At 35.2% G+C, this 72089-nt stretch overlaps 3 protein-coding genes and 1 long non-coding RNA gene across 6 annotated transcripts; 1 reads left to right on the top strand and 3 right to left on the bottom strand.

Annotated features, from left to right (window-relative positions):
- Positions 1–36029: 36029 nt before the first annotated feature.
- LOC120074751 (spindle assembly abnormal protein (DUF620)) lies at positions 36030–37808 on the bottom strand. The gene is made up of 3 exons (XM_039027983.2): positions 37371–37808; positions 36953–37297; positions 36030–36685 (listed from the first exon to the last, which is right to left on the bottom strand). The coding sequence occupies exons 1-3, from the start codon at positions 37788–37790 to the stop codon at positions 36188–36190; spliced, it is 1263 nt and encodes a 420-aa protein (XP_038883911.1). The 5' UTR covers positions 37791–37808; the 3' UTR covers positions 36030–36187.
- A 2837-nt stretch (positions 37809–40645) lies between these two features.
- NMD3 (nonsense-mediated mRNA decay NMD3 family protein) lies at positions 40646–43443 on the bottom strand. Of its 3 annotated transcripts, XM_039027981.2 has the most exons (3): positions 43087–43342; positions 42628–42663; positions 40646–42520 (listed from the first exon to the last, which is right to left on the bottom strand). In XM_039027981.2, the coding sequence occupies exon 3, from the start codon at positions 42507–42509 to the stop codon at positions 40992–40994; it is 1518 nt and encodes a 505-aa protein (XP_038883909.2). In that variant the 5' UTR covers positions 42510–42520; positions 42628–42663; positions 43087–43342; the 3' UTR covers positions 40646–40991. The 3 variants fall into 3 exon arrangements, with proteins under 3 accessions (XP_038883909.2, XP_038883908.2, XP_038883907.2); XM_039027980.2 differs by lacking the exon at positions 42628–42663 and having other exon boundaries at positions 43087–43443; XM_039027979.2 differs by lacking the exon at positions 42628–42663 and having other exon boundaries at positions 40646–42510; positions 43087–43427.
- A 9499-nt stretch (positions 43444–52942) lies between these two features.
- Positions 52943–54746, bottom strand: PMT6 (Major facilitator superfamily protein). The gene is made up of 2 exons (XM_039027982.2): positions 54596–54746; positions 52943–54509 (listed from the first exon to the last, which is right to left on the bottom strand). Exons 1-2 carry the CDS (start codon positions 54744–54746, stop codon positions 53119–53121), a joined length of 1542 nt encoding a protein of 513 aa, XP_038883910.2. The 3' UTR covers positions 52943–53118.
- LOC150037177 (uncharacterized) lies at positions 54293–54871 on the top strand. Its single transcript, XR_016528215.1, has 2 exons — positions 54293–54430; positions 54530–54871. It is a non-coding gene; the product is annotated as an uncharacterized LOC150037177 (long non-coding RNA).
- Positions 54872–72089: the final 17218 nt, after the last annotated feature.

Genomic DNA, 72089 nt, shown 5'->3' with positions numbered 1-72089 from the left:
GGGGTAATAGATAAATTACTCCCTTAAAGGCTGATTCCGAGGTTTGAACAATGTGATGTCATACCCTCTCTTAGTCCGAGAGGTGCTTGGTCATAGTTGGACTATGACTTATTGTTCATTAGAGGAATCAGTAGTATTTAAGGAGTTAGATGTAACTATAGGGACAAAATGGTAATTTTGGTCCAATTATACTTACGAGCAATTTGTAAAGGGTCATCACGTTGTTGACTGGTTATATCCAATGGACACAGAAATGTAGGATTATATCAGCATGTAGCAGAAGCAACAAGGATCAATAAGCATTCTAATTCATTAATTTTGGCTATAAATAAAACACGCTCATACAATAATAAGAGGATTTCAAGACATACCTTTGTAGAACCTTTTGAAACTCGAATTCAGCTGTAAATCTTCTCCAAATATTCTTGTGAACCATCTCAAGACCTTGCCTACTATTCTCTTCAAGTCTTAGATTAAGTTGTGGGACTCAAAATAAACTTGAGTGAAGGGAATTTAGAGAAGAAGCTCACTGATGCAACTTGAAGAATACCTTATTCAACCTCACAAGTTTTCAACAAAACTTTAGCAAGTTCATACAATTTTCATGCTCGATTCTCAGCCCAATCTTTCCTATTTATGACAAGACCATCATGCAAAGAAGGTGGCTGCATGAAGAGCACCTCATGCTTGGAAGATTGATTCAAGAATAAGGTGGGAATTGTGTGAGCTACTTGGTTGAGAAAGTGGAGATTTCCCACTTTTCCATTTTGTGTTTTCCAATCTTTTCCAATTTCAAATTGATTTCCAAAATCAAATTTGATTTCAAAATTGTAAAAAAAAATTATTAATTTTACAAAATTAATTTATTAATTAATTTTTCAATACATTAATAATAATTAATTATAAATAATTTAATTAATTCTAATTAATTTCACATCAAATACTAAATTAATTTTACAAAAATTCCACCAATTCCCTTAATTCTAATTTGAACGTTTCAAATTAACTTATCACGCTACTCTAAGGCTAATCCATTTACGAGTTAGTAGGGGGACCTCATGGACCTATAAATCATGGGCTCCAACGATTCAAGATTAATTGGCTAAACTCTTTACACTGAATTATCCCTCATTCGTTAACTAATTGGTAACTCCACTAAGACCCATAGTTGCACTCCCCTCACTATAGATATATTATGTCCACTCGATATAACCATAATTAGTAAGTTAACCCTTCACATGTTGTTTGTAATAACAGTTGGGTCAAATATCTGTTTTACCCCCGAGATTACCTCTTATTCCTTAAATTTCATTGATTCTCTAATGAACAAGTGGTTTATGATCCGATCAACAAACTGGGTCCCTCTCTGGCTAATGAGATGGTAGGGCCCTTTGTTCAAGACCCAGAGTCAACACTTAAGGGAACAACCTCTCTGCTATTCACTGAGTGAATTCTATCTTGGACCCTATGTCCCCAACTATCTACCCGTTCTTACCCCTAAAATGGAGGTTTATTGAGCTGACGCTATTGAGCCAACCCTCACCTATGAAAATCTAAGGAAATCTCGAATAAACAGGAGTTCATAGTTAGCTCAGGATTAAGGTCAAGTTACCTAGGTCATCGCTTTGAAATAACCAATTTTAAACAGTAAGCAGCGTTATAAAGTAAGAGTGACTAATTTTGTGGTCCGATCTTGTACAAACTCATTGTACAGGACACCCTCATTCTTCATGTCATAACACATACGAATTAAGAACACATCGTCTGTAGCACTTTACAACTTCTTGTAACAACTATAGAGTGGGTCGCATCCAATAGTGTTACCAGAATAAGGCACCCAACCTTATTCATATACTATAGATCATTTTGATTATTTACTCGAACTTGATTCACTTTTTATGTCTCCACATAAAGTTCAAGTACTCATGTAATAGTCATGGATCTTTTAGTTTATTGGATTTATTTCTAAAACGAAATAAGCAATTCATATATTTAATAACAACTTATTAAATTTTCAGAATAAATTTTATTGTTTACAAACTATGAGTTTTAGGACATAAAACCCAAAAAACTCCCACTTGGACTAAAACTACTAGTGGTAACTTATATATCCGAATATATAAAACTGAGTTTCTAAGTTTCATAGAGAAATACAATAAACTAGGGCATCACATACCCATGGTTTACCATTCGGTATCCCATACCCAGTTTTTCTCCCACTTGCCCTAGGTTATTTACCTGGTAGTCCTAGTCTAACTAGGAGATTCTCAAACACTTTAGCCGAGAGAATCACTGTAAACATGTTAATGTACAATAGACTTCTTATTAAACTATATGAGGAATGCATCTTATTCACACAACACTCGTTTTTCATTAATGGGTAGGAAGTCATACATTTCTCTCACTACATCAAGGCACTCTTAACTCGTTTAGTAAGATGCATCTAATCTGTCTAAGTAACTTTTGTTTACAATTTCAGTTCAATAACTCTTTATTGATTTATGCAAGCTTTTATGGGAAAAAAGAATACATGGTGATCTCGAACAATATTCCAATAATTGGAATGATGTTGAGAAAACAATTAAGGCAACTAGAAAGCTTTTCAGTTGGATTTCATGTTCTATCAAATAGACCTAGAAATCTCAAACTTTTTGTACTTGGATCCAATCGAAGTATTTCGGTTTTATTTTATCTAATAAGTTTTTATACTTTGAACTGTTCAAGTGTTGTAAACTTATCACTTAGGTTAAATAATTACTTGCCTTTATTAATTTCTAGCCATTTTAAATATCTGAATATTTGCACTTTTAACTAGGATTGTTTCTAACATAAGATGCTAACCAGTAGAATAAACATAACTTTCGATAATGAACATATTTACAAAAATCTATACAATTTGTTTATTACAAACAAGATAAACTAACTTATATTACAATAATAAAAGCTAATAAGATCATCTTCAGGCAGCAACATCTCCCACTAGTCATGTTGAGGACAATAAGCAATCTTCAGGAACTAGTTTGTCTATTTTGCTTTCTCTGCTTTCTTCTCAGCAAGGTACTGAGGGCAGTTTCTTTTCCAGTGCCTTTCCTCGTTGCAGTTGAAATAATTTCCTTTGTCTGCAGCGTTAGCTTTGCCTTTTCTACCAGCGGTTTTCTTCTTCCCTTTCCCTTCGTTCTTCGTAACAAGAATACTCTTACTCTCTGAAGATGAAGTAACATCAGGCTTTTTGGAGGACGTTCCTGACACACCCCTTCCCGATTTACCCTCTAAAACTGAAAGAGGACATGACGGCAGTAGTTACCGACCTAGATGCCAACACTTATTGCCTAACTTAAGTGAACCTGCTTGAAACCTCAATATGCAAACGACTTGGCAAAAACACATCCATGAAATTAAACAGTGCAAGTCTTAATTACTATTTCGAAAACAAATATGTGTTCTAAAAGAAAACAAGTTTCACTAGTCCTCAACTCCTTTCCAAATGTGTGTACATCAAAACAAGCTTAACCTAAGCTTTTTCCTAAGGTCACGAAACTTTAGGTGGCAAGCTGCAGTGGATTCAACCGCGAGGGAACTGACCGCTACCTGGGAAAAAAGAAAACATTTGAAAACTGTGAGCTGGTTGCCCAGTGAGTGAAACATAGAAATACATTTCTTCTCAAACCTTTCATATGCTTTAATGTAAATAAATAACATGCTGGAAAATAATCTCAAGCAACTTGCATAGTATCATACATTAATCATAGAATTATAATCAATCATGCTATCAATCTTTAGTTGAGAACGAGCATTCATAGCTCAAGCTCCCAACATCCATTCATGGTCGTGAGACCCATACTTCGGTCCCATAATAAATGTTGTAGCAAGGAGACCCATACTTTGACCTCTCATAAAGAACTACCTACGTGCACATGGAGTATACTAAGTACCGTCAATACTTTAGGTACTTCCTCGGATACCTTCTATACCTTCAGTACCCGGTATATTAGAAATGTAACCTTCATAGAAAATTCGAGCATCATAAGCTTTAGGCTTATCACTTACTTAGCTTTCGCCTTAAGAGCATCATTACCATTTAACATGCATATTTCACAATTAATAACATGTAGTTGCATTACTTTTTCATACATTCTTAACATACGTTAGGATTAGTAAAACTCATTTAAAACATAAGTATAAACTTTAGTTGCTTGGAAAACCCATGAACGTTAGCATGAAATTCATTTGGAATGCATATCCCTTTTATGAACATATTTGAAAACATTTAGTCACTCACGGATCCTTGGGTTTGGTTCTTCCTAAGCTTTGTAGGCCTTTTCAATGGACGTAGCTCCTACACATAAAAGAATAAGAGTTTAGTTGTTACTTTGGCCTTCCCTTTGAAACTACTCTTTTAACTAAGCTCATACTTAGCAAGGGGTTGCCTAATCGTCCACATTTTCCAGATTCAACTTCTAACGTAAATAACTTGAAAACTAGAACTCATTTTAAGAAAGTTCCTTTTTCAAACACGTTTGGAATTTTGTTACCAATTTTACCTCAAAGTTTCAGCATGAAATTCCTTGTGGTTTAACCTGGGTCTTCAAATCTTTCCCAACAGCCCTAACTACAACTCCCTGCTTGAGTAAAGATTCTTGGTTTAAATTCCCACAATGTGTAACTCAAACCCTAGGCCTTTTCTTGCCAAGGTTCCTTCTACAAAATTACTTGGAATGGTTTTTACAAGAATACTTTAAAGGTTCGGCTTGAAAATCTAAGTGGTTCAGTCTAGATCTAGTTTCTTCATTGAGTGCCTGGAAACGCCCGAAAATGAACCTTTGACTCTTCCTTCCTTCTTCGGCCCTCTTTCTGGTGAGAACTCCTTTTTAAAGGCTCGATTTTAGAAACTAGACTCGTAGAGCTTTCCAATGGTACCAAGTTGGCTCGAGCAAATTGTCCAAAACGAGCCCTTGAAGTTCTCTTCCTTTTCATACTACTGTCCAGCCCTTTACATGAAATATCCTTAAGCCACCTCACCCATTAGTGAAGATTAAGAACCAAGATTGAGCCAACTATCTGGGTAACTAAAAGAGAAGTTTAAAACAGCTTTTCGAGCAACTCGATCCTCGCTAGGAAAACTCGATGGAAAAAATCAAAACTCTCAGTTAAATACTCGATGGAAGGACTCGCTACTCGATGGGGAAACTCGACACTGGGGGCTTGCTCGATGCACACTCCTTACTCGATCATTCATACTCGACACACGACCCTTCCTCACTTACCCTCGACGCTCAACTCCTTCCTCGATCATTTATACTTAACACTTGGAAGCTTTTACTCGATACTCGACCCTTCCTCGATTACCTATACTCGACGCTCGGCAGCATTTACTCGATGCTTACCTTGCACTCACTCGATGCTCAAGCACCCTTCAGCACGATCAACACTTAGCCAGAATTTCTCTTTGTAAAACCAAATTAATAAGTACTAAGAGCTAAGTTTCCATACTTACCCATTTTCCTTCTTCAAACTTGTCCTTTACCTCGGAATGCACAGATCCAATTTAACTTAGGTATTTAACCCAAAATTTTGCTTAACTTAAATAATAATCATGAATAAAAAGAAGAAAGTAAGGTGTGGGTTTTACAGTTCCTCCCTTCTCAACAGTAGTAACGTGTACTTCCAGTTCAAGACCTTTAGCTCTCATCATAGTTTGGTAAACATGTAGCTCATTTAGAAGAGTAGTCAAGTTGTATTCTATTTTATTCATGAGCGCGTCCGTGCAGAACTGTAGAAAACTCTTCGGAAGAGATTCTAGAATAAAACCAACTTGACTCCTTTCGTCAATGACAACCTCATTTACTCCCGCCACATTGAAATGGACCATCATGTCTAGGACATGTTCTCTAACAGAGGCCCATTCTTTTATTCGGCAGTTATAAACATATTTAATAGCATCATGTCTTAGGGAGAAGGACGATTGTCCGAACATCCCGCGTTGAGATTCCATAATCTCTTTGGCAGTACCTATAATCTCATGTTTCTTCGCCAAGACATCAAATCTGCTGGCAAGGATATAGACAGAGGTTTTATCATTCACCCTGATCCATCTATCGTATGCATCCCAAACAGTTCGATTTGCATTTGAGCCAGGAATGGGAGGACAATCCTCTGTTAAAACAAGTTGCATAATTATCCCCAATCAGTTTATCAGACATCAACAACTATACTAGCGAACTTGTCATTTTGAAAAATATAAACAAATTTTATAAGGGAATTGCTTTTTAAACCCAATCAAGTTTTAGCAAAATAATATGCCCAAGATTATTTTTGCAATGATACTACAGCAAAACATTCTTGACTAAATACTATCTCTGGAATAACTCATATTCTTATAGTCATTTAGCTATCGTTTTTGGTAAAAAAATTACTAACTCTTTAGTAATTCTGTAAGTGTAACCTTCTGTTTTTATACCTCAGAAGTCAACCCCAACGATGCTCCCGAATTTGAAAAGTCAAAGTTGAAACCGACTTTAGAAATCCTATACATTTCTAGAGTTTGAGTTGTTCCGATCCTATGTTAAAACCCTCCGAGGGGATAGACTCGTTAAACGACTAGCGAGGCTAACTTAAAGACGACAAACAGGCGCAACATAGGAATCTCATGGTTCAAATCAACAGAAGAGACCGTAGAATATGTTGACACATATCCTTCACCACTTACTATGAACTACTTCCCCCATTCGCTTTGGTCTTGATCTCATGATGAACACTTTTCGAATGGAGGTCACTCCTAGGGTGAGACAAAGTGCTACACAGATCTCAAGGTGGGAATTACCTCTTATTCCTTAAGTGCTCCACCCTCTTATTGGCTCGAGAGAGACTCGTTTTGTTGATCAGATCATGAATCAATTGTTCATTAAAGGATCAGTGGGATTTAAGGAACAAGAGGTAATCTCGGGGGTAAAACAGACATTTGTCCCAGCAGTTATTACGAACAACCTGTGAAAGATTAACTTACTAATCATGGTTATATCGAGTGGACATAATGAAGAAAATCGGATATAAGGATTTCTATGATTAGCGAAAGGATCGTTCCAAATTTCAATCGTATATAAATATTAACAATTACAATCAAGAAACGGAAATATATGATCATGCACAAAATGAAATTACAACATGCTTTGAAGACTCATCTTCAACACCCTTGATCACGAATGCTCGAACAACCAGCTGAACTGCAACACGAATGCTCGAACACTTCGACCGCAACACTGCACGATCATAGTGATCTCAAAAACAATGATGATCACGAGCACAATGAACCTAATAAACGGCCTCCACAGAACCTCGACTATTTCGAGTTGAGTACGACACCACCACAATCGCTACCTTGGTATTCTCGATGTGAGAATCCAGAAGTGTGGGCTCTATGTGAACTTGGTTAGAGGAAGAGACCGGAGAAGAACAATCATGTAAACGATTGAGCAAGTGGGAGATGTCAAAGTCTATCATATAGACGATGCCCAATCATTTAACAAACACTATGCGATCATTTAGTAAAAGTTGCACGATGGTTTAGCTAATTGGCCAGTTGAGTGACTATCGTATAGAAACACTCTACGATCGTCTAGTTTCTCTGATATTGTCGTTTAGCAAATCTAATTTACTTGACAACTGCCGTGAGTAATTTTTCGAGAATGAAAATTCTCAATTCAATAACTACTAAATTTAAGAAAACATTTTTCCTTTTATCTCACAATTACCATGAAACTACCAATAACCTCCCACTCAATTGGTTATTAAAGAAAAAGAGATAATTATCTAATGACTAATATTATTATAAATATATATGATAACTAACTTACCATAGTATACTTATAACCTATAGTTTTAATGTTTTATCTCATGAAACATATAAATCATAGCTCTTTTTCTATTCCATGGCACTTAATGTAAATCTCATTTACATTAATCCTCCATTTGATATATCTCATACATCACACCGATCATATCAGATATAATCGAATTACCTCTTGTCAATTTGAACATTTCAAATCCATACCAAGAACTGATCGTCAACTTGAATCCATTGCACTACCAAGGAGACCATATAGATTTGTAGCTTGAAGCTCCAAGGGTACGTCAATAACTGACTAAACTCTTTAGTTATGGGATCTACCATCCGTTAACTGCCAAGCAACACACTAACGATTGACAACTGAACTCTCCTTACCACAGATATATTATGTGTCCATCTTGACCAATCAACAGTGCGATAACCCTTCACAGATCACTCGTAAGTACAGCTCGGCCAATAACCGTTATGTCCCAGTAGTTACATCTAACTCTTTAAGTACCATTGATCCCTCTAATGAACATAAGTTATAGTCCTACTATGACTGAGTCCTATCTTCCAAAGAGAACCTGTGGCCACTATGTTCAAGCCTCAGAATCAGCCCTTAAGGGAACAATCTATCTACTTACCCCTGCTTCGGGGGAGGATTGAATTCCATGTTATGTAATTGAGTTCCCAACTCTCAAAACAGACAAATACCCCTGATCAAAGGACCGCCCTCAAAGGAAAGAGTTCTCAAAACACTCAGGATTAAGGCCATGTCACCTATGGTCGTTTAGGTGAGATGTAACTCTCTAGTATCAACAACGTCATATACAGAGACGAATCATCTCGTGGTCCGGTCTTATACAAACTCGTTGTATAAGACACCTCTGCTCGCATGTTTCCATATGAATGGTTAGGATCTACCATTTGTAGAAGTTCACAACACCTTGCAAACCTCTACAAAGTGAGTTGTATTCGTAGTTAACCAGGATCAGGTATCCCACCTTAATCCTTATACTACAGACCCATTTAGGTTATCACTTAAGGCATGATCCACTTGTATATCTCATATACATGCTTAAGTTTACATACGATAATCATGGAGTTTTGTTTATTGGATATGAGTAAATGCCAGATAAAATAACTCTTATTTTATTCATAACAATGTGTATATATTACAAACTAGGAGACTCCGGGAGAATTAGGACACCAATCCCACTTGTCTTAATGCCTCGGGAGACTAATGTACAATACAAGATAAATACATGTATAATTTACAAATAAACTAAGGCATACCCCAGTATCATCTCCCACTTGCCCTAGACAAGATACCGCATGTCTCGTAGACACAGACTCTCCAGGTGACCCTCAAATACTTTAGCCATGAGAGCCTTTATAAATAGATCAACAACGTTGTGCTCCGATGCGATTTTCATGACTATCACATCACCGCGATGCACAATCTCCCTGATCAAGTGGTATTTCTGCTCTATATGCTTGCCTCGACGATGTCTCCGAGGTTCCTTCAAGTTTTCCACAGCCCCGCTGCTATCACAATAAAGAATGGTAGGCAAATCTATATTTGGAAGAACTTCCAAATTTGTAAGGAAATTACTCAGCCAAACAGCCTCCTTAGCTGCTTCACAAGCGGCTACGTATTCGGCTTCTATAGTGGAGTCCACGATGCATCCTTGCTTGATGCTTCACCATACTACAGCCTCTCCATTCAGAGTGAACACTGACCCCAACGTCGATTTACGAGAATCTCTATCGGTTTGAAAGTCAAAGTATGTGTATCCTGTAAGGATCAGATCCTTATCTCCATACACGAGCATGTAGTTCCTCGTTCTCCGAAGATACTTGTGGATCGTCTTAACCGCCGTCCAATGATCAAATCCTAGATTGGACTGATATCGATTAACAATCCGTACTGCATCGCAAATGTCAGGTCTGGTACACAACATTGCATATATTAAGCTTCCAACAGTTGAAGCATAGGGAATCCGTCTCATCTCCTCAACATCTTGAGGTGTCTTAGGACACCGATCCTTAGACAAAACGATTCCATACCTGAAGGATAACAAACCCTTCTTGGAATCCTACATCCTGTACCTGATCAACATTTGATCGATATATGATGCCTGAGACAGGGCTAACCTCTTGTTCTTATGATCCCGAATGATCTGAATCCCTAGAATATACTGTGTATCACCCAAATCTTTCATTTGAAACTAGGCAGCTAACCATTTCTTAATGTCAGTCAAAAACCCTACGTCATTCCCAATAAGTAGGATATCATCTACATACAGTACCAGGAAAGCTACTGAGCTATTAATGATCTTCTTGTAAACACAAGGCTCATCAACATTTTGATCAAAGCCAAACGACTTGACCGCAGTGTCAAATCTAATGTTCCATGATCTAGACGCTTGTTTCAGCCCATAAATGGACCTATTAAGCTTGTAAATTCTTTGCTCTTGATCTGGAACTAAGAACCCCTTTGGTTGAGTCATATAGATGGTCTCCTCAAGATTACCATTAAGAAAGGCAGTCCTGACGTCCATTTCCCATATCTCATAATCACAAAATGTGGCTATGGACAGAAGTATCCTAATAGACTTGAGCATGACAACAAGTGAGAAAGCTTCCTCATAGTCAACTCCCTCAACCTGGGTATAACCCTTTGCCACGAGTCCAACCTTAAAGGTTTGCACCTTTCCATCTACACCTCTCTTTCGCTTATAGATCCACTTACATCCTATAGGTCTTACCCCATCAGGCAGATCCACAAGCTCCCAGATGTTATTGAAGTATATATACTCCATCTTCTGGTTCATGCCTTTAATCCATTCATCCTTGTCAACATCCTCCATTGCCTTCTTAAAAGACAGTGGATCCTCAACACCATTATTAGAAATGACGTTCTGGGCTTCAGGAAAACCCATGTAGCGATCCGGTGGGTTTGTAACTCTCCCACTACATCGAGGCAGTCTCAAATCTTGAGTTGGTTGACTAGATGCACCGACCTCAACAACTCTTGTTGATCTGTCGGCCTATTCAACATCTTTGATTGAACCCTCAGTAGTCTCAGTCTCACTAGAAATCTCATGTAAAACAAGCTTACTTCGTGGCTTATGATTCCTCATGTGGTTTCTTCCAAGAAGATAGCATTTGTAGAAACAAACACTTTGTTCTCACTCGGATCATAGAAGTATCCACCCCTCGTTTCATTGGGGTAGACTACAAAGAGGCAAACTTTCAAACACGGTTCTAACTTCTTCGGGTTAGCCACAAGCACATGTGTTGGACACCCCCAAATCCTGAAGTAACGTAAACTACCTTTACGGCCTCTCCACAACTCAAAAGGTGTTTCAAAAACACTTTTCGAGGGAACGTTGTTCATAATATAGCATGCAGTCTCCACTGCAAAACCCTAAAACAAGTCTGGAAGATGAGCATAACTCATCATAGACCGAACCATGTCCAACAAAGTTCTATTTCTCCTTTTCGATACACCATTTTGTTGAGGTGTACCTAGGGCCGAGAGTTGGGACGCAATCCCATGTTCTATCATATAGTTCTGGAATTGGAGGTCCATATACTCTTCACCACGATCAGATCATAGTGTTTTTATCTTCTTACCTAACAAGTTTTCAACTTCAACTTTATACTCCTTGAACTTGTCAAGGACTTCAAACTTACGTTGCATTAGGTAGAGATACCCGTACCTTGAATAATCATTTATGAAAGAGATGAAATATTCATGCCCACCTCGAGCCCTAACACTCATCAGACCATAGAGGTCAGAATGTACAAGCTCCAAGGCTTCCTTGGCTCTATAACCTTTTCCAGTAAAAGGTCGTTTGGTCATCTTGCCTTTGAGGCATGATTCACACACCGACAAGGAGTTTTCTTCTAAACTCTTTAGAAGTCCACTTTTCACGAACTGCTTAATCATATTGAGGTTGATGTGACCTAACCTTAGATGCCAAAGATAGGCGCTTTCCTTAGGAGAAACCTTTGATCTTTTAGTTATTGTTGCCATACTGAACATTTCAGTATTAAACAAGGCTTTTATGACTAACGGCCTTAGTACATATAAATTATTTTCTATTGAACCAAAACCAATCTTCATTCCATTCTTGAAAATAAACACTTTATTCTCAGAAAAAGAGATGGTATACCCTTGTTCAATTAGACAAGAAACCGAGATTAAGTTCCTTTTGAATGAGGAACTACGAAAACATTATCCAATAACAGATAACATTTTTTGTCTAAAAATAACTTCAACTTGCCTACAGCAACAGTTGAAACAACCTTACCAATACCGACTCGAAGAGTCATCTCTCCCTGTGACAACGTTTGCCAAGAACTGAATCATTCGTAAGAGCAACTGACATGGTTGGTAGCACCCAAATCTAGGATCCAGGAAGAATCATCATTCTCTACCAAACACGTCTCTAAGACCAATAAATCACATTTACTATCTGTAGAAATCCTCCTCTTTTAGAGAGTAGTGGGATCAGTATCAGAACCTAACTAAGCTCCAAGTTCCATTTCAGAGAACATTCTCTTCCATGAACCTCAACAAGTTAGCAACATTTGCTTCCTCTTCCTAGAGTTTAACTTGGGAACTGACACTACTGGTTTTGTCATCCATCCCATTGTACTCGAAAAGTAAGAATTGACGTTCAAATAAATCTTGCCACAAGTCCATGATCTTGCGTGCAATGACCATGTTCTCAACCCTTTTGGTCAAAACATCAGGTATGCTAGCCAATATGTGAAGTGGGCTAATGAATTAGCCTTCATCCACGCCTCATATGCATTGCGAACACTTCGCGGTGCATCAAGGGTTGGGACTTAAGGACACTTCTCAACCATAACAAATTTGAGGTCGTTTACCACGAAATACGTTTTATAAGACTCTTTCCACTGCATGTAATCGGTCAAATTTAAGGCATTACACGGAAATATAAACAAGTTGTTGAAAACAAAAACACATTGACCTACGTTAGGTTTTAAGCAAATACCTGTTGAAAAATATACAACATCCAATAAGGTTTAGCAAAACTAACATAAATCCCATGTGACATCTAGTTTTGCAATGACGCTTCCAAGGTTTAGGACAAAACCCGCCGAAGGGAGGTCGATTATCCCTCCTCTAAATTGAGGAATTCTTAACCAGTCATTAATACCATAACAACTCTTGCTCCTATAATGACTAGTCATCATTGATTTGATCAAGAGATCATTAACTTACTTAATAACCTCCCGTAAGGGTGACCCGCCATTTTAGGCCTTAGAGATCCGCCCTAAGCAGCCAATCCGAAGGGTAAAAATCCAATTGGGGGCAAAACCTAAAGTTCACCTTGATCTTGACCAACTGTACAAAACCCATCCGAAGGAGGACACCCCCAGGGCACCACGAGGAAGTACAGAATGATCTCACGATGCGAACCAATGATAGAGATCGTAGTACGGGTTGACACACACTCTTCACCCACTTACTATAAACACTCTCTACGTCCACCTTGATATTGACTCATGCAAACACCATCCGAAGGAGGATGCTCCCAGGGCTCCACGAGGCCAAGCATGAATCTCACGGCGTGAACATTCAGGGAGAAACGTGAGTGGAATCATTGACATATTAGATATATCTCTTCCTCTCATTGAGCATTTTATAACCTAGGGTTTAGTTTACTTAGAAAAAACACAGCTAAGAATTTTAACTAAGTGACTTTTTAGGTTTGCCCAAGAGTAACATTTACCTTGGATAGTTAAACAACTTTTGATCATCATCCATTAAACTTTTTAACAGAGTCTTTGATCAACTGTTGCATGCTTGTAGAAAATCTATCTAATTCACCTTTCCAGGTAAGTTTCCAGGTAGGGGTGTTCTATTTCCGTCAGCTTAAGTACCCCATCCTAGACAGAACTCGCCTTATACAAAAGGTCCTTTATAGATAGATTTAATACAATTTTAATCTTTTATGCCAATCAATTTAATCCTATTAAACCGATGTAAGAAAAAAAGAAGATTAAACTAGGTTACTAATCTCATTAGAACCATGAATTGGGTCTATCTTAGTCTAATTTTAAAACCCTTTTAAGAACATGAGTTCACCCTAAGTCCACATGCAACTCTTTCTTATCATTTTAGTTCTAATTTCCTTTATAACACTTATAACGGAAACAACCAAAATCAACCACAACACAAAGCTAACATATATAAGGCATTCATAACTCTTACAAACAGCCTAAGTGTCATGCTCCATGCATTGTTCATTCATTGCTATTTTTTATATAACATTTATACAAACAAACAATGAGCCAAGCAAAAACATGTTTTCATTCACCCTTATACTATAATGCTTATAATACAAATATGATGCATGATAATGCTTACTGCATGCACAAATATAACTCTTATATTTTCATGATGCATGCGCATGCTCTCATGTAATTTCTTCATGCCATATTATATCTCTTATAATACATGATGTATGATTGATTGCACAACCTAAGGTGGGTTTCAAAACTATATGTCGAACACTTTGCCATATAAACCACATACATCTCATGTATAATAAACAAATATTGATGAACCGAGAAAAATTGCCTCAAAATCCTTATAACTATAGGCTAACTATTACAAAAGCAAGGATTTTAGGTTCAAATAGGCGAACCGGGTCTTGAACTGACTAGGCGAAGCAACGCTCTTCACTGATTGTGTACCAAAACACCCCACGATCATCTATACAAAAGAACAAATGCTTGGCTCAATCGTTCACCTACGCTTCTAGAGCTAAACGATCGTTTAGCAACGATCATGTACCTTTTAGTATGTGATGAAGCACGAGGTACGTGATCGTGCAGTGCGCTCTACAACGCAAGCTCTATACGATCGCCTAAACGACTACGATTTGGTGAAGCACTATCATCTAAAGATCGTTGAGCAAGCGCCTTCGTATCATATACCACGTGATCGTGTAGTCAGTGACTATGCGTTGAGCATGCTAACTACACGATCGTTTAGCGCTTGCCTTCTTCTAAACGATAAGCTACACAACATACCGCGTGATCGTGTAGTTAGTGCACTCCTTTTTCGTATCGTATACCGCATGATCGTGTAGTTAGCGCACGCCTTACCTGAGGCTACACGACACGACCAACCCTTGGTCTTCTTCCTCGCTAAGATCCGCATCTCCATGCTTCGAAACTTCATCACGAATGACTCGACTAACTCAAACACTTTGAATTACAGACTCAATAGCATGTTAATTATGCCTAAAAACACAGAGGCCCTTATAAATTAACACTTTGTAATTTAAAAAAAGCTTGAAACAGAGGCAATTAAACCCGTAAACATTCATCAACTCCATCCATAAACGCATTTAACAATTAAATGCAATGCAGAAAACCCACCACGACTGTAAAATAAGTTCAAAATAGAAGTGAAATTTGGAATATCAGAATAACTTGGCTCTGATACTAATTGAAGGAAATTGGTCATGAAGATTTTCATGAGCAGCGAAAGGATCGTTCCAAATTTCAATCATATATGAACAGTAACAATTACAATCAAGAAACGAAAACATACGATCATGCATAAAATGAAATTACAACATGTTTTTCTAAAGATACTTCAACACCCTTGATCACGAATGCTCGAACAACCAGCAAGACTGTAACATGAACGCTCGAACACTTCGACCACTATACTGCACGATCACAGCGATCTCAAACACAAGGATCACGAGCACAACGAACGCAACGAATGGCCTCCACAGAACCTCAACTATTTCGAGTTGAGTACGACACCACCACAATGGCTACCTTGGTATTCTCGGTGTGAGAATCCAGAAGTGTGGGCTCTATGTGGACTTGGTTAGGAAGAGATCAGAGGAGAACAATCGTGTAAACGATTGAGCAAGTGGGAGATGTCAAAGTCTATCGTATAGATGATGCCCAATCGTTTAACAAACGCTATGCAATCATTTAGCAAAAGTTGCACAATCGTTTAGCTAATCGGCCAGCTGAGTGACTATCATATAGAAACACTCCACGATCGTCTAGTTTCTCTGATGCTGTCGTTTAGCAAATCTAATTTATTTGACGACCACCGTGAGTAATTTTTCGAGAATGGAAATTCTCAATTCAACAACTACTAAATTTAGGAAAAAAAATTTCCTTTTATCTCACGGTTACCATGAAACTACCAATAACCTCCCACTCAATTGGTTATTAGAGAAAAAGAGATAATTATCCAATGATTAATATTATTATAAATATATATGATAACTAACTTACCATAGTACACTTATAACCTATAGTTTTAATGTTTCATCTCATGAAACATATAAATCATAGCTCTTTTCCTATTCCATGGCACTTAATGTAAATCTCATTTACATTAATCCTCCACTTGATGTATCTCATACATCACACCGATCATATCATATATAATTGAATCACCTCTTATCAATTTGAACATTTCAAATCAATACCAAGAACTGATCCTCAACTTGAATCCATTGAGCTACCAAGAGGACTTTATAGACCTGTAGCTTAAAGCTCCAACGGTACGTGAATAACTGATTAAACTCTTTAGTCACGGAATCCACCATCCGTTAACTGTCAGGCACTCCACTAAAGACCTAACTGAACTTTCCTTACCATATATATATTATGTGTCAATCTTAACCAATCAACAGTGCAATAACCCTTCACAGATCGCTCGTAAGTACAACTCGGCCAATAACCGTTAAGCCACTATAGTTACATCTAACTCTTTAAGTACCACTGATCTCTCTAATGAACATAAGTCATAGTCCTACTATGACTTAGTCCTCTCTTCCAAAGAGAAGTTGTGGCCACTATGTTCAAGCCCCAGAATCAGTCCTTAAGGGAGCAATCTATCTACTTACCCCTACTTCGGGGAAAGAGTGAATTCCATCTTGTGAAACTGAGTTCCCAGCTCCCAAATCAGACAAGTCCCCAAAAAGGTAGGTATATTGAGTTGGCAATCTGGCCACTCTTACCCATACTAATAAAAGGACCACCCTCAAAGGCAAGAGTTCCTAAACACTCAAGATTGAGGTCATGTCACCTATGGTCGTTTAGGTGAGATACAAGTCTCTAGTATCAACGGTGTTATATACAGTGTCGAATCATCTCGTGGTCCAATCTTATACAAACTCTTTGTATAGGACACCCCTACTCGCATGTCTCCACATGAATGGTCGGTATCTACCATCTGTAGTAGTTCGCAACACTTGCAAACCTCTACAAAGTGGGTCGTATCTGTAGTGTCACCAGGATCAGGTATTCACCTTAATTCTTATACTACAAACCTATTTAGGTTATCACTTAAGGCATGATCCACCTGTATATCTCATATACATGCTTAAGTTTACATATGATAACCATGGAGTTTTGTTTATTGGATATGAGTAAATGCTAGATAACATAACTCTTATTTTATTCATAACAATGTGGATATATTAAAAACTACAAGACTCCGGGAGAATTAGGACACCAATCCCAACACATAATATATCTATAGTGAGGGGAGTGCAACTATGGGCTTTGGAGTGACCCATTAGTTGACAAATGGGAGTTAATTTGGTGTAAAGAGTTTAGCCAATTAATCTCAGATCGTTAAAGCCCATGATCTGTAGGTCCACAAGGTCCCATACTAGCTCGTAAATTGATTAGCTTTAGAGTAGTGTGATAAGTTAATTTGAAATGTTCAAATTAGAATTAAGAGAATTAGTAATTATATGAGATCTAATTACATGATTAATTTTGGAATTAAATGGAATTGGAGAATTAATACTTAAATATGCTTTAAATATTAAATTTGTTAGGTGGAATTTTGTGTAAAATTAATATTTGATATTAAATTAATTAGAATTAATTAAAAATTTTAATTAATTATTTAGTATTAATTAGAAATTTAATTTATGAAATTAATTTAGTAGAATTAATAAAAGTTTTCAATTTTGAAATTAAATTGATTTTGGAAATCAATTTGAAATGAGAAAGATTGGAAAAAACACAAATTTGGAAATGAGATTTCTCCACTAACAAACAAGTAACTCACTCAATTTCCCACTATTCCTTGATTCAATCTTCCAAGCATGAAGTGCTCTCCATGCAACCTTCTTCTTTGCATGAACGTCCTACAATAAATAGAGAAGATGGAAGTGGAAATCGAGCATGCAAATTGTTTGAACTTGTTGAAGTTTTGTTGAAAACTTGAAAGGTTGAAGAAGTGTGCTTCAAGCTTTTGCAGTGAGCTTCTTCTCCAAATTCCCTCCATTCAAGCTTATTTCGAGTCACACAACTCAATCTAAGGCTCCAAGAGAATAGTAGGAAAGATCTTGAGGTGGTTCACAAGAAGAATTGGAGAAAATTTGCAGCTGAATTCGAGATTAAAGAGGTTCTACAAAGGTATTACTTGAAACCCTCTTATTATTGTATGAGCATGCTTCATTTACAGCCAAAATCAATGAATTAAAATGCTTATTGATCATTGTTGCTTCTATTGCATGCTAATATATTTCTACAATTGGTATCAGAGCATCATTTAAGCATTCAATTTGGTTTAATATTGGTTTGATGGGTGTTTTTCATGAGATATATGAAAATGGTACACTGATATGGTTTTTTGAGCTTTGGCATTTAAATTCTCTTTTATTCCTAGATTAAATTTGTAATTGGCTCTTGTTTAATGAGCTTATATGTGTGCTCAAGAGTCTGTAATTTATTTAAAGTTATTAGACTTGAAATTAAGTTGTAATTGAAGAAAGAAATGAAAAAGGTCGAGCAGCAGGAACCAGTTCTTTAGCCTCTGCTCAAATTTTGTTGTTCAAGCTTCGAGCGAGATTTCCCTTACGAGCGAGAGCGAGATTTTTTTCAAGTGATATTTCGTTTCAAGCAAGATTCTAATGGAATTTTCAAGCGAGATTTCAAGTTTATACAAGATTTTGAATCGAGTTTGAGCGAGATTTCTAGTTCGAGCGAGATTCTAGTGGAATTTCGAGTGAGAGATCGAGTTCGAGCGAGATTTTGAGCATGGAGCGAGAGATTGAGTTTGAAGCAAGATTCTTGAATCGATTTTCAGTGAAAGATCGAGTTGGAGCAAGATTTCAATGGAGCTAGTGAGAGATGAACCGTTCATGAGTAGAGTAGCGAGATTGAACTGAGCGACACTAGAACTAGAAAGAGCTAGTAATAGCAGCCGGTTCGATCGATTTTCTTCAGATCCTGTCCGGTTCGGCCTCAAATGAGCTTTGGCTGGTCCAGTTCAGACAATTCTGGTCCAAAAGCGATTTGGAGTTGTTTCTTGCTGTTTTGTTATAATTAGGTCTTTGTTTACTTGTTTATGCCAAAATTAAAACCATATCAGTATCTATTAAATTATTTATGCATGTGATGTATGTTATAATTAAATAAATCTTGTATGTGCATACAGTATGCCATGCATATTTAAAAACCCACCATAGGAAGCATGTTACATGCATTGAAAGTATGTTATAAATTTTTATAATATATAGTATGTATGTTAGGGTTTCTTTTATTTAATATAAATGTTATATTAAATATTGAATGCCTTTGATGTATGTTATAGATGTTTAGCATGTCTAAAATTTTGTAAGTTGCTATAAATTGGGTTAGAGATTTAAAATCAATAACAAAGAACAGTTGCATGCTCACATAGGTTAACCACTCGTTTTAATAGTTAAAATAGGTCGTTAAACTTACAAAACTCGGGTTACAAACTCAAGCAGTATATAATCCTGTCGAAGGCTGGAGGTATTTAAGTTGATGGTCTACGGAACACCTTCTACCTGAGGATTATTGTCGAATTATTGAGTGTTATTAACTGGTTTTATGAGATATACGTGAACGATGTGAGGTTTTTAAAATTAGTTTATCACCTAGACATCGTAAGTTAAATCCAATTATAAATGTTATACTTGGATAGACACCTAGACTTAGGTTGTTTAATTAGTCGAAGCAAGCCTAAGAAATGAATACCTCATTTAAATCATTAGAAGACTTTAGTGGGAGTTTAATAACATATACGATATGTTATTAGAACACTTCAGTGAAAATCAAATAACTTATATGATATGTTAGAACACTTCAGTGGGAGATTAATAAACATATATGATATGATTATTTCTAGCTCTCACGTCCCTAAGAGTTCATGATCGAAATTCATGTGGTACTTCGTGTCACCCTGGAAGTGACTTCCATTCGAAAAGTGTTTGCGTGAATTGAGCATGGTCAATGAGGGGAAGTGGTTCGCTAGAAAATAAAATATATGATATATTGATTTTAATTCTCATGTCCCTATATAATTCCCACCGTGAGATCCGTGCAGCACTTCGTGTCACCCTGGAAGTGACCTCCATCCAGAAAATGTTCGTCATAGGTCAAGACCAAAGTGAATGGGGGAGGTAGTTCATAGTAAGTGGGTGAAGGATATGTATCAACATATCCTACAGTCTCTTCTGTTGGTTTAAACTGTGAGATTCCTTTGTTGTGCCTGCTTGTTGTCTTTAAGTCGGCCTCGCTAATCGTTTAACGACTGCTATCCCCTCAGAGGGTTTTAACATAGGATTCAGAACAACTCAAACTTCAGAAATGGATAGGATTTTTATGACTTTCCAACTTCGGGAGCATCGTTGGGATCGGACTTCTAAGGTCTAAAACAAAGGGTTACACTTACAGGATTACCAAAGAGTTAGTAATTTCTGACCAAAAATGGTAGCTAAATGACTATCGAAATATGAGTTATTTTGAAGATAGCGTTTAGTCAAAAATGTCTTGCTGTAGTATCATTGCAAAAATAATCTTGGGTATATTATTACTTTGCTAAATACCTCCAGCCTTTTTAGTCAAAAAAGCAATTTTTTAGAATGGCAAGTTCACTGGTACAATTGTTGGCATCTGATAAACTGATTGGGGATAATTATGCAACCTAGAAATAAAATGTGAATGCTATACTGGTGATAGACGATTTAGGGTTCATTTTAACAGAGGATTGTCTTCCTATTCCTAGCTCTAACGTAAATCAAACTGTTCGGGATGCGTACGATAGATGGATCAGCGCAAATGACAAAGCCCGTGCCTATATCCTCGCCAGTATATCTGATGTTTTGGCAAAGAAACATGAGGTTATAGGTACTGCCAAAGAGATTATGGAATCTCTATGAGGAATGTTCGGACAATCGTCTTCTCCCTAAGGCATGATGCTATTAAGTATGTTTACAACTGCACATGAAAGAGGGGGCCTCTGTTCGTGAACATGTCCTGGACATGATGGTCCACTTCAATGTAGCGGAAGTAAATGGGGTTGTAGTTAACGAGAGAAGTCAAATCGATTTTATTCTAGAATCTCTTCCGAAGAGTTTTCTACAGTTCTGCACGAACGCGTTAATGAATAAAATTGAATATAGTTTGACAACTCTTCTGAATGAGATACAGGCTTACTAGACAATAGTGAAAGTAAAGGTCTGGAACTAGAAGTACACGTTACTACCACTGAAAAGAGAGGAACATCCTCCAAAAATTCTGATGTTGCTTCCTCTTCATAGAGTAAGAGTATTTCTTTTAAGAAGAGCAAAGGGAAAGGGGAGAAGAAAACCGCTGGGAGAAAAGGAAAGGCTAACGTTGCAGACGAAGGAAAGTGTTTCCACTACAACGAGAAAGAGCACTGGAAGAGAAACTGCCCTCAGTACCTTGCTAAGAAGAGAACAGAGAAAGCAAAACAGGCAAATTAGTTCCTGAATATTGCTAGTATTCCTCAGATTGATCAGTGGGAGATGTTGCTATTTGAAAATAATCTTATCTGCTTTTGTTATCTTGTAAAGAACAAATTGTATATATTTTTGTTGTAAATGAAATGTTCTTTTTTGAAAATTATGTTTGTTCTATCGCATAGCAACCTCTGTTAAGAACCAACCTGGTTAAAAACCATTTGCAAATATTTAGATATTTAAAACGGCTAGAAATCAATTAAGGCAAACAGTTATTTAACTTAAATGATAAGTTTATAACACTTGAAGCATTCAAAGTGTACAAAACTTATTAGGTAAAATAAAACCAAAATACTCTGATTGGATCAAAGTATAGAAAGTTTAATATTTCTAGTTCTATTTGATAGAACATGAAATCCAATGAAAAACTTTCTAATTACCTTAAATTGGTTTCTCAACATCATTGAAATATTGTTCCAGATCACCTTCTATTATTTGTTTCTATAAAAACTTGCATAAATCAATAAAAATTTATTGAATTAACACTGTTAATAAGAGTTGTTTAGACAAGTCAAATACGTCTTACTCAAAGAGTTGAGAGTATCTCAATGTAGTGGGAGGAAAGTATGACTTCCTAACCGTTATTGAGAAACAAGTGTTGTGAGAATAAGATGCATTTCCCATATAGTTTAATAAGAAGTCTATTGTACACTAATATGTTTACAAAGATTCTCTCGACTAAAGTGTTTGAGAATCTCTTAGTAAGACTAGGAATACCAGGTTAATAACCAAGGGCAAGTGGGAGAAAAACACAGTATGGGATACCGAATGGTAACCATGGGTATGGGATGCCTGATGCGTTATTTTATGATGTGGAAATATGGAATGAGATGTAGTGATGGGATTGTGTTGAGCAATCAAGCTTTCTCAGTGGAATCCAAGTATAAACCCCACTGAGTTAACTTTGGAAAACAATATACGGTGATAATTTTTCACGAAGACTTTGCGGTAACCCGTAACTCAAATAGTTGTTTGGTGTTGTTGGTTGCGATAATGAAATAAATAAATACGGCGGATTTGAGAAAAGTTTGATTATGTGATAGATGCACTGAGTATGCGGAGGAACGGGTTGAGAAGATCTTTAGCTAGCATTTCCTGGGAATGCATCAGGCTATGCGATCATGCTACACTCATGCAACAGCAAATCATTTTCCAATGCAAACACGGTGCTCCTAAGTCTAGGACGCGTGTGTTGAATGCAAAAGTGTCCATAGAGCTTATTCCTAAGTCTCTACTCTTTTCCTATGCGATGATGCAATATGCACACAAAGACAAGATGATAGCACACAATCATATCCTATCTTTAGGGTGCATGCGATGCGTTAATAGCAAACAGTGCTTATTCCTAAGCTTCTATCTCTTTATTATGCGTTCTAATCTGACTCTCCCGAGCCTAGATTCTAACCTGACTTTTTCAAGCCTAGATCCTGTCCTTAGACTACCCTCTCGAGTATCTCTAATGGACGAATGAAGCATATATAATACAAGATAATCGCATAGAATAAAGATCCCCAGTTATGCTAGCTAAGTGCTTCTCAACCCATTCAACAGATTTAACTACTCATGCATAATAAACAGAGAGTGAACAGATATAGAGAAGTAAATTCCATTTCTATAAATGAGTTTGAATACAAAATAACAATGGAAGATAAAGATAGAGAGCCTGGTAGTGATCCCTTGCTGCCTAAGGCTTTTACACTGGCAACTCTATTCGGTTCAAAAGATATTCCTGCTTCCGCAGGAGCTGGCCCTCTCTCTAATCTTGATGCTTCTGGCACTCTCCCGAGCTCACCGGAACGATCTATCGGCACAACTTCCTTCTCTCGCTTTCGCCTTAAAATAAAAGGAAATCTAAGAATAAAGCTACTCTAACTATGGCAAAATTCTCTAACTCCCCGAACTTGCTCAACTAGCTGAACTCGCTGAACTCCTTTTCTGAAGGATGCCTTTGGTATTTATAGAGTCTTGGGCTGAAAGGTAGCTTCTCTCTTATGATTGCACAGATGGGATGACTTTAATTCTCTGACTGATGCGCCGAATATTTATCACCAAAAAGCTGAGTGTACTTGTTATCGTTAGCGGCTTGTCAACTTAATTCGGATTCGACCGTCATCAGCTTTCTGTCCCATCGTGATTAATTATGCCTTTCACCCAGATGCGCCCACAAAGTTGCGCCGGCTCTATGCGGCAATCCTTCTTGAGCAGATGTTTGCGAGCACAAATCACCATAAAGCCTTGTGGTAATGCTGCGCTCGACCGTTGATTTCTTGTGATCGCGCTTTTCGCCTTGCATCAACGCATATTTTGCATAAAAATACAAAAATTAACTATTTCTATGCGATGAACGTATGCGACCGCAATGTTATGAACTTAATGCTTTTTGAACGCAATCTAACATATTTTATCAACACAAATCTTCATTGTTTAATAGCTTAGCACTGTAATAACATGCATTTCTGCCCGTTATCAATGTCCTAGTTTATTGTATTTCTTTATAAAACTCAGAAACTCAATTTTATATATTCGGATATGTAAGTTACCACTGGAGTTTTAGTCCAAGTGGGAGTTTGTTGGTTTTATGTCCTAAAACTCATAGTTTGTAAACAATAAAACTTAATTTAAAAAATCAATAAATTGTTATTGAAAATATGTATTGCTTATTTCATTTTAGAAATCCAATAACTAAAAGACCCATGACTATTATATAAGTACTTGAACTTTATGTGGAGATATAAAAGTGGATCAGGTTCGAGTAAATAGTCAAAATGATCTATAGTATATGAATGAGGTTGGGTGCCTTATTCTGGTAACACTATTGGATGCGGTCCACTCTATATTTGTTACAAAGAGTTATAAAGTGCTACAGACGATGTGATCCTAATTTGTACATGTTAGGACATGAGGAGTGGAGACGTCCTGTGCAATGGGTTTTGTGCAAGATCGGACCACGAAATTAGTCACTCTTACTTTATAACGTTGTTTATTGTTTAAGACTGACTATTTTAAAACGATGACCTAGGTAACTTGACCTTAATCCTGAGCTAACTTTGAACTTCTGTTTATTTGGGATTATCCTTAGATTTGCATAGATGAGGGTTGCCTCAACAGCATTGGCTCAATAAACCTCCATTTTAGGGGTAAGGTCGGGTAGATAGCTGGGGACATAGGGTGCAAGATGAAATTCATTCCTACCCACTTTCAGGGATATTAGAGAGGTTGTTTCCTTAAGCGCTGACTTCGGGTCTTGAACAAGGGGCCTCACCCTCTCATTGGCCCGAGAAGGACTCAGTTTATTAATCGGATCTCAAACGAATTATTCATTAGAGGATTAGTAGGACTTAAGGAACAAGAGGTAATCTCGGGTGTAAAACAGATATTTGACCCATCCGTTAATACGAACAACCTGTGAAGGGTTAACTTACTAATAATGGTTATATCGAGTGGACATAATATATCTACAGTGAGGGGAGTGCAACTATGGGATTTAGTGGAGTGACACATTAGTTAACGAATGGGCGTTAATTCGGTGTAAAGAGTTTAGTCAATTAATCTCGGATCGTTGGAGCCCATGATCTATAGGTTCACAAGTTCCCCCTACTAGCTCGTAAATAGATTAGCTTTAGAGTAGTGTGATAAATTAATTTGAAACGTTCAAATTAGAATTAAAAGAATTAGTAATTATATGTGATATAATTATGCGTTTAATTTTAGAATTAAATGGAATTGAAGAATTTAATTAATATTTAAATATGATTTAAATATTAAATCCATGAAGGTGGAATTTGTGTAAAATTAATTTAATATTTGATATTAGATTATTTATTTATTTATTTATTATTAGTTTTATTAGAAAATTAATTTATGAAATTAATACTGTAAAATTAATAAAAATTTTCAATTTGAAAATCAATTTATAAATTAGAAAATTGGAAAACACAAATTTGGAAATGGGATTTCTCCACTACATTTACCAAGTAGCTCACTCAAAGTCCACTTGATTTTGCTTCAATCTTCCAAGCATGAGTTGTACCTCATGCAGCCTTCTTCTATGTATGAATGTCCTGCAATAAATAGAGAAGATGAAAGTGGATATCAGGCATGCAATAACTGATGAACTTGCTGAAATTTTGTTGAAAACTTGTAAGGTTGAAGAAGTGTTCTTCAAGTTGCATCAGTGAGCTTCTTCTCCGATTTTCTTTCATTCAAGCTTATTTTGAATCCCACAACTCAATCTAAAGCTCCAAGAGAATAATAGGGAAGACCTTGAGGTGGTTCACAACAAGATTTAGAGAAGATTTGCAGCTGAATTCGAGATTCAAGAAGTTCTACAATGGTATTACTTGAAATCCTCTTATTATTGTATGAATATGCTTTATTTATAGCCAAAATTAATTCTTGAATGAGGTATTCAACTCCAGGGATGAATCGAAAAAACTGCTCTACCATAATTCTTAGCGGATAATCCCATTAGAATGCTTATTGATCCTTGTTGGTTCCACTGCATGCTGATATACTCCAATAAAATAAGCATTCACATACATCATTCCACTATTTATTATAACAATTTTAATATATAGTATGATGCATGAACATGCTTAGGTTAATCATACATCACTAACATAACACTTATATCATGATGCATGAGCATGCTAATTTTATCATGCATCTATAAAATATAAGCCTTTATTATTTATTTATGATGCATGTACATGTTTATCCTAAGGTGGGTATTTTTTTAATCTATATGACATATAATATGTAATATGAATTCAAAAATTAATCTAAACATCCATTCATTGCATAATTAAATTAATTTAAACAGCAAAAATTGGACCGATTTTGACTGCCTAATACAAAATTAACTAATTAAATTAATATAACTATTATATTAATTTAATTAATTAATGTTAATTAAATAATACAAAGGGAATTAGGTCAAAACAAATGTAGCTGAACCATCCTCACACGCGCTGCCAGCACTCCGTCAAAACTCGGAGCAACGCTACGACTGCTTTGCGTTGTGTCTACCTTTCAACCTTGCAACACTATGATAGCAACGTTGCGACATTGAATGGCAGAATGTTGTTGTTCACATTGTTTTTGGCTCTGAACTCGCCCCGAACACTTCTATTTCTTCCCGATCTCTTCAGCAACCATTTCTCTTTCAATCGACGCGAACTTACAAACTCGAAGCAAGAACTAAATTGTCCAAAAAATACAACGAGTCCTTACAATTTAATCAAATTAAAAGTAATCTATGTGCCAAAATAAAAAAACATCCAATCTTGTAAACCAACATTCAAACATTCCAAATGCAGAATATTAAACCCACCTCAAAACTAATTTTTCTCGAAAAATACGAAGAACATGGATGCAAGATATTGGCTCTGATGCCAATTGAAGGGATCGAATCTCACAGTAGAAACATTGTGAATGTCTTGCATCCTGCAATTCAATTTTTACATAAACAAATACAGTATACTAAAATAAAATATAAACATGTAATATATCATGCTTTAGGAAAAAAAAATTATAACCATTCTTACCTTTGTAGATTCTCAAGCTTCACGAACAATCCTCTTTAAGTTCCAATGAACGGCTCCTCTAACGATCTTGATCACAAACAACTTCTTGAACAATCTCGAATACTACCATGAGAGTATCCTCGTTATTCTCTAGGATTCCAATAGAGGGATAGATGGTATCCAACTATTGGGAGAGCGAGGAGAAAAGGGTTTTGGAGAGTAGAGAGGATTATCTTTGTGGCTTAGGGAGAATTTTGCACAATAACACTTGTGTGTTGTGTATTGTCAGTGTGTCTCAAATGGGTCATAGTGAGGTCTTTATATAGAGAAGAGCCAAGTTGTTTTCCTAATTCTTTTCCTATTTCTCTTTTCCACAATTAATTAATTAAATAACACTTATTTAATTAATTAGCACAATTAAATAATACTTATTTAATTTAATTTACACATTAATTAAATAACTATTTATACATTAAATCCAATTTAGTGTGTATATATATTTAATTATCATAAACATTGTATGTATATGTGCAATACCTCTCTATTAATTAATTCTTTGTGAACCTAATCTCTTGAATTAATTAATTGAATCTTATTCAAATATTACTTTCTAATTTAATTTGAATCATAGATCATATCCATAATCAATTATATATTAATCACATTAATATATGGTTCCTTCAAATTAATTTGAACAATTCAATCCCTCTTAAATATCCTCTAATGAGCTAACAAGAGGACCTCGTTAACCATTAATAGCAGGTTTCCTCAGATCAGAAGCCCCAACAGTATGAGATTAATTGGCTAAACTCATTAATCAAGTTAATCAATATTAAAGACCCGCACCTACACTCTTTTCACTACAGATATATTTTTGTGTCCATAGATATAGACCAATAACAGCACTTAGTCCTTCACGAGTGTTCGTAACTCCAACTAGGTCAAATTATTGTTTTACTCTTGGGTTACGTCTGACTTCTTAAGTACTAGTGCTCCTCTAATGAATAACATGTTTATGGTCCAACCAATAAATAGAAATCCCTCTTCGGTCAATGAGATGGTAAGGCCCTTTGTTCAAGTCTCGAAGACACCACTTAAGGGAACACTCATCTATTTACCCTTAAGATGGGAAAAAATGAATTTCATCTTTTATTATTATGTTCCTAGCTCCCCACTTGGTTTTGTCCCCAAAATGGTAGGCATATTGGGTCGGCGAACTAGCCACCCTCACTCATACAAATCAAAGGACAATCCCTCGTGAACATGAGTTCATAATATTCTTAGGATTATGACTAAGTTGCCTAGGTCATCCTATTAAAATAGGAATCTAACTAATTAACGATGTTACATCTAGTGGTTATTATTTCATAGTCCGATCTTATGCAAACTCATTGCATAGGATACGTCTACTCGTATGTCAACTATGTTAGGATTGGTGTTCTAATTCTCCCGGAGTCTCGTTGTTTGTAATTATACACATTGTTTTATGAAAAATAAATGTTATTTTATTCTAGCATTTACCCATATCCAATAAACAAAGCTCGATGGTTATCTTATGTAAACTTAAGCACGTATATGAGATATACAAGTGGATCATGCCTTAAGTGATAACCTAGATAGGTCTGTAGTATAAGGATTAAGGTGGGATACCTAATCCTAGTGACACTATGGATACGGCCCACTTTGTAGAGGTTTGCAAGTGTTGTAAACTACTACAGATGGTAGATCCTGACCGTTCATGTGAAGTCATGCGAGCGGGGTTGTCCTATACAAAGAGTTTGTATAAGACCGGACCACGAGATGACTAGACTCTGTATATAACGTCATTGATACTAGAGACTAACAACTCACCTAAATGACCATAGGTGTCACGACCTCAATCCTGAGTGTTTTGAGAACTCTACCTTTGAGGGCGGTCCTTTGATTAGTATGGCTGAGAGTGGCCAGATTACCAACTTAACATGCCTACCTTTTTGGGGACTTATCTGATTTGGGAGCTGGGAACTCAATACACAAGATGGAATTTACTCCTTCCCCGAAGTAGGGGTAAGTAGATAGATTGCTCCCTTAAGGGTTGATTCTGGGGCTTGAACATAGTGGCTACAGCTTCTCTTGGAAGAAAGGACTCAGTCATAGTAGGACTATGACTTATGTTCATTAGAGGATTCAGTGGTACTTAAGGAGTTAGATGTAACTGTTGGAGAGGTATCAGCACGCAATAGAAGCGAAGAGGATCGATAAGCACTCTAATTGATTAATTTGGCAGAAAAGAAAATATGATTAAAAAGAATTTAATGGGTTTCAAGACATACCTTTGAAGAACTATTGAAATCTCGATTTCGAGCTGCTAATCCTCCAAATCTTTGTGCAGACCATCATAAGATCTTCCCTACTATTCTCTTGGTGCTCTAGATTGAGTTGTGACTCAAAATAAGCTAGAATCAAAGGGAATTTGGAGAATGCTCACTGTAACAACCCAAATGAAGAACACCTTCTTCTTCAAGAATTTTCAACTAAAATTCTTTCGGTTGCATCACTTCAACTTCACTCCAATCTCTTTAATATGTTGCAGACTATCATGCAAAGTGATTTGCTGCATGGGATGCAGCTCATGCTTGGAGTAATTGAAGTTTGAAGATGGTGGGTTCTTTGTGAGCTAGTTGAAGATGGAGATGGAAAAATCCTATTTTTCCTTTTTGTGTTTTTCTATTTCCAAAATCCAAAATTGATTTTAAAATCATATCTTATTTCTAAAATCAAAATTTATTAATTTTACAAATTAATTTCATAAATTAATTGTTTTACTAAAATTAATAAATAATTATTTAAATAATTTAAATAATTCTAATTAATTTAATATCCAATATTAAATTAATTTTTACACAAATTCCTCTTCATTTATTTAAATCATATTTAAATATATATATTCTCCAATTCCGTTTGATTCTAATTTGAACGCTTCAAATTAACTTATTACGCTACTCTAGAGCTAATCCATTTCCAAGTTAGTAGGGGGACCTCCTGAACCTCTAGATCATGGGCTCCAACGATCCGAGATTAATTGGCTAAACTCATTAGACCGATCTAACCCTCATTCGTTAACTAATGGGTCACTCCACTAAAGCCTATAGTTGAACTCCCCTCACTGTAGATATATTATGTCCACTTAATATAATCATGATTAGTAAGTCAACCCTTCATGGGTTGTTCATAATAGCGGATGGGTCGAATCTCTGTTTTAAATTACCTCTTGTTCCTTAAGTCTCCACTGATCCCCTAATGAACAATTGTTTTGGGATCCAATCAACAAAACCAAGTCCCTCTCAGGCCAATGAGAGGGCGAGATCCCTTGTCCAAGTCCCAGAATCAGCACTTAAGGGAACAACCTCTCTACTATCCCTAAAAGCGGATAGGAGTGAATTTCGTCTTTTACCCTAGTCCCCAGCTATCTATCCAGTCTTACCCCTGAAATGGGAGGTTTATTGAGTCGGCGCTGTTGAGCCAACCCTCACCTATTCAAATCTAAGGATAATTCCAAATAAATAGGAGTTCATAATTAGCTCAGGATTAAGGTCAAGTTACCTAGGTCATCGCTTTGAAATAGTCGGTTTTAAACAGTAAACAGCGTTATAAAGTAAGAGTGACTGATTTCGTGGTCTGATCTTATACAAACCCTTTTGCACAAGGACACTCTCACTCCTCATGTCTCAATATGAACGAATTAGGATCATTTCGTTTGTAGCACTTTACAACTCTTTGTAATAACTACAGAGCAGGCCGCATCTAATAGTGTTACCAGAATAAGGTATCCAACCCTATTCATATACTATAGATCATTTTGACTATTTACTCGAACCTGGTCCACCTTTATGTCTCCACATAAAGTTCAAGTACTCATCCAATAGTCAAAGGACTTTCAAGTTTATTGGATTTTTCATAAGCAATACATCTATTCAATAACACCTTTATTGAATTTTCAGAATAAGTTGCATTGTTTACATACCACGAGTTTTAGGACATAAAACCCAATATTAACTTTAGGGGCATCGTGGTTATTAGCCGAGTTGTACTTACGAGCGATCTGTGAAGGGTTGTCGCACTGTTGATTGGTTAAGATGGACACATAATATATCTGCGGTAAGGAGAGTTCAGTTGTCGATCTTTAGTAGAGTGCCTGGAAGTTAACGGATGGTAGATCCCGTGACTAAAGAGTTTAGTCAGTTATTCACATATCGTTGGAGCTTCAAGCTACAGGTCCATAAGGTCCCCTTGGTAGCTCGATGGTTCAAGCTGAGGATCAGTTTTTGGTGTTGATTTGAAATGTCCAAATTGACAAGAGGTAGTTCGACCATATATAATATGATTAGTATGGTGTAAGAGATACATCAAGTAGAAGATTAATGTAAATGAGATTTACATTAAGTGCCCTGGAATAGAAAAATAGCTATGGTTTATATATTTCATGAGATGAAATATCAAAACTATAGGTTATTAATATATTATGGTAAGTTAGATATCATTTATATTTATAATAATATTAATTATTGGATAATTATCTCTTTTTCTCTAATAACCAATTAAGTGGAAGGTTATTGGTGGTTTCATGGTAACTGTGAGATAAAAGGAAAAATGTTTTCCTAATTTTAGAAAAGAAATAAGATTTGCAAAATTGTTGATTTGAGATTTCCAATCTCAGAAAATTCTCACGGAGAAGTTGTCAAGTAAATCAGATTTACTAAGCGACAGCTTGGAGTTAGCTAAGCGATCGTGGAATGTTCTTACACGATAGACACTCAGCTAGACGATGAGCTAAACAATCGCATAGCTTTTGCTAGACGATCGCATAGCTTTTCCTAAATAATAGGACATCGACCTATACGATAGGTTGTTCCATATCCCACTTGCTCAATCGTTTACACGATTATGATTCCTCCGGTTTTCTGCCTCAAACTAAGTCCACTCAGAGCCCACCCTCTGGATTTTCACACCGAGAATACCAAGGTAACCTTCTTTGTGGTGTCATACTCAACTTAACACAGTCGAGGTTCTGTGGAGGCCGTTCGCGATGTTTGGGGTGTTCATGACCTTGATGATCGCTTAGTTTGAGTGTGCGGTGTTCGTGCAGTGTAACGGTCGTGTTGGACGAACGTTCGTGTGTTGCTGTGTTGCTGTGATCGAGCGTTCGTGATCAAGGAACTTGAAGATGATTCTACAAAGGTTTGTTGATTCTTCCCTTGATCTGTAGTAAAGCATGTTTTAATTTCTATTTTATGCATAACCGTATATTTTCGTTTGTGATTGTAATTGTAAAGTTCATATACGATTAAAATTTAGAAAGATCCTTCCGCTGCTCATGGAAATCCTCGTATTCGATTTCCTTCAAACTACACGAACGTCATTGCATTTGTATCAAATACAAAGTGGGTCGTATCCATAGTGTTACCAGGATAAGGTACCCAACCTTATCCCTATACTATAGACCCTTCAGGTTGTATCTTGAACATTGATCCATGTATGTTTCCACATACAGTTCAAGACTGATACAGTAGCCTTGGATGTTAGTTTATTGGATTAAGGGTTATTAAGACAAAAATAGACCAACAACACAAACAATAACATCTATTGAATTAACATCTATAACTCTTTATTGATGATGGTTAATTAATAATATTTATAGTCTACGAGTTTTAGAGCATAAAACCCAACAATTATTGCACCGATGGGGTTCATAAATTTTGGTTTAAGAATGGACAACTAGTTGTGATCGATCGTGGTGTTAAATATGTCAATGTCAAATTACTTTAGCAATTTCATATGTTTAACATTGTCGACATTGTCCACAACATTCTACTGCTTGTAGGTATGGGTATTTTTCTTTCTGATGATATTGATGTCTCAGATGGAGCTCCTCATATTTATCCTTATGTTGAAGCATTCATCATGCATGTTCGTATCTTTCAATCACAAGCCTTGAGTGTTTTCATTCGACACAGTACTGATTTATTGAGGATGTCAATTAATTGTGCAAATGAGTTATATATGTTAGGGTCAAATGCTGATCAAGGCTCTAGGCTTTTGTCAGCTGATACATACTTTAATGACTCAACTTATATTCTTGCTAAGGGGAAAGAGGATTTCGGGCATACTGATTGTTTAGATTGATTGTTGGTTTCTTCCTTACTTACCCAAGGGAGAGAATCTGTTGTTAACGTTGGCTTTTTTGCAAGTAAAAAAAAATAGGAGAACGAGTTTGGTTCGGCATCCTAATACTATAGTTCTTTATCTAGTCTAGTTTGATTGTAGTTGATCTGATCTTGTTTGGTTTCTATTGACTGCTTTATTGTATGATTTGTTTTACCTTAAAAAATAGTCAAAGGGAGAGATTGTTAGGGTGTTTGTTATTGGAGTATGATTAGCTTAATTATTACAGACAAAACTTGAACAACATGTTCATGTAACATATTCCATGTCGTGCTAATTCTTCCTTGAGATTGGTTCCTTAGATGTTGATATGTGTAATGCATATTTGTTGGTACGTTTTCTTGTCCTTTTCAGCATATCATACATGTCGTGACATCGTCTATGACATTGTTACCTGACAGATAGAAAGTTATGCAGAATATTTCTTCCTTATCTGTCAGCAGGATTTTCCATATTTTGTGACTTGTTGTATTTTTCCTTACAAAGTTGATTCATTCTTTCCTTGAATATATTCTCAACCCTACCCAAATATATGTGATGATTAGGGTTGGCCGTTTTGAAAAATATTCAAGTCATTTTCTTATGTTTGTGCCGAAAAACACAAGTGTGTCAATCAATGAGATTGTGAAGCTTTTGCTATTGTTGATCTTGAGTGTCTCTAGATCTTATTGATTCGTTCAAAACGAGTTTTGTTTTTGTGGTAGTTGAACTTGGATTCATAATCTTTGTTGATCTTGAAGTTATGTTATTGTTCGTTGTTGAAGCGTGTTTCGTGAGAAGATCGGTTGGTCTCAGGGAGAGCCTAAAACATCATCTATTGAGAAGAGATTCTCTAGTTTAAAGGGAGCCTAAGTTCATAACGTGAAGAGATATTCACAAGAAGGTGGAAAGATACTAGTAGATAAGGAATCTCACACTTAAAAGGAGCCTAAGTATGTTGAAGTTGAGGGGATCTCACACTTAGGGGGAGCCTAAGTTTCATTGAGGGGGAGTCTCACACTTAGGGGGAAGCCTACGTGATCATTCTCTAAGTTGAGCTATTCGAGTGTCACTGTAATTGCCATTTATTTACAGATAAGTGCATCGTTGTAATTGTTTGACTTTATATTGGTGAATATATCTTTCTATGAATACACTACCTCTCAGATGTAGATGGTATTGCACCGAACTGGGTTACTAAACTTTATATTCTATTCTGGTTTTAGTTTTTTTGCATTTATTTATGATGTTTCTGGAAATATTGTAACATCCTGTACGACAAGTTTGGTCGTGTGTTAGATAACCTAAATTTGTACATCTCATAAATAGAGATGTCTAAAAAATGATTACCAAATTTGTTTTCAACCCAACAATTGCAAAAGTTGGAGATCTAACCTTTAACTCAAGGAAAGTATTGTGTGTGAATGACCATTGTGCATAGCTCATTTTAGCCTAAAAGATGATTGTCGATTGTCATATATTTAAACATTAATCACACATTGAATTTATATATAGTCTTTTTCATTGATACTGTCCACAACATGTCCATATGACAAATTTATTAGACAAATGTAAATAAACTTGAGACATGTTTTACCCATAGCATTGTTCAAAATAAAATTTAACCGACTATAAGCGAAATTAGGCAAATACTTTGGCCACCCTCCCTAGGAAAAAAAAAAAAAAAAAAAACAATTTGCAGCTCCACATTTGGATGGAAGAATGTCCACAAGAACTCACAACAAGAAATTATGCAACCCTTAGCCATTTCGTTTCAGCAAGACAATCAACTTAACTTTCAAGTCAAAGAATGTTATGCAATCGACCATTAAAGAATACAAAAAATGTAAGAAGAATCAACATACAATTATACGTAGTCTACTAACGGTGTATTAACTACATCCATGAGATAGAAAGAGAACAGTATTATTAAATTTATATAGCGCACTACGCTAAACCTTATGGTCATAACTACAAATAAATAAATATTCCAAATACGAATTCAGAATAGGTTCCGGAGTCGTTGCCCCTGAACCCTACGAGGGCACGCTACCCCTAGACTTGAAGTGCCAACAAACAAATTCAAGCTAATATTTGATGTATACCCTCCAAGCTAATTTTTTTTTTCCTAATTAATTTTAGAAAATATCTTAAATTTATTTTTTGCTTCTTAATTTAGTTCCATCCAAACCATTTTTTAAACCATCACAGCTTTCAAAATGTAGCATTAAAAATTAAGGGTTTTGTTTGGTAGAGAATTCAAATTCTGATTTAAAAATTATTTTTGGATTCTATGATTCAAATAGTGCAAATTCTGAAAACAAATATTTTTATGTTTTCATTATATCGAGTTTTAATTTTCAAAGTGTAACATTATATTAAATAAAGATAAAAAACCATTAGTGATGTTATAAACTCAATTTATTTTTACATAAATATAATATGTATTATGTAATGTAATATAAATAATGATAGTATACATTTTTTTTAATATAAATTATATTCATAAATAAATTAATAACAATGTTTTGTTAATTAACCAGTTTTATGATTTATAAATATATAATATCGAATTCCTTCATCTACCAAACACATATTTATATGTTAGCCCTACGGTCAAAAGAAGAAAAAAAAAAGTGTTGTATATGAAATTTAAACAAGTTTGATCAATAGAGGGGATTGGAATATCCCCAAAAGAATGATATTAACTATAACGAAAAAAGAAAATGTCCTCAGAAAGCAAAATCAAAATTGACATAAATTTGTGTATATACAGAGGAAGCAATCGCCATGGCAATGGAAATCGCAATCCCGAGCGATTAAGAAGCGTCTTGCAATTGCAAGACGGCGGCGCCAGGAGGCGGAAGAAAGCTCTCCATGGTCAAGCCCCAGACATTGAAATCGACCTCTTCGATCTTCCAAGTCTCCTCCATCTCCCTCTTGTGGTTAGCGGATTGTTCGCCATATCTGAAGACGGTGACGTTGGTCTTGCCACTGTGGGCAATGTTGACGCCATCAACGTAGCGGTAGGTGTCCATAAAGGACTCGGTGCTGGTCTCCCAGAAGACATCTTCGTCGCTTTTGGTTCGCATCCGTAGAAGCCTAGAGTCCTCGAATTGGATGAGAAGACCAGAGCGTTGGCTGAAGTATCCCCAAATTGTGTGGTGGATTATCTCGTAATTAGGGCCGCTTTGTGCTTCCCGAATTGCGGGGCTTGTTTCCAGCTTTAGAATGAAGCAGTCTTCGTCGTTGATTAGTTTTTCTCCGATGCACATTGCGTCTATGAATAGGTTCGCTGTTGCTCTTGGATCCAAACCCTGCCCCAACCCCAACTCATCTCATTAATTTTCCCAGTTTATTCTCTTCTATCTTCTTTTTAAATCTTTATTTTAATCTATATTCCTTCAACTTTTGTTTCTTCTCGTAAATTTTGAAAATGTTAAATTGCTTTTGCCATATTTCATGTTTAATGATGTGTAATCTTAAACTTGAAAATGCATTTTTGAGAATAAATTATAAATATGTCATAGTAATTTAGATACGTTGGGTGGTTGGGGGAAGAAACAGAGAGATGTATGATTTACCTGAAGAAATCGGCGTAAAGGCCTAGGAGGGCCGGTAGAAATGGGGGAATGTTGATTATTAGAAGAATGTCGCCATGAAAGCTTTCCATTAGAACCACAAATAACCTTACAACCAGAAACCACAAGCTCCAAACACCATAGATCCGGATTCTTCTGCCAAAGCACAAACCCTCCGATCTCTTCCGTACTCTTCTTCACCTCGATACTCTCATCCGACAAATGAAAATCCGACGCTTTAATCTTCACCTGCCCCGTCACACACATACTCTGCACCGAATTCAACGCCGCCGGTCCTCCCGTCGCCGCTATATACTGTTGCACGATGTATTTCGCCGTCGAAGCCTCCTGCAATGGAGGAAGGAATCCAATTAAAATTCAGATGGACGAATTAAAATAGGGCAAAAATGTCGAAACTTACAATGGAGCAATCTCTGACAGGGCGATGAACAGAGTGGCCTAATTGGACTTGAAGAGGAATGAGAGGAGATCCGACGAGGTAGAGGAGAAATCGTAGCTCGTTGAAGCGATTGGCGATGATAGGAGAAGACCATTTGTCGGAGGTTTGAGCTTTCATCCAGGTGGACATGTTCTGCCAACGGAGAGTGACGTTGCTGCCCATACTGGTGAACATTTCTTCGGGGATTGGGACCTCCAGAATGGTCTCGAGGCCGTCGTCTCGGTCGATGTTGGGACAAAGACGCCTCATCATTTGGATTTTTCTTGTTTTCCGTCTGAAAGGGAAGAAAGGGGAAATGTGAGGAATAAATTGAAATGGATATGGATGGATGGATGTGCTAAAGGCTCTCCTTGCTTCTAGTTCTCTTGTGGGTATGACCATTCTTATTGGTTTATATCTTTCTTTCTTTTCATTCTGTCTATTTATATACCAACTCAATCAACACTTTTTTTTTAAATATATATATATATATATTAAATTTAATAGTCTTAAGTTAATTTTATCCAAAATGTTTAATAATAGTAATGATACTTTATAATAAGGTATTTTTTCCCTTTTTTTTTCTTTTTGAATTACCTTTTTGATACTTAAGTTTTGGATACAGCTTCCATAGACCTAGAGAATACTTGTTTTAATATGGTGTTTCTAATGAAGAGACTGCGTACCTCATCTAACTCCTTATTCCCTTATTTATAAGCTCTATGTGGCCAAATCATTTTCCCTAGACCTTGGGATATCCAATTTTCCCCCGGGGCTTCAATATGCGTAAAGCTTGATTCTGTGGGCCAAGGCTGAGTGGACCGAACCGACTTTGGGCCATGTAGGCCCTCTTCTAGAGGCCTATATTGGCCCAAATTATGCTTGGTATGGATTAGTTGGTGGAAGGCCGAGGCTGACTGGACCAAGGGCCAAGGCTCGATTGGTCTTTTTCCTTACGCTCGTTTCCTCCTCTTGACTTGGTGGTTTGCCTGTTTATTGTAGCTTTTATGGCCTAGTAGCCTTCTTTCCGTTGCGATGTCTTCTTTACCCTCTGACCCTAAAATCACTCGTGACACATTTACAAATAAGTTTCAAAACGTTATATATTTTGTCTAAATTTTGAGTTTGGTTTCCATCTAGTTCCTAAATTTCATAACACTAAATTTTACATGTAAGATTTGAGTTTCAGTTTGGTTCATTGGTTTCGGAATTATGCACTTTTAATCTTGATTTTTCATTACATACTCACTTTCAATCATTGACGTCAATGTCTATTAATAAATTTTAAATAATTATTAACAGGAGATTTAAATTTAGTTTTTATATTGTTGAAAATTAGTAAAAACTTATTTGTTTTTAATTGTTTTAATATTTTAAATTGATTAACATACATTAACACAACAAATGAAATTGAGTATTGAAAATCAAGATTAAAAGTGCAAATTTTAAAATCTAAGGACTGAAATTGAAGCAAAACTCGAGTATAATTGTGATGTTTTGAAACTTAAGAATTGAATTGAAATCAAATTCAAAATTCAAAAACTAAACGAATAACATATTGAAATCTAGAGACCAAATGGAACCTAAATCCAAAACCTAAGAACCGAGAAAGTACTTTTCCTTTTTTTTCAATTAAAATAGCATTCTGGCCGAGAGTATTAATCTTCACCTTGCTTTTCATTTCCTTTCATTTTGATTACAATATTTTCAATCGTCACATTTTAGTTTTCATATTTTTAATAAATTTTAAATTTAGTCTATGAATTTTTAATACAACAGTATTTTACATGTTCTAAATCATGTTATTTTATATTGCATGTCTTAGCTATGAACTATTTATATGTAATTTAATTTGATTTCATTCAATTCAACCAGTTACTTCTTACTTTTTTTGCCTTTTTTTTCCTTTTTTCATTTAAACATCTCACGACACGAGCTGACGACAGCCATGCAGCACTTATATGAAAGTCAGTACCATCCCGTTAAGGACAGGTTTTGTTGGTCATATGTCAAAGGCTGGTAAAGACCAATTCCTTCTTGTCGGGCAGAACTAATCCACAATTAGTAACAAGGGAATCTCCATTACCAATCATCCCAAATAAAAGGGGAATTGGTCTATGGTAGATTCAGTAATAAATAAGAGTTCGAAGTTCTACCTCGTGAAAAAAAAAAAAAAAAAGATTTCTTTGTGTAATTAACCATTCCTTTTTCTTTCTAAAAGAAATGAAATTATGTTCAACTAAGCAAATATGTCATGGTTAAACGCATAGCTATTGCCTTGATCCCTTTGTCTGCTGGGGTCAGTCCATTGATACGTTCATTGGGCTCGTCGTTAGGAATCCTTGTCAATTGTTCTACTCTCAGAGCAATTACTTAGAAGTACATTTTAAATAGAAAAGGATCCCATGATCCTAAACCGATCTTACCTGGGATCGCAAAAACAAGAGCATAGAAGTAGCTAACAGACAGGTTTCACTAATTAGTAAATTGATTTTGAATAGTGTATTTTGAATTATATAATTAGTTACTTAATTTTAAATCTTTCTATTGAATTTAAATTTTAGCCAATTTCTTAAAATAAAAAAAGTACGTTTTTTTTTTATTTCTAAAACTTGGCTTAATTTCTAAAAACACTCTTAAATAAGATAACAACTCAAATAAACCAATAAGTGGTAGTATTTATAAACATACTTTTCAAAATCCTAAGTTATTAAACATAGTCTCAGGAGTTAATTTTAATTGATAATAGGAATACATAATGTTTGAGACTGAGTTATTCACATGCAAAGTGTTCAAAATTGTATGTCAAACATAGTTGTTTAGGCTTACGGAATAAACCTAATGATCCATGATTTGTGTTGACTATTAAATAGATAAATGCTAACCATAAATAACATGACCAAATTAATTTCATTGTTTCACTTTTCCATAATCTTTCTATTTAAGGCTCAATTTTAGAATTAGTTTGGAGAGGGCAAAAACAACTTCGAGATATATTAATGGGAAGATTCATTTAAAATCGCTTTCTATTTCCGCCTCTTATTACTACGAACCAAACAAGTCTTAGATCTTTTCTCAAATTATTTGTGTATTTAAAATATAGCAAAACTAAGCGTACATCACCATGAACCAACTTCAATACACCTTAATTGACATGAAACTAGTGCTACCGACTTTGAGATAAGAGGGTCGCCCCACATTATGAAGTAGGGATAATAATAATAACAATTAATGGGAAAAAGAAAGGCCACGGGACGGAGAGTAATGACCACTTCACTGAATCTCAAACCTAAGATCGGTATCACAACAGTAATGGAATGGTAATTGTAGTCTAATTTATATCACCACATTTATAAAGAAAGAAGAGGGGAAAATATCAAGTAACAACAATGACATGGCTGATATGGTTGATAATAAATTTGTATCTTCTTGTAAACAAACAAGAAAAACCAGATGCTATAGGAATAAAATTGCAAGCAATAACAACACACCTTTTCAACTCCTTGTTGCATGGACCAAAACGAGCATAATTCAACAAGGCACGGCTTTCCATTTCATGTCCAACCCCACATTTCTAACCAAGAAAAACGAGAAGGCCACTACTTACTCGTCCATGTCATTGTCTCCCTCACCTTCACTTAAATCAAGATCAGCAAGCAACTCTTCAAGTGGTACTGAAGGTCCATCTTCCCCATCAGTCATTTCAGATGGTTGGTATTCTCTATTTCGGTACAATGATATGTTGAACCTCAAATCTGGATTCTCCTCCAAATCTCTCAAAAACTGTTCATACTCGGAGTTCCTCTTATCTTCCTCTGCTTTACCTTTATCATCAACGTCCATTTCAAGAGATTTAAGCTTCCATGCTCGAGGCTTTCCACGCTTTCTCAGACGCTTTTCTTCGTAACTCTTCTTGATTAAAATTGCATCTGGAAGCTCAAGACCCTTGTATTTTTCTAGCTCCATATCATTACTATTGGCTCCATAAAGATCATAACCAAGAGCATAATCTCCAGGGTTCAAAATATGACCTAGATGGGTTTTTATGGAGAATATTGTGTCATTCCTTCCAAAATCAGATAAGCGAGCTACTTGAGCATAGGCCAACATATACTTGGAACCAGCAACATTGACTTCAGTAGAAACATTCTCTATATCCAATACAACATATTCCACAAGTTGCCTGCTAGTAAGTAGAGACCTAAAGGATGTCCTCCAATACTGCTCAGCATCTAAGAAGCAGTGCCTTAAGGTGAATGGATCAAGTAAAGCAATAGCATTTGTAACTTTGGTGCAAATTACAAGAGGACCAAGATTGCCTAAACTAACAGCAACCTTAGGAGGCAAGCATATTAAATCCTCACGGCATATTGGGGATATTTCAACAGAGAAAGTGTGCTTATGGTTGTGGATATTACTCTTAGGATCATGAGAAACAAGTTGTTTATCGTGGCGGCTCCTGATTGGAACAACCTTTCCGATAAATTCCACGAACTTTACACCATGACTCCTATTGGAAAAGAAAAAGTCGATACCTTGATCCATCTGTTTGATCCTTATGGCACTGGCAGCAGCACCATGCTTTAGTATCAGTTGCTCCAAGAAGAAAAATGTACGGCGGTGAGGGACGTGCTGCCTGAGTTGAACAGAAGCCACCCACTGGTCAGGGTTGGCCTGAACCCTTGAGCAAGACTCACATAAGTGATCCTGTACAACATACTCCACAACATAGGACTGTTCCAAAATTGCTCCATGTAAGACTTCTTTCTGAACCTTCAACTTTACCTTGATCCTTTTGGAATGGGGTTCAGTCCAAACAAATTCGGCATGTACCAGTTTAACTTTATTCAAATTTTTTAACCTTTTGATACAGAATGTCAATAGTTCCTTTGATTCTAATTGCGCTTTAATCCAAGTTCGGGGTGGCTGCAAGTAACTCTCGCAATCTGGACAATGCATGATAGTCAATTGCTTTTGTAAACCTTCAGTTATGTCAACTTCCGAACACAAGCACTTGACACACATATTGGCAGCATTTGGTGCCATGGGAATCCCACATTTGCAACATAAGACGCTGCCAATGGTCTGTTGAACAGCAAATAATCCTGTTTCTGCAGCCATACTATATACTCCTAACAAAGATGAACAAACCAACACCAGTTAAATTCGTTCTTAATATAAAGTAAATAAATTCGTAGGAAAGGTTAAGAAAAAATGAATACAGGCCAAAATCCAATACCTTGTTTGGCAGGATTTGAAATCAGATTGATTTCCACTGTTTGGTTCAAATAAAAAAAAATGAAATTCAATATGATTTAGTAAGCCGTGTTGAAAAATTTTCCTTCCAAAATGAGAAGGTTCAGAAAAAATACAGTGAAAGTCTGATATTAACATTAATCACAAGGTATGGAAAACAGAGAATTCTGATAGAATTTAACCACAACAAGAATCTTCAACTAACAGTAACCTAAAACCAAAATAGGTAACTAATCAGAAACGAACTCAACAACATCCGACTAACAAAAAGTAGTAGGATTGGCATGATTTTAAATTAAATTTGAACCGATTCCAGTCTTTCCTATTTTCAAATTTATTGAATTGGGGAAAACAAAATGAAAACAACAATGATAATAAAATTCAACCATGCAAATTAACATCGATTGACTGAGAGATTGGCTACAAAAGATTGAATGTGAACCTGAAGAAGGCGGTGGGCAGTCGTGCGGCAGCTGCAGCAGAACAATGAACGGCGTGCTGGCGTGGTTCAGTAGAGGGAGATAGAAAACGAAGAGAGAAAAAGAAAAAGAAAACAAAAAAAATGGAAATCGATATATGAAGAAGGAAGAAGGAAGAAGGAAAAGAGAGACTAGGGCTATGGAGAAAAGATGTTGGCCTGAGATGCCGAAGACGAGGGCTATGGCGGCAAAGGAAGGAAAGGGGATTTGGGTTTTTAGGTTTTAAGGGTGTTATCGTAATTATGTACATCCATTTATTATGACGGTCAGCTGGAAAAACAAAATCCTACCTTCTTTTTCCTTCTCAAAATCGTCTTGTTGCGTGTATGTATACACCAGGTCAAAATAAACTATGTTTTAGAGAAATGGTCAAAAATAGGGGGAAAAAATATACAAACAATTTACATACTATGGCAAAAAATCATATCAACCGATATTTTTTAAAAAATTTCAAAATTACCATCGATTTCCTATGGTGATTTTCGATCTTCTTCTTCTTTTGAGCTTCATTTTCATTCAATTTCAAAACAATTTCGTTCCATTCCGATCATTCCTCGATCTCAATTCATTTTCTTCTTCTTCATTGATTGATTTCATTGTTCTTCACCATACAGCTCATAGGTTTTCACTCTTCTTTGTCAATTCCATCAATCACACAAGTACAGTTCTTCTTCTCCTTCTTCTGTTGTCTTGTAATGTCGCATATTTCATTGCCAAGTGAAGAACAATCCTTATTCTTCAAATTTCACAGTATTCTCTTTACTCTAATGCTTTATTCTGCACACAAAAAAATTAAAAAATTTAAAAAACCCAACAACTATTCTTGTATGCCCCAATTTCATAAATCAAGTTATTGAACTTTTCCTCCACAATTCCAACAAGTTGCTGTATAGAACACTGCAAAGCTATTTTGGAAGCCAGTTAATCGAAAATTCAAAATTAGTACGTGTTGTTCATCTTAGGGAGGATTTGATCGAAAAGAGTTGATAGAGAGAAAAATAGACGTCTATCTTTGTCTATCAAGGATAGAGAAATATAGAAATCTATCTTTGATTGATCTTCACTTGATTTATAATAGCTTATATAGTTTGAACATCAAATTTTTAAAATTTTGAACACGACCAGCATCTTATTCAACTAAAAGTGCATAAATGATTGATGATGTATAGTATTATTACTTGTTTATCTCATATAGATTAATGTAGATGCCTATCTGATAGACAAAAATAGAACTCTATGTGATAGACAGAGATAAATGCCTACATTTGTCTATTAGGGATGGACAAAGATAGAACTCTATCTTTGATTGATTTTCACTTGACAGTTCTAAAAGAGGCAAGTATATCGAAAAGTAGTCTTTTGTTTTTTTTATATTGAAAAGTAACTCTCTATTAATTAATTCTTTATGAATCTAATTCACTTGAATTAATTAATTTCAATCTTATTCAAATATTACTTTCCAATTTAATTATAGATCATATCCATAATTAATTATATATTAATCACATTAACATATAGTTTCCTCAAGTTAATTTGAATAATTCAAATAATCCTGTAGTAAGCTAACGAGGGGACCTGGTGGACCTATAGATCAGAAGCTCCAACGATATGAGATTTGTTGGGATTGGTGTCCTAAATCTCTTTGTAATCTCGTAGTTTGTAAACTTTGTATAAACATATTGTTGTTAATAAAATAAGTGTTTATTTTATAAGCATATACTCAATCCAATAAACTAAAATCTGAGGTTATTTCATGTAATTTAAACAAGTATATAAAGACATACAAGTGGATCTTATTTAAATAATAACCTAAACGGTCTATAGTAAATGGATAAGGCTGGGTACCTTATCCTTGTGACACTACGGATACGACCCGCTTTGTAGGTATTACAAGTATTGTAAAGTGTTACAAATGATATGATCCTGATCATTCATGTGGAGACATGTGAGCGGGGTATCCTATACAAAGAGTTTGTATAAAACCAGATCACGAAATTATTAGTCTCTTTATATAAAATATAGACTTACATTTCACTAGGATGACTATAGGTGACATGACTTAAATCCTGAGTGAGTTGTGAACTCCTTCTCACAAAGGGGTCCTTTGATTTGTATGGGTGAGAGTGGCCAGATTGCCAACTCAACAAGCCTACCATTTTGGGGATTCGTCTAACTGAGGAGTTGGGAACACAGCTACACGAGACGGAATTCACTCCTTCCGGGGCAAGTAGATAAATTGCTCCCTTAAGGGCTAATTCCGGGTCTTGAACATAGTGGTCGTACCCCTCTCCTAGGAGGGACTTGGCCATAGTTGGACTATGACTTATTGTTTATTAGAGGGATCAGTGGTACTTAAGGAGTTGGATGTAACTACAGAGGAAAAATGATAATTTTGGCCCAATTGTACTTACGAGTAATTTGTGAAGGGTCATCGCACTGTTGATTGTTTATATCCAATAAACATAGAAATTTATCTGTAATGTGAATAGTATAGTTGTCGGTATTTAGTGGAATGACCGAAAGTTAATGGATATTGGATAATTTAATCAAAGAGTTTAATTAATTATCCGAGTACTATTGAAGCTTCAATCTACAGGTCCATAAGGTCCCCTCTGTAGCTCAACAGGGATTTAATTGATATTATTTTTGGATTAATTTGAAGTGTTCAAATTGATTGATGGAATTAATTATATATGATATAATTAAAATAATTATATATGAGATATAAATAATATAATGTATTCGATACATTATAATATAAGGTAATATGAGAGAAATTTGAATGTGATTCAAATACTAATTATATGAATGAGATTCATGTAATTAAATTTAATATGAATATGATTTATATTGAGAAAAATTGATTATTTGAATATGATTCAAATATTAATTATATGAATGAGATTCATATAAGTGAATTTACTATAAATGTGATTTATATTAAATGTCATGTATGGTTGAGAGAAAATACATCTATAGGTTATATTGTATTTGATACAATATGTAATTATAGATTATGTGTTATATGGGATATAACATATAGTTTATATACATATAATAAGGATGTTATTATATGTATAATTATTATTAATTTTATTTTATTAAATTAATATTAATTAATTAACTCCCTCCCCCCTAATTTCTCTTAACCAAGTACGTGATGAGGGGGTTAGAGAGATGATGTTGTTGGATTCATATTCCTCTTTGGATCACTAAGAGAAGGGTTCTCTCTGACAGAAACATACAAAAGAGAAAAAATCTCTGAAAATTCCCTCTCCTCCTTTCCATCTCCCTTCCCTCTTCCAAGGATTCAAGCAAAGCCCACAACTCTTGTTTGAATCCTTTATCCCAAGAGAATACAGAGAGTTCTCAAGTGGTGGTATCTCCTTTGGAGAAGGATATCCGTTCGTGACTTGTTCGAGGGATTCTTTAAGAGTAGTTTTCAAAGGTAAGGATTTCTAAAACCCTAAGTTTATCCTTTATTTATTGCATGCTATAATTTATGTAAATGCATATCTTGTTCTTAATTTATCATAAAACTTTATATTCAACAAAAAATGGGATTTGGGACGATTTTGCTTCCGCTCACGGTTCTCTCCAGTTAGAGTTCCTTCAAGATTAATTAGTCAAACTTTTTAACCAAGTTAACCAATATTCATTAATTGTAGGTACACTCCACTAAAGACCTACAACTGCACTCTTCTCACTACATATATATTTTTGTGTCAACAGATATAGACCAATAACAGCGAGTTAATCCTTCATAAGTGTTCATAACTCCAACCGGATCAATTATCGTTTTACCCTTGGGTTACATCTGGCTTCTTAAGTACCAGTGTTTCTCTAATGAACAACCTATTTAAGGTCCAACCAATAAACAGAAACCTCTCTTGGGCTAATGAGAGGATGAGTCCCTTTATTCAAGTCCCGGAGACACCATTTAAGAGAACACTCATCTACTTACTCTCAAAGAGGAAGAAGTGAATTCCATTGTATTATTATATTCCCAACTTCTTACTCAGTTTCATCCTCAAAATGATAGGCTTATTAGGTCGATGATCTGGCTACCCTCACCCATGCAAATCAAAGAATAATCCCTCATGAACAGGAGTTCATGATATACTCAGGATTGAGACTAAGTCACCTAGGTCATCCTATTGAAATAGGAACCAAACTAGTCAACGATGTTATATCTAGTGGTTACTATTTCGTGGTCTAGTCTTATGCAAACTTTTTGCATAGGATACCTCCACTTGCGTGTCACCTACACAAACACGTTGGATCATTACATTTGTATTGAATATAAAGTGGGTCGTACCCATAATGTTACTAAGATAAAGTGCCCAACCTTATCCCTATACTATAAACCCTTTAGGATAAATCTTGAACATTGATCCCCGTATGTCTCCACATACAGTTCGAGACTCATAAGTCAGCCTTTGGATGTTAGTTTAATGGACTTAGGGTTATAAAGATAAATTAGACAACAATACAAATAATAACATTTATTGATTGAACATTTATAACTCTTTATTGATGACCGTAAATTATTAACATTTACTATCTACAAGTTTTAGGGCATAAAATCCAACAGAAGTAACTTCACAAGACAAACTTACAACATTACGAGAAAAACGAGATAGTCTGTCATTTGTCTCGTAAAGTTATAAGTTAGTCTCGTGAAGTAACTTCAAAGGACAATCTATTCATCTTCACGAGACGTATTTATTTTTTCATATTGTTGTATATTTATCTCGTGAAGTTACTTCACAGGACATCTCATGAAGTAACTTCACGAGACGTATTTATTTTTTTTTTTCATAATGCTGTAAGTTTGTCTCATGAAGTTACTTCTTCATGAGACAAAAGACATAAACGAAAGGAAAATTGCAAAAACCACCCGTGAACTATGGAGTTGGTTACAATCACAACCCTGAATTTTCAATTTGATCAATTATCCTTTTATATTTTCAAAATGGTTGCAAATAGGTCCTTTTATTAAATTAAATAAAAGTACATAATTGAAACCATTGTGTCCTCAATTCAAAGTTATCAATAATAGATCCACTCAACTAAACAAATATAGAAATATAGAGCAGATATTGGTATTTACCATTGAAGTCTATCATTGTCTATCTCAAATAGACAATGATAGAAATCCACCACTGTCTATCTGAGATAGTATTCTATCTCTATCTATCTGAGATAGACAGTGATAGAACTCTATCACTTTCTATCTCAGATAAACAAAGATAGTGTGATAGTGTTTTATCTTTATCTATCTCAATTCAAAGTTATCAATAATAGATCTACTCAACTAAACAAATATAGAAATATAGAGTGCAAACAATATAGGAACTATAGAAACAAATATTAGTGTTTATCTATCATTGTCCATCTTAATTCAAATGTGTCAATAATAGATGTATTGATGTTAAAGTTTATATATATATATATATATAAAGTTCTTAAGATAGATAGTTGACATACAAGTACATTACTAAATAACATTATTAAACAAAAACAGATATTAATGTTTGCTATATAGAAACAGATATAGAGTGCAAACCATATAGAAACTATAGAAACAAATATTAATGTTTACTATATAAAAATGATAGATGGTTATCGTGCATTGTTTGATGAAAAAGAAGACGTTGGAAGAAGACGTGGGAAGAGGACGGGTTTCGGGTGTGAGCGTGGATGTCGGGCCGATTGATGGATAATCCGATTAATCGTAATTAATCGATTGGTTATCCGTGTGGGCTAGGGATACTTTTGGTATTTCACTACTGTGGGTTGGGCTTTTCTTCAATCGTTTTGGACTGGGTTCAAATTTTGCTATTCATTTAAATATTTTAGACTTTTTTATTACATTTGAAAAGACCCCTTCATCGAGTTTCAGTCTTCCATATAAACGCAACTCATTTAAATATTTTTAAAAAATCTCATTCCCTTATTTCCATTTAGTTATATCCAAAAGATTTTTTTGTTTAGAGTTTTAGATTTTGACTTTCAATTTTTTAAACTTATGTTTTTCTAAAACAAAATAAATTTATTATTATGAATATTCTAAAATATGTGTAATTTTGATAGGGCTTCTTATAGATTTGATAAATTTAGTTTTTAAAAATTAGGCCCATAATTTAGACTTATTACTTTTGCAAAAATACCAAAGAACAAGCCCAACCCACAAAATATAAAAAAATTTTGGATATACCTGAAATACACTTGACACATTTGAACTACTAGTGTACACCTAATATAATAGATAAACCGTTGATACACACCTGATAGACTACTGATAGACACTTGATATACTTGATATATTATTGATGCACGATTAAAATGACTTATTTTAAGTGTTTTAAATGGAAGAGCATTTACATAAGTAAAGACTTGTGGCAATTTTGTAATTAAATAGATATTCTTTAACTAGAGCTATTTTATGTTGGAAAGGGAGGGGCTTCCGCACAAAGATGGGTGAGAGGAGAGAGAAAGCAGCACCATACCGCCATACGACGTTGTTTTCCCCTACCAACTCTATGCCGCCATCAATCAGCTTCACCACCTTTTCATTGCCACCGCATTCGCCTACAATCGTCTGGTTCAACCTTTCCTTACAGGAGCTCGCAAAGGGAGCTTACCAAAATGAAAATGGAAATCGACTAGTGAGATGGTTGGCAATCAGACGAGTAGTAGTACGACGAAGCAGGTAGCAGTGATTGGTCGGATGGCTTGGAGATGGAATGTGAGAGTGAGAGGGAAGAAAATGGAACCTGAAGGTGAGAGAGAAGGCTGAAAAGGAATATGTAAAGTTGAAAAGTTGACACATATAGAAAAAGTGTGCGACACGCTTGCAAATTCTAAACTCAAAATGCCACCCAATACAATTTCCCATTTAGACACCCATGCTTAGTGTCTTAATAGTCTATGTGTCATACTACCATCATCTTATGTATTGTGTTGAACATGTATCTTGTAAATCTATGACATTGAGGGAAAATTTCTGGTATTATTACTATATGGAACTCTTCCAATGAGCGATATATATCACTATTATGGTCCATCTTCATTTTACACGAGGATTTCTCATTTCATCCTCTCTTGTTTTCTCTCTCATGTTTAATTTACATTATTCTTTTTATAACAACTTTCTCTCTAGTGTTTAATTTATATTATTTTTTTATAACAGAATTCTCTCTCATCTTTAATTTATATTTTTTTATATTCTTAATTTTTATTTGTTTCATTTTCTCTTTCTTACCACTTAATCTCAACTCTTCACATTCTTTTTTTTTCTTCTTCTTTTTCTTTTTCTTTTTTTTCCCTATCTCGTTTTTATGTATTAAAATTTTAAATTATTCTTTTCCTTTTCTACATCCAAATGAAAATAATAAAGGAATTGATGAAGAAAATAAAAACGGGAGTGAAAAAAAGAAAAAGAAAAGGAAAAAAAAAGAATGTGAAGAGTTGGAATTCCATTATACGAATGAGAAAATGAAACAAATCAAAATTAAGAATATAAAAAAATAAATAAAAATTAAAGATGAGAGAGAGAGAGAGTTATTATAAAAAAAAATAGTATAAATTAAACCCGAGAGAGAAGCTCAGATATGTAACAAAATTAAACACCAGATTACAAGAACGAAAAATAAAGGAAAGACCAGATATGTGCTTGAATCATCCATTTCCTAATTTCTTTCAAAATAATCCTAAGTATAAAAATTCACCCATAGTATTTTCATGAATAACTTTAACCAAAATTTGATAATTAGATTCCACCCAAAAATTTGAAAAAGCTCATTTCACCCACCAATTGAAGTCGAGCCAAAACCTCAGCCGCCACTCACCTCCACGCTTGTCTCCAAAAATTTGGATGTGACCACGCTAGAGGTGCTCAAAAAACTCGATGATCTGAAAAAATCGATCAACCAATTTAACCCGTGTGATTTGGGTTGGGTTAACTTATTTGGATTAGGTTAAATTCAAATAAATGAAAATTTTATGGGTCTGGTTGGTTAATGGATTATCTAATATAACTCAACCCAATCCGAACCAACTCGAATTTATTATTAATTTTAAAATATTTTTTTTTGTTACTCATAACACAATTATTTATACCTATATTGATTTTAATTTTATTTAATTTTAATTTTTTTTAATAATTTATTATTCGACAACTTTTAAAAGTAGTTTCTTTACACTTTAGAAAGAAAATTTTCACTATATAAATTGAAATTGAGTAGTTAATCTTAATTAAATATATGAAAATAATTAAATTAGATTTTTACATATTTACATTTTGCTTCTTTTTAGAACAAAATTTTAAATAAATGATTCGATTAACCCGAACCAACCCAACCCAAATATTTCATGGTTGAGTTGGATTTAGTTCATTTTTTAATAAGAATTATTTGGGTAGAAGAAATTTACAACCCGAACAATTGGGTTGGATCTAAAAAAGTCTTTCAATCCAATCCAAGGAACTACCTTACCAAAATTTAAGGGAGGTAATGCTAAATTTAAATAAATAAAGAAAATCATACACGAACCTAAATCAAACTTATAAGATCATTCAAAATATAGTTCAAATCATTGTAATATTATACCTAATATCCAAGGAAAAAAACGATAAAAATATGCATTCCTTACACAAAATCTAAAAAAAAAAAATCTATACATACATTTTTTTAAAGAAATATCTATATATGCATGGAATAACGCCAAAAATATAAAAACCATACAAATAATATCTTTTTGTGAATATATATTTTGAAGTTAACAGATAAATAAGTATATCCATATATTTATCATTATTTTCTTCATTTCTTCTTCTTATAGGTGGATATATGATATATCTCAATATATATATATATATATATATATATATATATATATATGGTATATGGAGCAATTTCTTTCAACTTGTCCTCTACATATTCACCATCAATCTTGACGCAAAACATTTTTTAGGACCAACAACATGCATATTAGCTACCTAAAAAATCATGCATATTAGAAACCAAATAGCTCTAATAAAGAGATTGTTGAAAAGAGAGAGAAAATCCAAAATGTGAAAGTGATGATATTTGAAATCCTGAACTTATCGAGTTTCTAAAACTCTAAATTCATAAATGTAGGATCAAGGTTTATTAATGAATTCAGATACGTGAAATATTTTTTGGACTATTTATCATAATTTCAGAAGTTATTTCATATTTGATTGTATGAAACGGACTATTTCCAAGTTGGTGGTTATAATTCAATTTAATTTAGGTTAAAGCATTTATAAAACAATATATTATAGTTTTAGTCTATATACTTTAAACATAATCAATATTCAATCTAATAAAAAGAATCTAAAAAAAAAAAGGCCTACTAGTTAAATATCCTCTATCTAAATAGACATTATAATTAGTTATGTTCGTCAACTACTTAAACCGATTACGATTGTGACTCAAACACCATAAATTTTTTCTCTCATGATTGGCTTTTCATTGCAATTTGAAAATAACTTTTTCTTGTGAGTCTATAAACATGCCCGTCATTGACACTAGGGGCTATTTGAGAGGTTGAAGTATAATCAAATTATTGGGAATCAAAAGAGTATTGGAACGTGTAAGATAACGACGACGAAACGAAAAAGAGATCGTAAAGGGTGAAAATGGTGGGAAAGAATGTTTAGTTGAAAAATGAGGAAACGGAATAGATTTAATATTACAAATCGGATTCAAAACACTCAACTCAAACATAGTTTTAGATTATGTATCATTCCAAACACATTCTATTACAACAAAACAAACCACCCCTATATGATAAGGAGTTAATACTCACGTAGTACTAGATTTTATTTCCGTATGGTAAAACCCATTATTAAAAAAAGTGATGATAATTGGAGAATTTTAGCTCAAATTACAATTTTCAAATTACAAAGAACCGGTACACGAAGAAGATTGCCTACATGTCGTTTTCTTCTTTGTGTGGCTTGAAAACTACACGTAGTCTCTTGCTTTACCATCTTCATTGTATACGGGCTCTTCATTTTTGCCGAATAACTTTTCTATCTCTTCCAACGACTTCCCTTTCGTCTCCGGCAAGAAGAAATAGAAGTAAATCAGAGCTACTACACAGATTCCGGCGAACATGAAGAAAGCCCCACCAATCGTAATTGCTTCGTAGATCGAAATGAAACTCATCGAAATTGTCGCATTCATCAATCTGTTCACCGCAATTCCAATGCTCGCCCCTTGTGCCCTCAATTTCAACGGAAAAATTTCAGTGCTGTACACCCAAGTAATCGGCGCCATTCCGGCCGAGTAGAAGGCGACGTACGTATAAACAGAGCATATGCTCAGAACCAACGCCCAAAGCAATTCCCCATTTGAATGTTCCACCATTGTTAAAGCAAACCCTAACATAGAGAGCGCAACTGTCATCCCCGTTATGCTTATAAATAGCAGCCGCCTTCTTCCGATTTTGTCAAGCAAGAACGTAGCGACGAGGATGAACGACGTTTTGATCACTCCGACGCCGACGGTCGCCAGTAAGAGCTTGTCCTTGCTTGTGACTCCGGCTTTCTTGAAAATTCTAGGGCTATATAATATAACTGCTTCAATTCCCATAGCGTGTTGGAAGAAATGCAGGCCAATCGCCGCCACTAGAATCCAACGCACGGCGACGGTTGGAGACAATAATAGCTCTCTCCAAACCCCCTCGCCGTGAGTTTTTCTGTGCATTTTCACTACGTCTTGTTCACAATCCTCGGGGATTCCAGCGGCGAGTTTAATGTCTTTGAATCGGAGCAATGCTTCTTCCTCTGTATTCGACACTTTGGATAGAACTTCTTTGGCGTCTTTCAACCGACCCTGCAACACTAACCACCGGGGAGATTCCGGCATTCTCAAAACTCCGAGAGCTAAGACGAGCGAAGGAATTGCTGCAACTCCAAGCATCATTCTCCAGCCGATTTTCACACCCATTTTTCCGAAGGCGTAATTTGAGACATACCCCGTTAAAATGCCGAAGCTGATGCAGAACTCTGGTAATGAAGTGAGCAATCCTCTTGATGATGGAGATGAAATTTCTGCTGCGTATACAGGGGCAATCATTAACGCAAAACCCACTCCAATGCCGGTGATACACCTCCCCAGCATCAAGATTGCGTAAGTTGGGCCGTACCCCATCAGAGTAGCGCCAATCATGAAGATCACCGATGCTAAAACAATCGTGTACCGGCGGCCAATTATGTCGGAGGTTCTTCCAGCCATCAACGATCCCACCAGTGCGCACACGTTCAAAATTCCAGCTAAAACTTCCACTTGAACCTCGTTGATTTTCATTTCCTCTTTAATGAATATCATAGCTCCACTCATAACACCCGTATCTGCATAATTGAATTTTCAGGTGTAATTCATCAAACATTTCTCTCTTTCTGTTCTTCACAAGGATAAAAAAGAAAAAAGAACTTACCATAACCAAAGATGATGGATATAACGGAGGCAACAATAGTACAGGCCAAAGCATATTTATTGACTTTGTTCTGAGTTCCAGTGGTGGCTTCTCCATCCAAACCACCCACTATTTTCCTCTCCATTTTGGTTGTATCTTCTTCTCCGATCATGGTTTGTTTCTCAGAAAGCTTATGTTCTTCACAATTATGTAGTATAGAAAGAACTCTATTATATTATGAAGATAAGGAAAGAAACTGAGGGGGAAGTCCAAAAGAATTTGGTTTTGAAGACTGAATCGGTTTGCTTTTTATTCAAGAATCGATGTGTTATTTCTGTTGAATATAGATAAGAATGATAAGAACTACTTGAAGATCAAAGAGAAAAATGGTGATGAAGATGAATAATCTGATCGAACAGTATTGGTTCTAAATCTTGGTCTTCGCCTAATGAAAACCAATTTTGTTGTAATTCGTCTTCTAATCAAACTGCTTTTAGTTTCACAATTTAAGATAAAAATGGTAATATCTGTTTGAGTTGCAGTCCTGACTTCTAGCCTGTCGAGTGGTCACTCTCTAAAATCGGGATGGTAGTTTTGTTTTGTTTGTTTTGTATGGATTTATTATTAATCAATTGATGTCTGTGTTGTGGATATGTATTTTTGTGTTGTTTATTTATTTACTTGTATATATTGGATATAACTACAATGTCAAAGTGGGTTTCAATCACTGAGTCACTCACTAAATGTGTATTAATTTCAAAACTACCTTACTGTAAAAAGTTTAAAATTTTATGTGAAAATTAGTTTTTTTAAAAAAATTGAAAATTGGAATGTAAACGGATCTGCCAAAGACTCAGAATTATATTTCATTTTAGGTCATTATCATATTATTTTAGATCTCAAATTTCGTTTAAAAGTCTAAAAATTGGTCAAATTTCGTTCAAAAGTCTAAAAATTTCTACGCCCAACAATAATTTTGAAAAGGTAAAATTATATGGCAAAAAGATATGAGTATTTATTTTTCTTTGAAACACGTAGAAGTTTAAGAGTATTTATTGTTATTTTATGATATAACTTTGTTTTAAAATTAATCATTTGATATACGTACACATGTATTTTTATTTGTTTATTTAATTGCTTGTATATATTGGATAAACTAGAATGTGAAAGTTGTTTCATTCACCGACTCAGAAACTCCTAGTAACATTTATATGTGGTCGATTTTTTGATATAGTTGTTAAATTATCTAAATTTTCATATTGGTGTTTATTTATCTTAAATATTCAATTTGTATTGAATATGTTTTTACTTCTTTTTAAACTCATGTATCGTACGTGAAATTAGATTTTAAGATTCTATTGCATAAAATTCAATTTTTTTCCTCTAAAAAGTTCAATTTTATATTTAATGTATCCATTATCAATTATTTTTAAAAGAAAAAACTGAATATACGAAGATTTTATTAATTAGGGTGATAGTCAGTTTGGTTTTCTCAACTTTTGGGCCAATCGAAAATCAAGTCAAACCGATCCATTTTATGTTTAAAAGAAAAAAAAAATCAAACCAACAAGAGTGCACCTTCCTTTTTAGTAGTTCAATTATGAAAACTCACATACTATAGGTTGCTTCATGAGGAAGAACTTCTTGAACGAGCACATCACAACTTGGACATGTTTGATCGTGGCTTGTTGCAACTTCTTGACTTTTGATCATGTGATAAAGACATTTATATCTTACTAGTTGAGTTAGGTTTAAATTGACTTGTAATGTTTTTGTTTCATATCAATTGTTTGACAATTTAAATTACGGTTATCAATCAAGTCAAATTTGATTAACTTTTATTCCATCACTTCACCAAGTTAAAATACACCATTTATCTTCAAATTTTAAAAAAATTCTTTTCAAAATTTACAATGTGATTTCCAAATCACATATTTTCTCATTTGTCCAATCCATAGGTTGAAGAGTCATTTTGAAACTATTATATTTGATTTCAAAAGTAATTTTATAATTACCAAATTAATGAAAATGGTTTTTGTGAGGGCATACTACCAAATTAATTTAAAAAAATATCAATACATAAGTGCTGCAAATATTACCTAACCAAAAAAAAAAAAAAGGGTCAAATTTTGTGGGGTGGTTTCAAGAAAATTTCTTCATTAAAAGCACATTTCAACTCATGGTTGAAAAATTAATTTTAAATTGTTTTAAAAGACAAATTTTTAAGACTCCATTGGTTAATCATTTAGTTTTTTTATTTTTAGTTTTTGAAAATTAAATCTACAAACACTACTTTTGCTTCTAAATTTCTTCATTTATTATATATATTTTACCAATGGTTTAAAAAACTAAGTAAATTTTGAAAAAAAAAAATGGCTTTTAAAAACTTGTTTTTTTTTCTAAGAATTTGGCTAAGAATTCAAATATTGTAGTTAAGAAAAATGCAAATTATTATAAGAAAATAAAAGAAAATAAGTTCAATTTTAGAAAACTAAAAAAGAAAAGGAAATAGTTACCAAACAGAACTTAAAATTCCTTAAGCATTTAATTTTTATGTGATGTTTAGTGGTATGAAATTGAAGGCATTTATGGCCCGTTTGATTCATGGGAATAAGAGGTGGGAATAGAAAATGATATTCTATCACGGTACAAGATTTTAACATTGGGAATGAGAATATTTTATGGCTTTTATAATTATCCAAATAGATGGACTTTCTCCATTTCCAATGGTTTTTTCTCTCTCTTATTTTTTATCTTTTCATTTTATTTTTTTTCTTCTTTGTTGACATTGGTTAGTTTATTTCATTTTTATAAACATGTTTAAATTAAATTTATAATTGACATATATAATTAATTTTATTAATAATAATGCTAATATAATAATTTATTCTATTATCATGAATTAATATGAAAAACCATAATATTTTTTAAAAAAATATGAATAAATCATAATTATATTTCCTCAAATCCCTTTTTATTGATAATATATATTAACATCATAAATTATTTATTAAAATAATTAACTAGTCTTTAAAAAATATTAATTAATTCATTAATAATAAAATAAGTTAATTTTTTTCAATTAAACAAACTTGTACACTTGTACTTTTAATTTTAATCTATAATCATAGTTATTTTTTAAAATTAAAAATATTGTTTGCTGGTTTAAAATCAATTAGTTTATATCAACTTCTTTTGTATATATACAAGTCTTATAGTTGTGATCAAACAATTAGTTAATTACCTCTTCAATTAACAAAACTACAAAAAAATAATTAATTAATTAATTAATTACCAATATCTCTTTTAATAAAAATTGATAATATAAATGTTCGATATAAAAAATTTAATTGATAATGAATATATTAAATTATAGGGTGAGTGGATAAATTTAGTTAAATTTTTATTGTTTAAATTTGATTTAATAATTTATTGTAATAAAAATAAATTAACAAACAAAAAACAATTATTCTTTTGTATATATACAAGGCTTATAATTGAAATTAAACAATTAGTTAATTAACTCTTCAATTAACAAAATTACAAATATATATATATATATTAATTACCAATATTGCTTTTAATAAAAATTGATAATATAAATGTTCGATGTAAAAAATTTAATTGATAATAAATATTAGATTGGAGGGTGTGTGGATAAATTTAGTTAAATTTTAATCGCTTAAAATTGATTTAATAATTTAATGCAATAAAAATAAATTAAAAAATAAAAATTAATTATTGAAATTAATTTTTATTAGTTGTATACTTTATAATTGCATAAAAAATATATAACACATTCTCATATATCCATCCTATACTCATTCCCATACAATATATACTGTTCAACATAAATTGCAGTATATATCATAAATTTCATTTTAAGTAATTAGAAATCCCAATAAATCAAATTTAACAATAGCTCCCTAACAGAAATCATTAATTCACAATTAATTTAATTGTTTCAAATTAATTTTCAAACCCAATCATTTCAAATAAATAAATATATCTAAATAAAAAAAATATCTTTCAGACCTCATTTATATCAAATAAACAAATAGTTATATCACGGTATATATATAACTTTAGGGTTAAAAAAACAGAAGAGGAAAAGTGCTCATAAGTTTATGGTGGGCCAGAATCTTCCTCCATCTTCATCTTTTATTCTTGATGAAGCCCTTACCACCGTTGCCTATCTTCATCTGCCGTCGTTGGACGGTTCGAGTCTCTTCACTTCTTTTCACGAAGAAACCATACCATTCAGCTTATCCATCGATCGTCTGCAGGTTGCTACTATCGCTCACCACCCACCATCGCCACTTGCCAGTGTGGTCGCCAATGTTGCAGTCTGCAGCTCGACATTGTTGCAGGTTGTGTGTGGGTGAGAAAGATGAAGAAGATGAAGAAGATGAAGAAGAAAGATTAAGAAAAACAAAGACAGAGAAGATATTTGATTATGGTTTAATTGAATTATTTGAAAAAATATTTTGGTTTAATTAAAGATTGAACGTGAATCAAATGATAAAAGGGACGTCCAACGCCTGCTGTTAAAACAAAAATTCTTCCCGTTTTTCCTCTATTTTTCTTCAGCATTTCGTTTTCCACTATTTGATTGTTATTTTTCAACTTTCTCTCTCCTTATTGTTATGTTTAACCAATGTTATTATGCCAAGTGGTTCTATATATTTTAATAAATAGCAATTACACGATAGGAGCTATCAATTGTTGAGTGCCTATCGTTTAGCAAAATTATTTCCTTTCTTCTGTCGTTTAGTCTCCCTCGTCTCTTTCTCTCTATCGTCTACATGGTATCAAAGCTTTAAGCATCCTTTTTCTTTCTTCATGGCGTCGAGCTCGGGAACATCTGAAGAAGATTTTACTCTACCAATGACATCAAACCCAGGTATTTATTCAACAGTTCCACCTCCAATCAACATCTCTATATCTTCTCCATCGTTTACTCCACCTACTACTCAATGCATTCCTCCCCCTGCTCGAAACCCATTTTACCCTCCTCAATATAGCCCTCCACCACCGCCCCTTCACCCTCAGTATGTCGGCTTTCCCACCCATCATTCTTTTCCAACTTAGGTACCGATTAATCCATTCTCCACACTCCCATCCCCGCAATTTCCCGTAGCAAACTTCCCTCACATGTCCCAATCCCTCACTGTCAAACTAAATGATTCAAACTATCTTCTCTGGAAAAATACGCTTCTCAACTTGATCATGGGCTACGACCTTGAAATTTTCAATGACAGAACCTATCTCTAGCCACCTAAATACCTCGATCCTCAGCGGACACATCTCAATCCTCATTTCTGTTATTGGCAGAAGTACAATCGTACTATCATGAACTGGTTTTACTCCTCTCTTAATGAAGATAAAATGGGTGAAACTGTCGGGTACGAATCAACATTGGAGATTTGGGAAGCGCTTCGAGCGGTTTATGAGTCGTCTTCAATAGCTCGGATTATGGGACTGCAATCTCAGCTTCAGAAAATAAGAAAGAATGACATCAGTGTATCTCAGTATCTCGCTAAGATTAAAGACATTGCAGATAAATTTGCTGCCATTGGAGAACTTTTGTGTCACACCCCGTCCCAGACTACCCTCTGAGCCTAGGAAAGGACATGACTGCAGCAGTTATCAACCCTTTTGTAGACACTTACTGCCTAATAACTCTTGCGGAATAACTCTAATACCAACATATAACTCATATACAGCGGATTCCTTGTAGGCCAAAAAATTTATTAATTCAAAAACATAACATGTTTAGAGTAATTACATCACTAGATTTACAAGTCTCGATGCCCAAACCCTAGTCCCTGTATGCACAACTGTAACATGTGTACAATATTTACAGTAACCACCTAAATAGACGGGTTACAATATCTTTATTCTTTAGTGGCGAAGCAGATGCAAAGCTATCTCTTGAGGATTTGACCGCTACCTGGGGGAAAGGAAAACATTTGAAAATGGGGTGAGCTTGCTAGCCCAGTGAGTGACTTAAGAAAGATAACTGATTCTCATGCAAAAGTCTCAATAAAGAGATTAAACTGAAATATAAACTTCTATAGTAACCTTGTACTGCAGTATAAACATTTTCCAAGTATAAAACATATAAAGTTGTTTTTATCAGAAAACATTAAGATTGTTTCTTAGTTGAGAATAACCCTGCTGCGGTTAAATCCTAACACCAACTGCTAGTCAAGAGAGAACCCTTTTGCTCAATCTCTGACTTCAACTACCTACGTGCACGTGGCCATACTAAGTACCGTCATACTTAGGTACTTCTGCTTATATACCTTCTCAAAACTTGTCCTTCAGTATCGAGCTGCTAAGATACCTTCTCAAATATCCTTCGGTATCGCATTTCAAGTAAAACTAGTCATAAATGACTTTCTCTTTAAAGCATGTAAAGTATAACACATATAAAACATGTCTTTAAAGATACTAACGCATGTTGGTTGTATTTAACACACATAATAGTTTTTCAATAAACTTTTCATACATGCATGCGTTTAAAACATAACTCATGGTTTGCTTAGAAATTATTTTGTAAAACTAGCTAGCATGAGAATAATCTTTCTTTAAAACATTATTTCTTTAAAACATTGTAAATATTTTAGTCACTCACCTTATCGTCTAGGAACTTCTCACTCTAGAAGTTCTTTGTTTACCTCGGGCTCCCTTTTGAACCCCTAAAATCCAGATTCAATTTAAAACCCAGATTACTCATAGTTCTAAGCCTTATTTTGAGATACTTTCTTCTACAAACATGTTCTAAAATATCTCAGGAAGAGTCTGAGCTCAGAACTTCTCGTGGTTTGGTCGGAATTTCAAAATCTTCAATACTGGCCAAAGCTTACCCGACAGTCTGACCCTTCTGTCTTTTTATCAGTTTCAAGCTGGATCCCTTGGAGCTTCTTCTCCGACAGCCCTACCCTAAAAACTAGACTTTCAGAGCATTCAGGTGGCTTTAGAATCACTCCAAACGCACGAGTATACTGGGAGAACTCCTCGTCCCAAGTTGATGTTGTTTTCCATACTTCCCTGTCTACTGCGTCCCCCTTGAAACTTTATGATCAATGCATGATTTTTTTCTATCAACACAATGCTTTCTTAGCTTTCCCACTCTTCTTAATGTCTTTTTAATTGTGATCTGAAAAGAAGTCCTTGGCCCTATTTATAGGTGTCCGAAAACTCTCCAAGGTCGACACCTTCTCATCCAAGTGTTTTCCTTAGCGCCTGCCACTTCCAGCCTTCTCCACGTCCTGCTTGAGGTGTCTTCACCTCACACCAACAAAACTTTTGATCAACGCAACTTTAGGTGTCCTTCTCCTACATAGCCAACGCATGGGGCTTAATTTTGCATGTTCTATTGTGCAACCACCTCATTTGCTTAAGGCTTAAGGTTTCTTCCCAAGAAGCCACATGTTTGATGACGTCCTCATATGTGCTCATCCTTCATATGCGTCCACAAACCCTTGGATGTTCAATGCATAGTATGCCATCAACGCATAGTAGGCCATCAACGCATAGTCTATAATCAACTCATAGTAACCCTTGGCTCCACTTGGTTTTCAACTCACCACCATTGCATCTTCTACAATGCAACCCAACTCACTTAGTCACCGCAAGTCTTAACCATCGCAAGAGCCAGCCACCACCAACGCATAGGATGGTCACTCATTCTCGATGCATAGCTCGCTCGGAATCACCGCATGGCTCACTTGGCATCGACACATGGGTCGTTTGGCATGGGCGCTTGGCATCGATGCATGCCACCCTTTAACGCACGCCTTGCCCCGCGTCCTCACATACCCTTGCGTCCGCATGCCCTTTGCACCGCCAACCTTCGTGCCATCCCAACCTTCCAATGCATCTATCACGTAGGTTATACTTAGCCAATTTTCCAAGTTTTTCCCCAAAAGTCAAGCTTCCAAATTCACATTTTTCTTCTAATTTTTCACCCTTTTCTCTACCATTACACATTAGTTTCCACATCAACCTACTCACCACACTGGTTTCAGTAGGGAACATACTCAAGTAGAAAAATTAGGGTTCAGGGTTCACACTCTGTCTTACCATGATCATCTTGCATATATTCTCGAAGGTCTCGGAAATGAGTACAACCCTTTTGTGACTTCCATTCAGAATAGAACTGATCGTCCCTCCATCGCTGATGTCCGCAGCTTGATCATTGCATATAACTCTCGGTTGGAAACATAGTCTGCCTTGGATCAACTTCAACAAATTCAAGCCAATGTTGCCCATCTCTTTCTACAACCTTGATGCCCTCACTGGCCACAAAATATCAGATCATTCTTCAGACCTCCTTCATCTCTTCCAGGTATTTTCCCTAATCCTTCTTTCTTTGCTATGAATGTTGCTGATCATACCTTTCCTAGATCCCCTGCCCGAGCTCAACGACCACCCCCCCATCGACCATTAAACTCCTCCAATAGGCCTCAATGTCAAATCTGCAATAAACTTGGCCATACAGCCCTATCTTGCTACAATATTGATAACCCCAAATACAAAATTATTCACCCTCCCCAAGCTCATTTTGATCAAACTACACCAACCCCCAATCAGCCTTTATCCTATGTCACTGCTTCCCCTGCTCCAAAATCCAATCATTCAAATGAAACCTGGTATATGGACTCCGGAGCTACTCATCACATGACCCCTAACATGTCCAATATCTAACAATCTCCTCCATATTATGGTGGTGAACAAGTTGTCATAGGAAATGGTAAGTCTCTTCCCATCTCTCACACTGGTTCTTCATACTTTTTGTCTCCTATATCGAGTACTCCAATTCATCTTCACTCTGTCCTTCACACACCTTCTATCTCTCGAAATCTCATTAGCATAGGTCGCTTATGTTATGATAATCACGTTTATGTTGAGTTTTTCCATGACTCGTTTGTTATGAAGGATATTCAAACCAAGAGTCCACTCCTATGGGGCACACTTAATCGTGGCCTATACAAGCTCTCTGTCACTCCAGCTGCTCCAAGATCATCCATTCCCTCCTCTCATCCAACTGCCTTCATCTCAACACTTACAGACTTTTCCTTGTGGCATCGTCGCTTAGGACACCCCTCCACTCCAATAGTTAGTCCATTCTGTCCAAATGCAAACTGAAGTACAAAAATAATACAAATGTATCAGTCTGCAAGCACTGTTAAATGGCTAAGAGCCATCATTTACCTTTCCATTTTTCAACTTCTCATTCACCCTCTCCTTTTGATATTGCTTATGCTGATGTATGGGGTTCTTCCCCTATCAATTCAGTAAATGGAGAAAAATATTTCTTATTGTTTATTGATGCTTTTCTCGCGATTTACTTGGATGTACACCATAAAAGTAAAATCAGATGTTCTCCCCTGTTTCATCAAGTTTCAAAAAATGGTACCAAATCAGTTTTCCACCACTATAGAATCAATCAAAACTGATGGAGGAGGAGAGTTCAATGCTCTCTCACCTATTCTAGACAAACTTGGCATACTATACCGTTTATCTAGTCCGAGTCTATGTACTTCAATTCAGTCTAAGGTATTGTAGATCAACCTGATAAGGTGAAACCTATAGGTTGAAAGCGGATCTACAAGTGGAAAGGGGAGCAAATGGTAAGATGTAGGCCTTTAGAGCTAGATTGGTGGCAAAGGATTATACCTAGGTTGAGGAAGTTGATTATGAGGAAACTTTCACACCTATTGCCATGTTAAAGTCTATCTGGATACTCTTTTCCTTTGCTGCATATTATGACTATGAAATTTGGCAAAAGGATGTCAAGATTGCCTTTCTGAATGGCAATCTTGAGGAGACCATCTATATGCGACAACCATATATCTTATCAATCGGCTACCCACACCTCTCCTTGCAAACAAATCTCCCTATGAAACCTTATACAATAAACTTCCTGATTACCAGCTTCTTAAAGTATTTGGATGCACTTGTTTTCCCTTTCTTCGGTCGTTTAATGACCATAAACTTCAATACCGGTCTCATGAATGCATCTTCTTAGGCTACACCTCTTTGCACAAGGGATATCTTGAAGGATCTCATATCTAAGAGTTCCATGAACGTGTTCGGATCGCTCCAATCTCACAGTGACCAAAATACAACAATATACATTCAACATACATTTATGCAAAACATCTTAATTAACGACATGCTTCGAACAACAAATTAACAAAGGGGCAGAGCTCCATACCAGTTGAAGACAATATTCAATCTTCGGAACTCCAACACAGTGGAACCCTCCAAGTGATCTACCAATGCCCAGTAGCAGCGTCAACAAAAGTAGCATGAACAACCGGGAACTCACAACCGCAATAAGGACGACACCACCACTAAAGAGCCCCAGGTATTCTCGGAGTGGAAACCCAAATGGTGGGCTTTGGTGAATTTGGTAGAGGAAGAAGGAAATACAAAGCATGTAGGCGATAAGCAAGTGGGAGGGAAAAAGACCACTATCACATAGCAGACTGCTTATCGTTTAGGAGGAGCTACACGATCGTGTAGGATTTACTGAACGATCGTTTAGAAAAAGATACACGATCGTTTAGTAAAACCGGCACACTATACGATTGTTTAGAGAAGCTATCCGATCGTGTAGGCGACAGTGTGCGATCGTTTAGGCAAAGAAGAGTTATTGTATAGTTTCTCGATTTTCTTAAGCGATCGCTTAGAATTCTCCAATGCGCGCTTCACGAAATATTTAGACGATTGATGGAATGGATGATCAAAATGAAAACCTTTTTCATTTTAATTCATCGGTTACATTAACTGACTCTCCCCACTAACCCACATCCGAACGTGATTTTTGGCATAATTATCTTATAATTAATTAATATAATCATATTATATTTTTACCCTATAGTTTGATATCACATATCTACTATAGTATTTTCTCCTCTAATTGATATAAATCATATTTATATCTAATTTCCTCCATAATAATGTATCTCATACATTTATCCAATTATATCATATATAATCGAACTTTCTCTTGTCAATTTGAACATTTTAAATTAACCCAAATACTAGTTCTCGACTTTATCCAAGTTACCCAGGGGACCTAAAGGACCTGTAGCTTGAAGCTTCAATGATACGTGAATAGCTGACTAAACTCTTTAGCCACGAAATCCACCATCCGTTAATTGTCAGGCATTCCACTAAAGACCAACAACTGAACTCTTCTTATCACAGATATATTTCTGTGTCCATCAGATATAACCAATCATGTGTACAATGACCCTTCACAGATGCTCGTAAGTACAGCTGGGCCAAATTACCATTATGCCTCTATAGTTACATCTCACTCCTTAAGTACCACTTATTCCTCTAATGAACAATACAACATAGTCCAACTATGTGTGAACACCTCTTGGGCCAAGAGAAGGTGTGTGGCGCCACATCGTTCAAGCCCCAGAATCAGCCCTTAAGGGAGCTATCTATCTACTTACCCCTACCTCAGGGAGGGAGTGAATTCCATTTTGTGTAGCTGAGTTCCCAGCTACCAAATCAAACGAATCCCCAAAATCGTAGGTTTGAATCGGCGACCTAGCCACTCGCACCCATACAAATCAAAGGACCACCCTCAATGGCAGGAGTTCCCAACTCACTCAGGATTGAGGTCATGTTACTTATGGTCATCCTAGTGAAGTGAAGTCTCTGTCATGAACAGTGTTATATAACGAGACGTTAACACTTCGTGGTTAGATCTTATACAAACTCTTTGTATAGGATGCCCCTGCTCGCATGTCCCCAACACGAATAATCAGGATTAGGCCATCTGTGACAAGTCACAACACTTGTGACCATTCCACAAAGCGGGTCGTGTCCGTAGCGTTACCAAGATAAGGTTTTCCTCCTATATCCATAGACTACAAACCATTTTGGTTATCACTCAAGATATGATCCACTTGTATGTCACCACATACATGCTAGAGTCACATACAAATAACCAGGGATTTTATGTTTATTGGTTTGTGGTAAAGCAAATAAAATAGACAACTGAGCAAAATACAATTTGTGAAGTAAATATCATATATTAACAACACAAGCGTTCGTACAAACTGTTTACAAACTACAGGACATGAGACTTTAGGGTATCAACCCTAACATTTCTCTATCTTCATCCCACAACAAGTCGCATATATGTTTCTAGGCATGTAGTATTCAATGAAGTTGTTTTTCCTTTCCTAGATAACTCTCGAACAATCACTCCATCTCAGCGTCCTTCTTCTTCTGTCATTTCCATTCCTATTCCCATCAGTCCTCCCTGTCCTTCGTCCCTAAATCAGTCTACTTCCTATTCTTAAAGCAATATTGTTCATCACCATGATTCCTCTCATCTACCTTCTTCCATCCCATCTCTATCCTCCTAACCTACACCAACCAGCCAATCTACTGCCCATACTCTTCAATCACCTGAATCCTCAACCAGTCCACCAAGTTCCATCATTCCCTCTCCTTCACCACCACTCAACTTTACCCTCCCAACTCACTCTGGTTCACCACACCTAACCATTCCCAACACTTTAGACCCACCACAATCCTTCCCCTCTCACAACCAATAACCATCCCATGATTACACGATAAAAAATGGGCATTTTAAAACCAAACGCTTGGTTATCCGTTGTCACTGACTTGGACAAAATAGAACCAAGATCGTACAAGGAAGCACTTCTTCATCCAAGATGAAAGCAAGCTATGCTTGAGGAATATGAGGCGCTCATACGAAATAATACATGGTCCCTGACACCTTTACTCCAGGATCGCAAGGTAATTGGCAGTAAGTGGGTATTCAGACTCAAACAGACTCCATCAGGTGAGATTGCTCGTTTCAAGGCCCGCTTAGTCGCTCAAGGCTTCAGGTAAAATTATGGCATTGATTACTTTGAAACTTTTAGTCCAATGGTCAAGCCTACTACCATTCGGCTTATGCTATCCATTGCTTTATCTCACAATTGGCCATTCGAAAGCGTGACGTACACAATGCCTTTCTTAATGGTGACTTATCTAAGGAAGTGTATATCAAGTAACCACCTGGTTTTATAAGTCACCAACATACCAATCATGTCCTACTTCTGCATAAGACCTTGTATGGTCTCAAACAGAGTTCTCGAGCATGGTTTCAAAGCTCAACACTTGTCTAATGCAGTAGAGCTTCTCCAATATGAAATCTAATACGTTCATGTTCATTTTGTTCATTTTCCGCAACTCACACACTTTAATCATCTTCCTCATTTATGTTGATCACATCATTGTAGCTGGCAATAGTTATGTAACTATCCAACACTTTATCACTTGTTTAAACACTCACTTTGCACTTAAAGATCTTGGTGATCTATCCTTTTTCCTTGGTATTCATGTAGCTCGCTCATCAGACCATTTACATTTATCTCAGTCCAAGTACATCTACTGCCTACTTGATTGTGCACAACTCACTGACTGCAAACCCATTCACTCTCCTATGGTCGTTGGTACCACATTGTCTCTCACTAATGGACAATTACTGGACAACCCCTATGAATACAGTAGCTTAGTAAGAGCCCTCCAATATTGTATGCTGACCAGACCATACATCAGCTTCAATGTCAATAAACTCTGTCAGTTTATGCACGCCCTATCCGCTTTACATCTTCAAGCAGCAAAATGCCTCCTTCGCTACCTTAAAGGCACGGCAAATCATGGTATTCTTTTGACCAAATCCTCTGTTTTGGCCTTAACTTGCTACATCAATGCCAATTGGGCCAACTGCCCGGATGACAGACGAAGCACAAGTGGGTTCTGTGTCTTTTTTGGTTCCAGCCTCATCTCATGGAGCTCCTCCAAGCAAAAGCTAGTCTCTCGATCCAGTGCCGAATCAGAATATCGTGGCCTGTCCAATGCGCCGTTGAGGTCCTCTGGACCCAATCAATCCTGACTGAAATTGGCATTAACCGCATCTATACTCTTCTGCTACTCACTGACAACCTCAGCGCCACATACATAGCCGCCAATCCTATGCTTCACAACCAAACGAAACATCTTGAGATTGATCTTCATTTTCTCAGAGAAAAGGTTGCTTCCAAACAACTTTCAGTCAGATTTCTTTGCTCTGAAGATCAACTTGCAGACATCATGACAAAAACTTTACCAAGTCCTCGTTTTCTTAGTCTCAAGACCAAGCTTACAGTCGCGGCAGCTCCTCGTTCGCTTGTGGGGGATGATAAAAGAGACGTCCAACGCCTTCTGTTAAAACAAAAATTCTTCCCATTTTTCCTCTGTTTTTCTTCAGCATTTCGTTTTTCACTATTTGGTTGTTATTTTTCAACTTTCTCTCTCCTGGTTGTTATGTTTAACCAATGTTATTATGCTAAGTGACTCTATATACTTTAATAAATAGCAATTACACGATAGAAGCTATCAATTGTTGAATGGCTATCGTTTAGCAAAATTATTTCCTCTCTTCTGTCGTTTAGTCTCCTTCGTCTTTGTCTCTCTATCGTCTACATCAAAGGACCTTTGAGTTTTCTTTTTTTTTTTTTTTGGTTTGAAATATGTATAGTCGATGGTAGGTTGAGAAAAAAAAGTAATTAGGCCTAATATTTGTGTAATTAAGAAATTTATTTAGATATTTTTGTAAATAATTAAAAATTTGGATACAAATGTAGTATAGTATAGGGTGTTATGTGTTGTTATCGATCATTTATGAACTTGAATGACATGTGAATAGAGATGGGCCTTTAAGGCCATGTTTGGGCCAGGGTAAGAAATGGGCCTTAATATGGCCCAAATAGAGGAATGCAAAAGCCTGCTCCATTGTCGGCCACCAAACAAACACCGGCAACCACCACAAGTGTATTGGTGCCCTCCAGCTCTCCGCCAACCATTGACGGTGCTGCCTGCCATTGATGCTGTCATCGAGCTTTGAGTAAATTATAAAAAATATCCTTTTCATTTCTTAACTTTCAAAACCATTGAAATTTTAAAACATCTTTTTCAATTTTACGTCTAATAATTTTTTATTTATTCAAAGTTTTTAAATTGCACAAATATCAGATGCATAGTGGAAAGGTTGAAGAATTTATTAGAGAAAGAGCCACAACGTGACTTGATAATTTTACATAGTTGAATTGGATATATGAGATATTAAATTACATAAATATGTTTCATATCTATATTTAATGGTCATTAATTAAGGGTAATGTATTTTTTTTATTATTATTTAAATCCAAGGATTATTAGTTGACAGTCAAGTTGGGGGATCTTATCGAATAATTTTTCAATTTTGTATGTACTTGATTTATGAATTTGAACAATTTTTTTTGTTTAATATAGGTCCGCGACGTTTTAAATGTTTACTCCGATTGAGAATCTATTACACATTAAAAAGGGATCTATTACACACTCAAAATTAGAATTAGAATGATGTACTAGTCACTTAAATTTTAGAACAAATATTTATTCAATATTAAATTAAATATTTAGGTGTTAGATAATTATTTAGTTTTTAGTTTTTTAACTTTATACATTTTTTTTCTTAACTTTTTTTTATCTCTCTTAAATAAATAAATAAGTTCTTAGCCAAATTTTTTATTTTTTTTTAAAAAAAAAAGACTTGAAATCTTATAAACATTTTACAAAATAGATAACAATGGTAATATAATGATAATAAAGGGTATAAAGCTCAAGGATGGAAGTCGTACTAAATGATTATCTAACATGGGTTTAGAGACTTATTAGATACTTTTAAAGTATGAGAATTTATTACATTTCTAAACTTTAGAGATTTATTAAGGGTTTGTTTGGAATAACTTAGAAAAAATGCTTTCAAAAATTCATTTTTATTTAAACACTTGTGATAAAAACTTCTTAAAATAAAAACACACATATGTTTGGCTCACGATGATCACTTGAAGTGGTGGTGAAAGGTCAATAGCGACGGTCGCTAGAGTTGGTGACCTTAGATCGGCCAGGAATAATCCCTAGAGGTGGTGGCTGAAATTTCTCAAATTAGGGAAATATTAACCATTATACTCAAAATTCATTTTTTAAAAAATTGGTTGCAAGTGTTTACCTTAACCAACTTATTTTATAATTTTTTTTCTAAAATCATTTTAAGTGGTAGTCAAACACTTGAATATTTTTCAAAATAGCTTATTTTGTAAGTTAATCACTTGAAAATATATCCCAAATACACTCTAAATATACAATAGAAAATGACAAATAAATTTAATAAAATTATATGTATGTCAACGTGAGCATATGGACAACCTTTGTTAAGTATTCACTACAAGAAAAATACTTTTCAGTGATGAATAAAATGTGTTGCTAAAAGCGTAAAAACACCACTAAAAGTATTAGCAACGCGTAGAGGCCGTCGTTGTGAATGTCGTGGTAGCCATGTAGTTAAAAGTTTTAGTGACGTATTTTAGTACGTGTCGCTAAAATACAACTTTTACAGACGCTAATGCGTTACTAAAAGCGTACTTTTAGCAACACACGATTTGTTGCTATTTGTTTTATACAGTGATGTGACAAGTTTGTCTCTAAAAGTTAAGTTTTAGCGATGTATAAGACTGCTGCTAAATGTGAAATTCTGGTCATCTCATTATAAGCATCTTTTGTGACATTGACAAATGTCAATAAAAACATCGATTTACTAACGTTATATAAGACGTTGCTGAAAGTATTTTATTAAATAAAAAAATAATGCTTAATTTAATATGTGAAATTGTTATAAGATCTAAAATATAATAATCTTTTAAACATTTTAAGAATCGATTAATCATTAAATTAAAACAAAAAATATAAATGAAGATGCACACATTCCCAAACATCAAAACACTATCATTGAAACAAAATGAAATACCAACTTGATCACAAGTTTAGATGACAAAAATTTCAATGTAATATTTGTTGGAATACATAAGCAAGCAACGGAAGAAAACATGATCATTAAGCATTTTAATTCATTAATTTTTGCTTCAAATTCAGCATGCTCATAAACTAAAAAGAAAGTTTCAATACTAACCTTTGAAGTACCTCTTGAATCACGATTTTCAATTGCAATCTCCTTTTCCTTTGATTGTGCACTACCACAATGTCTTCCCTACTATTCTCTTAGAGCCTTAGATTGAGTTGTGGGACTCAAAACAAGTTTGAATTAGGGAAAAAGAAGGTGAAGAACTCGTTTTTCAGCAGTGTGAAGAACACTCTTCAAACACTTTTTTTTCCAGCAAAATTCAACTACTTGCATGACTCATTTCCACTCAGAACTGAAGTTTATATTGCATGACTTTCAAGCAACAAGCCTTATGAATGAATTCCAACTCAAGCTTGAGAATTTGAGCTGTAAAATTAGTGGAACCATGAATGAGCTACTAGGTTGAAGAAGTGAGAAAATCCCACTTTGAGATTTTCTCATTTTCTTCATTTTTCATTTAATTTTGAAACTATTTACAAAATTAAATTTCAATTTAAGTTTTTAATATAAACATTAAAGCTG

The sequence above is a fragment of the Benincasa hispida genome, chromosome 3 (assembly GCF_027475165.1).
Source record: "Benincasa hispida cultivar pf3 chromosome 3, pf3_genome.v1.1, whole genome shotgun sequence".
NCBI lineage: Eukaryota > Viridiplantae > Streptophyta > Magnoliopsida > Cucurbitales > Cucurbitaceae > Benincasa > Benincasa hispida.
This window is presented reverse-complemented; position numbering and strand designations above follow the sequence as displayed.

What these genes read in the sequence shown, in the direction of transcription:
- LOC120074751 (XM_039027983.2), bottom strand. Translation starts at nt 37,790, where the DNA reads ATGGTCATACCCACAAGAGAACTAGAAGCAAGGAGAGCCTTTAGCACA. An exon ending in CTGTCAGAGATTGCTCCATT is followed by an intron (nt 37,298 to 37,370) that starts GTAAGTTTCGAC and finishes CCTCCATTGCAG; the next exon opens with GAGGCTTCGACGGCGAAATA. An exon ending in CTTTACGCCGATTTCTTCAG is followed by an intron (nt 36,686 to 36,952) that starts GTAAATCATACA and finishes GGGTTGGGGCAG; the next exon opens with GGTTTGGATCCAAGAGCAAC.
- NMD3 (XM_039027979.2), bottom strand. Translation starts at nt 43,373, where the DNA reads ATGTACATAATTACGATAACACCCTTAAAACCTAAAAACCCAAATCCC. An exon ending in CTGCCCACCGCCTTCTTCAG is followed by an intron (nt 42,511 to 43,086) that starts GTTCACATTCAA and finishes AGGAGTATATAG; the next exon opens with TATGGCTGCAGAAACAGGAT.
- PMT6 (XM_039027982.2), bottom strand. Translation starts at nt 54,746, where the DNA reads ATGATCGGAGAAGAAGATACAACCAAAATGGAGAGGAAAATAGTGGGT. An exon ending in ATCCATCATCTTTGGTTATG is followed by an intron (nt 54,510 to 54,595) that starts GTAAGTTCTTTT and finishes TCAATTATGCAG; the next exon opens with ATACGGGTGTTATGAGTGGA.